The sequence below is a fragment of the Cydia pomonella genome, unplaced genomic scaffold (assembly GCF_033807575.1).
Source record: "Cydia pomonella isolate Wapato2018A unplaced genomic scaffold, ilCydPomo1 PGA_scaffold_102, whole genome shotgun sequence".
Classification (NCBI taxonomy): domain Eukaryota; kingdom Metazoa; phylum Arthropoda; class Insecta; order Lepidoptera; family Tortricidae; genus Cydia; species Cydia pomonella.
Genome location: NW_026907747.1, coordinates 1 through 58,452, shown reverse-complemented (window position 1 = coordinate 58,452; position 58,452 = coordinate 1). Strand labels below are relative to the sequence as shown.

The 58,452-nt window shown below is 40.6% G+C and overlaps 2 protein-coding genes across 3 annotated transcripts; one reads left to right on the top strand and one right to left on the bottom strand.

Moving 5' to 3' along the window:
- The first annotated feature begins 34,251 nt into the window (after nucleotides 1-34,251).
- LOC133533167 (mitochondrial intermembrane space import and assembly protein 40) lies at nucleotides 34,252-40,377 on the top strand. The gene is made up of 5 exons (XM_061872129.1): nucleotides 34,252-34,448; nucleotides 35,040-35,164; nucleotides 36,161-36,306; nucleotides 37,072-37,308; nucleotides 38,763-40,377. Exons 4-5 carry the CDS (start codon nucleotides 37,079-37,081, stop codon nucleotides 38,971-38,973), a joined length of 441 nt encoding a protein of 146 aa, XP_061728113.1. The 5' UTR covers nucleotides 34,252-34,448; nucleotides 35,040-35,164; nucleotides 36,161-36,306; nucleotides 37,072-37,078; the 3' UTR covers nucleotides 38,974-40,377.
- A 797-nt stretch (nucleotides 40,378-41,174) lies between these two features.
- On the bottom strand, nucleotides 41,175-57,923 carry LOC133533166 (uncharacterized). 2 transcript variants are annotated; one of them, XM_061872127.1, is made up of 8 exons: nucleotides 57,704-57,921; nucleotides 57,543-57,610; nucleotides 57,193-57,237; nucleotides 56,760-56,844; nucleotides 54,872-55,045; nucleotides 46,660-46,865; nucleotides 44,814-44,945; nucleotides 41,175-42,914 (listed from the first exon to the last, which is right to left on the bottom strand). In XM_061872127.1, the coding sequence occupies exons 3-8, from the start codon at nucleotides 57,233-57,235 to the stop codon at nucleotides 42,871-42,873; spliced, it is 684 nt and encodes a 227-aa protein (XP_061728111.1). In that variant the 5' UTR covers nucleotides 57,236-57,237; nucleotides 57,543-57,610; nucleotides 57,704-57,921; the 3' UTR covers nucleotides 41,175-42,870. The 2 variants fall into 2 exon arrangements, with proteins under 2 accessions (XP_061728111.1, XP_061728112.1); XM_061872128.1 differs by lacking the exon at nucleotides 57,543-57,610 and having other exon boundaries at nucleotides 57,704-57,923.
- Nucleotides 57,924-58,452: the final 529 nt, after the last annotated feature.

Below are 58,452 nucleotides of genomic sequence, written 5' to 3'. Positions count from 1 at the left end.
TGTGGTTTAACACAATACATGCTAAAAGCACTTTTAACAATTGAAAATAGCAGAATATTTTAGCACCCTGCGCTGCAGTGCAGTCGATTAATGAGACCGGGCACCATATCTGGTGATAATATATGGTACCAAATAAACGAGTCATGCAATATAACATTTAACGCTTTCGCGATTTTCTCTGGTTTTCAATGTTTTAATAAACGAGTGAATGTTTTTTAACCATTCAGAATATCGGTGTATTTATCACTCAAAATTGTACACACACAGCTCCGAGCCGGCGTCAAACATGTCCAATTATCCATTGCACTGGGCATCCCCGAGCAAATTTGACTCAAAGGATATGATGCTCAATAGCCCAAAAATCCCAAAATATAGTAAAGTTGTAGGAATATATTTCCTTCGATGCCTCCCTGCTAATGCTTAATATTAACGAAAATTATTTTTTTATCTAAACAAACTCAGCCGATTTACTGGTTACAAAAAACCGCCTGTAACGTAAATACATCCGCTGAAATTTTATTCTATGAGAAGCTTCATATTGCTCTGTTAAGTTACTTAATTCCTTCGGATCTTCGATTGGGGTTGGTGCACGCCAGACGTTAATCTTCGCATTATTCTTCTTTATTTAGAAGTTTCAGAAAAAGCGATAGGCGCATAACTGGCGCCGACTCCGACGGCGCCTCGGCGTGATCTCCGATAGCGGCTCACGGAGAGATGTCGCACGATACCATAAAGTGATTAATGTGCATCTCACACACACACATGTTTAGGTTAGGTTAACCCTTATCAAGGCAGAGGCGATTTCGCGACCTCATGCGCTTGAACATGTGTTCTATATTCAATGAATAAGACCGACATTCGATTGTAATTTTCGAACCGTCCTTCGGATTGAGCTGTTATATGAGCTCTGCCTCGGGCATCAATCTACAGTGGGCTGAGCGCAGCTATCGTATAATCCCTCGGGAGTCGTCAAGGAGCCGTCAGCGCGATTTGGTCACGGTTGTTGAAGGGAGCCGTACCCGGTCCCACGATGAGAGTAATTGAGAGTTTGAGTTATATCTTCCGCATCAGTTGGTCGCACGGTTATGAGTGGGTAGGGTATACCTAAGTACGTATATTTTATCTGCCATAAGTAATTACCTATCTAACTACCTACATTACAAAAGACTTCACTCTGTAGGATACAGTCAGTATCAAAAGAATTGTATCAGACTATGAGACTACGCGTCAAAAGTGTTATCTTATTTTTTTTCTTTTTATTGGAGAAACAACAGAAGTATGCGACAGGATAAATAGGTTACATTGTTAGGTACAAACAATATAGAAATGAACACTTACTTCCTTAAACGCTCTCTAAAACATACTTACATAAAATAAACGGACTTAATTAAAAGGTATGTTTACATACAAGTTTACCAATAAGTGTTGTAGACTATGCTTATGTATATTATAATTTAGGTACTAGAATTTAAATGGAGAAGAAAATAAAACTAGCAAAAAGTCGAAATTAGGTACTGACAACCAATTTGCGCAATATATTATTGAGTACACTGACAGTACCGATACTAGCAATGATGACGACACACTACTGATGAACATTATGTTGGCCGTTGAGAATATTGAGTATTTGATAACGAAATTTGGGCCTAGTGACATTGAATATATCGATGGAAGTAAATTCTTTATTGTAAGTGTTACAAATACGACGTAAGGGGGCTCGCAAACCGGCGTTACTAGAGGTGGTGGGAACCGAGAACAAAGCATTAGAGCGCGAGCTGAATCGAGCTGGGACTCTGAACCGTATCCGCTCCAGCAGTTCCATACTGTTAAAATGCCCATTGCATATTTTATAGAGAGTAATTGCGTCACAGCAATTGCGTCTGGTCTCTAATGAATGCAAGTTATAATTACTACAACAGATCAACGTATGGTAGTCGTTTCCCTGTCAATCGTCTGTGTAATGCCCGCAAGAACTTTTTTTCAACCATTTCTATCTAATAACCTAACAAAAATAAATATGACTGTTACAAATACTTTTGAACAGGAACTCTTGAGACATATCTCTATTCGGAAAAGTATTACGTTAAGTAGAGGTTGGTAGACACTGAGCGCGTTGTTTGATCCACTGTTATTGATGCTTGACTGTAAGTACATAAAAGTGATAGGTACTTACAAAAACTTGAAAGCTGTTCTTAAATCTTTGTTAAAATCGAACACCAATCGACTAAAATAGGTGTACGCGACTGACAAAAAAGGAGACACCTATTTCGAGTTTACGTCTGTTCTCGCTATTCGTAATGCATTCAGAAAACTAAACATACAGTACATATGCATACCTAGAGAGATGCAGATTGCAGACACGCACAGAGCGCTGCTAATGTCCATGCGCGGTGCCTACATTGTTAGAGCTGCCTTGACCTATGTAAGTCTGTGACCCGCGCGTATATAATGGTGTCCAAGGCTCCGCTCGGAATGACAGCCTTAGAACCCGTAGCCACTGCACCGCTCGTGTACTTCCTTTATTAAGAAATCGTAGAATAAAGCTACTTGCGATTTGTGATATTAACATTAAAGGCTCCAAGGGACGCAATCATAGCGCGAACTTATTTTTATCTTTAATCTTCTTTATTTTGCAAATGATTGAACACGTTGTCAATTTTCTCACGTCAAATAGGATAAAAGAAATATAATAAGTAATAGTATACGTTCGCTAAAAAAACGGTCGGTCGATCATGTTTCCGTCGAGAGATTACATCTGGTGCCGCTCCATCACACAATATTTTAACGACTCCATTTCAACATTTTCAACCGGCGGTGTAGTGAGAATTTCGAGTAATAAATTTAGGCACTGTAAACAGTGTTTTTTGTGAAGTGCGGGGTGGTGTGTGTGGTGTGAAGGTGGAACCTTGCAGACGCCGTTGGCTCCTGAGTAAACATGCAGGATAGGACCACCCGTGTTGTGCCGTCTACCGTACACTACCATATACCCGCACAGCATAACATTATAGGACTTCCATAATACAGGATGTAACAAAAATAGTGGGGATCCGTTTAAAGGCATATTCGGTATCGTATTGTGATAAGGAAAGACAAAAAACTATAGAGCTAGTCGTCCAAGTCGGCCAACTCTATACAAATGCCAAAAAAAATCCCGTCAAAAAAAATGTTTCTTCTACCTACTTTTTACTAATCAGAACACGATAATGAATATGCCCTTAAAAGGATCCCCAATAATTTTGTTACATCTTGTATAGTTGGGATTTCAAACATGATCATTAAATTTTTTGCCGTGATTCGTGAGATTCGTAACATGTAAGTTCAAGAAGGCTTGTGTTGCGGGTACTTCAGACCACGATATATATAATAAATACCTTAATACATAGAAAATATCCATGACCCCGTGCTCATCGCACAAATAAACCGATATATATAATAAATACCTTAATACATAGAAAACACCCATGACCCCGTGCTCATCACACAAATAATCCCTTACCGGGATTTGAACCCAGAACCATCGGCTTCATAGACAGGGTCAGGGTCACTACCCACTAGACCAGACCGGTCGCCCAAAGTTATACCCATATTCTTATATTCCTAATTCTAGCATAGAGATATCCATATCCAATTATCCACCAACTACTTTACTACATATAGACGTGTGTGGCTAGCTTTGATTGATTGATGAGTTCACAATAGCTGTCGTAGCTGTTGTTTACTGGTTACTGACGTTGTCATGATACATTATTACGTATCTCCTTAATATTATTTTTATTATGAACGTCGGCAAGAGCTTTTGCCAATTAGGGGTCCGCTTGGCAAACTAATCCTAAGAATTGACACAGGCACTTGTTTTTACAAAAGACCGCCATCTGACATTCCAACCCAACTAAACTAGGTCTACCCAAGAAAACTAGGCCTTATTGGAATTAGTCCGGTTTCTCACGAAAAGGGCGTTAAAAACAGAAGATATTTCGTTCATAACATCTCGGTGTTGGGTCGCGCCGCGTGTAATCGTGTGAGACGTGGCAGCCTGCAGCCGCGACAGCGACGCGACAGCGACGCGACGCGACGCGACGCGACGCGACGCGACGCGACGACGCGGCTACAATCCGATTCTCAATGCTCGTGATTTTGTATTTGAGCGTGCAGTGGCGTGCACTAATAGTTTCCTGCGCCCTTTCATTCGGCATTCCCGACGCGCCCGCCATTGTACCCGCGTCGAATGAAGAACCACGATGAATTATGTAATGGACGATATTTTACTAAAGTGCAATACTTGCACGTGGACTATACTGATTATACACACTGATGCGTCACGCTCTTCTAATGTTGGCTAAAATTGACAACCTGGAATTCAATTCAAGAGTAGGTATATATATACGTGTATTCACTGTTGGTAGCTGTACCATTATTATAAATAAATGAATTACTGGTCGTCTATGTCTAAACTTTTCTGTTGAATAATAGCATCAGATTACCATTTCAATCTGAAATAGTAATTCTTCAGTTTAATTTTAAAGTGTTTTAGCATTTACGGCGATGTTACAACGAATACAAAGGTAAGCCAGGTTCCACCCCTTAGTTGTCCCTATCAGAAAGCCTATTTAATGCTAACTTCCTCCCTGTCATGAACAGAGAAGATTTAGCCTAAATGTGTGTCCCGGCTAAAGTGCTAGCGTAGCCGCCCCGCCCAGGCCGTGTCCCGTGTCCCGGACATTGTCCCGGACACACGGTGCGACGCTCCGCCCCGCCCCCTCCGGGCATGACAGCATAATCTCACGAGTAATCGTTGCGTTGCCGGCTGTTTGCGTTTATCTAACTCACAATTACCTACACAAAACATATTTTTGGAAAATCTGATATAAAAATGAAATAAATCGAACCTTTATCGAATGTTGACACAAATAAAGGTGAGGTCTTGTAACATTCGGGTCGCTGTTTTCGATAACGCTACTTACGAGTACGTAATGGCAACGGGGAGCCGAGTGAAAATTTGTGATTCATTCATATAATATAACCTAGGTACTGAACTCGGGAGTTGACTTCGGGAAGTTTGCCACCAGAGGCCGAAAGGCCTCGCATCTTATAAACCATAGCATAGTTTATCATAGATACAAGGTGTACCAAAAATAGTGGGGATCTATACTTTTTAGGGTTCCGTACCCAAAGGGTCAAACGGGACCCTATTACTGGAATTCGCTGTCCGTCCGTCCGTCTGTCACCAGGCTGTATCTCATGATATATAGAAATAGAAATAGAATTTGTTTTATTCATAAACACACAAACAGTAATACCGTGATAGCTAGACAGTTGAAATTTTCACAGATGATGTATTTCTGTTGCCGCTATAACAACAAATACTAAAAACAGAATAAAATAAATATTTAAGAGGGGATCCCATACAACAAATATATTTGTTTTTGCCGTTTTTATAAATAATGGTATGGAACCCTACGTGCGCGAGCCCGACTCGCACTTGCCCCGTTTTTTCTAATCGGAACATGATACCTACCGAACGGAATTCCACTTCCACTATTTTTGTTACATCCTGTATAACGATGCCTAAGTATTCTAGGGCACCTATTAAATGTAGCTAGACTGGAGATTAAGTTATTGTTCAATATGCATGCTCTCGATGCCTTATTGGTCCTCGCTCGCTACTTGCTAAGTCGCGAACATCGAAAATTAAATTTTCGTTATCGGCCTCTATCGCTCTTACATATTCGGGCGATAGAGATGCAAACAGATGAACGTACGACTGAAATGGTTCTTGGTAGGTTCTCTGAAGCCCGTAGAAAGCAGAAGGCTTGTCTAATTGGTCGTGACCGGCGCACGTCTCGCCGTAAGTGCTAATTCCATTTGCCGAGGGCTCACAGTCACGCTCCGGGACATTCACAACACGTCCCGCCTCGCTTGTCCTCGCAGGCTCGCCAGTATCACTTAAGATATATTTCATAGTATGTAGCACACAGTTTCAAGGTATTTATCTATGGGCAAATAGTTGCCTGAAAATAAAAATAAAAATATTTCATTTAAAAACTGCATAGGTTTATTTTGACAATCAAGTGACCGCATAACTTATGGCGCCAGTACTATCAACTTCAACTGGCTTTAAAACTTTTAAAAGAAAAACAAAATAACTTAATTTCATATAAAACCAACCCACTGAAAAAAAATTGTAAGTAATTGAATTGTAATAATAAGAAAATTAATAACCATCCTGGTAATTACTTAGTTTTTGAGGTTATGCTCAGAAATAAATTTCACAAGAATCGATCGAAAACTGCGATCTGCGGAGGAAAACAAGACAGATATACCAAGTAATTTTTGCCCAAGCTGAAACGGAGACACCTTGCTCACGCTCCCCGCTCGCTCGGTCAACTTTTACAAGGGTCTGGTTGGCCCTCTGCTGGCGGCAGAATGTCGTTTCCTAACGCCCGCACCCACACGTGCACTTATAAAGACAGTGCTGCTGCGACGGTTATGGTTATAGCGACCCTGTGTACATGCACGTTACAGTAAGCCGGGATATCGCTACGGTAGGGTGTTCGTGGGGGCTTTGTCAGCTTACGTGGCAAATGAGAGCACTGCTCGCGACACTGATAAATGACAGTGACACGATACTTGTGCTGAGTGCTCAGTGACATCTCGGCTATCATTGTTTCTGCTAATGCATCCATCATCTAATGCCGACAATTAAACCGGCTGAATAAGAAAAGTTTATATTACATTCTATACGTTTATCAAGACTACATAATTTTTATGCTCGATTTTATTAGATTATGTTATAGGCTACTCTGTACTTAACAGCAACTCTCTTAAGTGGCCATCAGTTTACGAATTGTCAGTTAACATTGTAGACTATTGTACTACATCAGACACTTATCTCGTAGTCTATTGTGTTGTGTCTGATCTAGTCTATTGTCATCGCGCGCTGGCACGCTCTCCTTATCCCTGCCGACTCAGCGATAGTTATCGCAAGCCCCTCAATCGAACGATACCCCAAGGCGGTCTTCACATTGGATGCGGACCCGCACACCGCTCCGATGTGCGAGCGGGACATCGCTATATATAGTAAACACCCCTATAATGGAACAGGCACCAGTAATGGTATGCTATAGACAAATCTTGTTAAACAAGTATTTACCATCAGTTTTTAAACGCTGACAACATTTGACCATAAACAAGAGCTGCTTAAATTTAATTTTTCATTGATATTCGTTATTTTGAAAATTAATCACGCCATGCATCCCTGGATAACGGGAGCAAAAAACCATAGTTTTAATTGCTTAATAATATTGAAACATAATCTAATTTAATATAATTTAGTATAAAATTTATTTTGATCCTTGGAGAGACTTTACAGTTTACACCTCCAAATTTTATTAGTATTAGAACTCTGAAATTGGGGACCTTTTACATCTCCAGATTTAATGTATTTTTAACCATAGAGACTATACATAATATAAATAATTATTACAATACTACATCTCTTTTGTATTGTAGTAATTATTTATTTGAAGATTATTATAATGTAATGTTTACCCAGGTATTGGCTGTTGTATTTATAAATGTTGTTATGTATTTTTCATGTCACTATATGATATTACTATAAATGTTGTATTGACTTGTAAAAGAGCCCTTGAGGCCTACTTACAGAATAAATTTTTGAATTTTGAATTTGAACCAATTGCAGTGGCTTTCAATAAATACATGGAAAACATAGAGGACGAATTGGACATTCAACTTTTAAGGCATAAAGCGGTAGGAATTTTACTGATGTCGGGGAAATATCAAAATATTAATTTTGCTCTTAAATGTTCCATGATTGGTGCCGTTAACATACGTTCATATAATAAATTTAGCTAACTTTACATCGACTTGAACAAAACAAAGTAAAGAGGTGTCATTATAAATGTCATATTTTAAATTTAGAGGAGAGAGAAAAGACACTTTGTCATTGGTAATGCAATGCACAGTTAGCTTGGTTCCATTCCACTCTAGCGCTGTTTCACTGATAAGTGTTGACGGCGGAGGACCGGCCCAGTGCCCACATCCCACACGGCGAGTGGGCCGGGACAAGATGGAAAGTGGGCGATGGAGATACCACTGCGCCTAGTGTAGGACTCATTCCTTAGGACTCGTGTTCCTTTTTAAACGCATAAGCTGACTAGTGCAATCTTAATTCATAACAGAGTAATGCGTAATCGTTGGTTTCACCCGTGTTTATAGTTAAGAGGCCAAATAATCGACAGTCGATGAGTCGACACTGCCTATCCTCTAAGCCGATCCAAAATCTGCATCGTCTAAATAAAGCTATACATAGCGCCAGTCCATTTAATTTAAATTTTAATGGCTTAGTGGATTGTCTTGATTATTCACGTAGTCTAAAATGGCCAATTCATCCATATACAATGTGTACGATGCACTCATAGTGATAAATCAGGCGTGTGTTGTCGCCTGTCGGCCGTGGGCAGTGGGCAGTGGGCAGCGGACAGACTCCACCGGAAGTGTCATTAGTTGTAACATAGTAGCGCGCCAATGCGGCATGCATACAATCCGATTCAACATCAAGCCTGTAAAGGATAGTCCAGCCCGTCCAGTAGCATTTAGAGACCATGGTGGCGCTCTCACTCCGGGGTCACCCATTAGATTCCTTCGACTCCAGGAGCCTAGTCCACATGAAAATCGTACATCTACGAACGCCGAACGACGAGAAAATGTACGGGATGACACTTATCCTACGAAAAGTCACATGACTATTTCCATACATCACTACATACATTATTTTAGTTTTGATTGGCATTTTCTATCAATAACGTTTGTCTTCTTAGCTGGGCCCCAAATCTTGGCTTCGACTAGACTTTAACACCACGGAAATCTTCTTTGTATGAAACATTTGGCGTTTGTAGAGTTTTATACGTAGAAGCAAAAACAAGGCTTCGCTATCAAAGAGTGTTTCGATCTGATTACGAGCACAAAGGTGCCGTGCCGGTGTACCGCCGTCGACACCGCTAACTAACCATTCGTAACCCTTAATACAACGACATAAGGTCTACCAGAGGTAGTTGAGGGTGCTGCTGTTAGTGCTAGTCTGCTCTGTAGTCGTGAGCCGCCGTAAGTTCGCTGCTTTATGCACCGCGGCGTGGGCTTGCTCGCTGGAGGTGTAGATTGTATTTATGATACAGAAACACCATATATGGGACAAAATATTGCTCCCCAAGACTAGCAAATGTATGTTTTACGAAGAAAGTGATATAAATAGTGCTTTTTAAACTAAATCTGTTGTTGTCCTAGATACCAACATATACCGGTAGTGGTTACTTATTGTGTTGCGGCCCGATTCGAATACGTCAAATATTAGGTCTAGATACGATATGTCAGTGTCAAAAGTGCCATTACTTCAAACAAATACGTCACTGAAATGACGTATCTTAAAGTTCGACTCGGGCCCTTGGTCTCATTTCTTGTCTCGGCAAATACGAAATAAATTTTGATACCTACCAGTATTTAGTTAGAACTTTAAAGGCTAAAATACTGTATTGATTTATTTAATCGATTATCTAAAATACTTTCTGCATATGCTATAAAATGTAGTGATATTAAATGTGGTGTGGATTGACCTTTGAGCAATCTGACATTTAATCGAGTCGTGTGCCGGCGGAATGGAAGTCCCGCTCGATACCATCGGTATTTAATGCGAATCTTTCCAATATCTGTGCGCAATAAGCTCATAGATAATTCATAACTGCTCGTCCAAGTCCGCCGGGACACAGACAGACGGACTACGCTATTTACATTCACAAATACATCCGCCAGGCCAGCCGACCAGAGTAACCTCATCCTGAATCAACTAAAAATTGCTTAGAACCAAGAGGTCTAATCTGATTTGGAATGCATCTCATTCAAGCTATATGAAAATATAGAAGGACTATGTCTATACAATATGTAACTTTATTGAAAGACGAATTTGTAGGTGCCGAGAAAGAATGGGTCGCTTGTGAAGCGAGTCCCCGCGGCGCCCGCGGGCTGGACATTATTGCCCGACTTTAATGGAAAGTCGTCGGTGGGTTATTGGTCCCTCAGGTCCATCTACTCTGTCAACTACAGTACAAGAAAATAGTCGCAAAGATACCGTATTTTATACGCAGTAAATACAAAATAAAATTTGTAGTCAAAAAAGCCACTGAGTACCTACTCTGTCGAACGGGATGGTCGACGGTCCGATGCTGTCAATCTAACCGAAACAGTAACAATATTAGGTATGTTATGTGCTTGTAAACGTGATCAAATAAGTTAGGAAGTGTTTTCATTTGAACTTGTATTTTGCCATTGAATTCTGTCATAATATATCGATCACACAAATTTTGCAGCAAACTCTCAAACTCTGTTCAATCAAAGCTCGCCAAAATAAATGGCAGTCTCGTTTGGTCGTAGAATGGGATCCGCGGGGCGTCCGCCCGTCTGCGGGATCGTGCGCTCGTGACGTCGGCGCGCCGCCGGCTGACGTGCGCCGTTGCGAGGGTGTCTGCCATTCCCATCGTTTATAGGGAACCAGTGTAAAGAGCCCCTTTCTATACTTAATAAATAATGCGGTCTTCGCGGTACTAATTTCTTGGTATTTCTTGCCGGATCCTAACTGGAAACCGTGGCTTTCAATGTCGACTTAGTAAAGCAATCAATACTTAATTATTTCTTCTCTGTGATAGTTACTTTTGAAAAAACCAGTGCCTTCGCCACTGTTTTGAGTACGCGGTTATCACACTGATGCGAATTTGCAGTATTGGCACGTCGCTCCGGAGTATGATCGTGACAGCGCTATGCATGTATAATATACCCACCCTCAAGAGCGACGCACGAATTCGGATTCAATGTGAAAACCGCCTTAAGGGTCCCAAAAGCGGAACCTATAGGTTCCTTTAAGAAACAACCGTAAAAATGCTCAGCCTAGATACTATACATATATACCTGGAGACTCGGTGTAACAAGAAGTATGTTACACCGGGATTATATGGAGGACCCTCCATATTAATCCCTGTGTATGTTATGTAACATGTGTTGTTACACCGAGTCTTCAGGTAACCTGGAAAACCAGATATCTCGCCTCGCCCGCGCTATCGCAATCATAGCGATCCGCGGCCAAAGAGCTTGTGTTTTGTCCGCACTTGGCAGATAAAAATATGGAAATGCGGGTGCTTGATGCGCACAAAGGGTTCGGCTCCGGGATCGCCGGAGCACGCACAAATGGCATAATAAAACCGGCGCGCTTATCTTGCGCTCTCGATTGATTATTCTTTTGTGCAATGGACGGGGAACTCTTTTGTCTAAGTATACTCTTTTTTGCCTGTTATTATCGAAGCGACCCTGGGGCCCCTGGGGGGTACTGTGACATTTGGGATTCGAATTTTCTGTCTGTGCCCATGTCGCTCGATTAGTACATTTGTATTAAATATGGAAGTGTACTTTTAGCGAATTTCGATTTCCAAGGCAGCCGGAGAGAGAAGTCCAATCTTGGAGCTCAAAATATTCGTCGACTTGCAAATGATCTGTAGCTTTCATTGCTGCATGTGGCATGTGCCGTGTTGTGGCGAGAGGACCGATTCAGGCTCGTCGGACCTTTATGGGTACAGTTTGATTGGACTGTACGAAATAATAATTATATCATCTGCATGTTAAGTTAAGAAACGGCCTCAGCCTAACAGCGCTAAATAGTTATCAGAGTCACTTTCGTTAAAACTACTTACGGCCCGATTCGAAGAATGATTAGACGCGTTTAAGATCTTGGAAAGATCTTTAACAGATCGATAACTAAACGACATGTCAAAATTGACGTTTATTTCGATTCCGCTGTGATCCCAATAAGATCTATCCTCGATATTTCTAACGTCAAAGTGACAATCAATCGTCACTTTGACGTGTGGTCAATTATACGACATATAAACGATATCTAAATGAGAACTTATCTAAACCAGAACTTACCGTTATCGTTACTCATTCTTCGAATCGGGCCGTTAATGCATGCGCCACAGTCTTGGCATTAGGTAGGTGAGTGAGCTTTTTATGGTTGCAATCAGATACCCGCTACGGGATGAATTGCAAAAAAAATTTACATAATAAAACTGTGATAAATCTCATTGGTCCGCGCCAGGATTTGAACCCGCGACCTCCGAATTGAAAGATGGACGTCAGATCCACCCGGCCGCCACCGCTCTTGCGTAATGTAAATAAATTGTAGTGTATTTGTACTCAATTCATACGCATATACACACGCATACGCTTACCTACACACTTTCATGCATATAACTGAAATATATTCTATTACGACTCGTAAAACAATGGCATTACATAACTTTTGACTAATTACAGGTCATTAACTAGTTATGTAAATTTTTTTTGCAACTTACTCAAAATATGAAAAGCTCATTTCAAGATATCGATATTTGCTTTTAGAAATCTTTTATCAGAATAGGACTTTCGCTTGTTTACAAGCTTTCGTGGAACGCGCCCCAGGACACATAATTTTCACTAGCTGTACAGTGCGTGTTTGTGTTTATGTATATTGCCTATACAAAGGGCCGCGCTGACTCGAAGGTGGTCACGCGCAGCGCAGGCGTTGCCAATGAGCCCGCACGAGTATCATTATGCGTCATAATAAAACTCATAAATATGCATAATCTTTTTATCTGGCCGTAGCTTTTGATGGCGCCGGGTGCGCCGCCGGCTGAGCGAGCTATTCTAATAACCGCAGTCTTCTAGAACAGCTTTTATAATGGACACTCGCTCGATCTTCATAGAACCATATACGGCAACTCATAGTGTCCGTTGGTGCACTGTATTATCCTGTAAACAGTTTCAATATTGATTAAAAATTGACCAGCGCAGCTATTGACTTTATCCTTGATAAGAAGAGGCGATATGGCCAAAGATCGAGCTCAGTTGGTATATTTAACCAGCCTAATATTTCATGTTTATTCATATTAAATATACTATATCGCGGAGGAAATACAGACTTAGGGAGGCCGTCTCAGATTTATTAATAATTAGAAGTAAGCATCAAAATTAAGAAGTTAACAAGATCATATATTAGAGTTAAGATTCTTGACTAGAGACTATTAGCTGCTCCGTGAGCTGCAGAGTGCAGACCTCGCCTTGCGTCTCAGAACAAATAATTGTACTTACTACTCGCGTTAAGCTTAGAAAATGTGAATGTGAACAATACTAAGTTCGTTGAGACGTTATCATTATTACAGTGAACTCACAATGATCTTAAGTGCCATAAACGCTATTGGCGCTTAAGTCCTTTATGCCAACTTCCTCATTTTGAAAAATTTACAAAAACTAAACGAAAAAAAAATGTACTTTATCATAGATTTTGGTCGACGAGAACATTCGGAAATACGAACGTAAAATGCCCGAGTGTTTAGGCAACGAAACTTGTTAAGTTGCCTAAGTAAGGTACGAGATTGAAAAGCTTGATTTGATTATATCACTTGTGGTGAACCTCTTTACTCACAGCATTTATTATTTTTCTATCTTACATGCCGAATTCATATTGTCATTCACATACGTCATGTTTTGCTAATTAGAAACCTACAGATAAGGTTTTGTCTATTATTTCAATTTAATTAGCAAAAGAAACGACTAATTACGAATGGAAAAATATCTACGCCCTGAGCGGTTTGAAGGAGACCCATCGCATAGCACCGCGGCTGCAGAATGGGAACATTGGAAGAAGACTTTCAACAACTTCCTTGCAGTGCAAATTCTCTCTTCCGATCAGGTCAAGCTAAATATATTAATCAATCACCTATCTCCAAATGTCTACAACTACATAAGCGAGTGTCAAACTTACGAACTAGCTATACACGTACTAGACGGGATTTACGTAAAACCAAAGAACATTCTCTACGCGCGACATGCTCTCGCTACACGAAAGCAAAACAGTGGAGAGACAATAGACACTTATATTCAATCCCTGAAACAATTATCTAAAGACTGTGACTTCACTGCCGTCGATAGCAATACAAACCGGGACGACAATATCCGTGATGCCTTCATAGCAGGAATCTCTTCAACTAAAATAAGAGAAAGGCTTCTTGAGAACCTGAGCCTAACATTGGATGAAGCGCACAACCAAGCTCGCTCCCTAGAGATGGCAGAAGTCAACACATTACATTACAACAACACCCCTGTGAATGCGACTATTGAAAACATACGGAATACTGCTGGCCCAAGCGAAAACTCTTCCGCTGCCACGCCAGCCTTGTCGTATCGCTCGAATAGAAAATGTTTCTTCTGCGGAGGACGTGTACATCTACGCAAGACCTGCCCCGCATTCGATGCTTCTTGTCAGCTTTGCAATAAGAAAGGACATTTCGCTAACGTTTGTCGTAGCAAGAATCAAACCAGCGCTGCAATACCTGATACGAATAACGTCAGTGCCAGTATCGTCGCTGCATCGCCATCGTCGTTACGCAGAACGACGGTACCTACGTACATCAACGGTATCAAAGCTGAAGTATTGCTAGATACTGGCAGTGCCAAGAGCTTTATGGATTCTAAATTTGCCAAGTTATGTTCCTTGACAAGTAAGCCCAGCCAGCAGACAATATCCATGGCCTCTTTAACTCATAGTTCGCCAGTTGCAGGAGAAATAAGTATCGATCTTACATTGGGCAAGCATTCATATGAGGACGTACGGCTACTGCTAGTAGAATATCTGTGTTCAGACGTCATTATAGGCCTCGACGTATTGGCTCAACATTCTTCTATCGAGTTCGAGTTTGGCGGCCCGAGAGAACCCTTAGTTGTCTGCAATGTGGCTGTAGCGTCCGTGCCTGCAGTACCTTTATTTGCAAACCTAACTCCTGGATACAAACCGATTGCCATCAAGTCACGACGGTACAGTGATGACGATCGACGCTTTATTGAGGAGGAGATAAATAATCTTTTAAAGGAAGGTATTATTGAAGAAAGCAGGTCACCGTGGCGAGCGCAGGTACTAATTACGAAGTCTACAACCCATAAGAAACGTCTTGTAGTCGACTACTCAAGAACTATTAATCAATATACTGAACTAGATGCTTACCCGCTTCCCTCCATTGAAGAATTAATTTCAAAAGTAGCCAAATACTCCGTCTTCAGCGCTATAGATTTGAAGAGTGCCTACCACCAGGTGCCAATTTTGCCAGAGGAGAGACATTTTACTGCGTTCGAAGCTGCCGGAAATCTTTACCAATTCCGACGTATCCCTTTTGGTGTTACCAATGGTGTTTCTAGCTTCCTGAGAACCATAGATTGGCTTATTCGGACAGAAAATCTAGCAGGCACATTTGCCTATCTCGACGATATAACAATATGTGGCAAGTCACCTGAAGAGCATGATACAAATTTGCAAAACTTTCTAACAGCTGCTAAAAAGTACGGTCTGACACTCAATGAAACCAAATCTACTTTTAAACAATCTGCCATTAATATACTTGGCTATACGATTGCTAATAATGTTATCAAACCGGACAACGCCAGATTAGAGCCTCTTTTAAAGCTACCTCCTCCGCATGACTTGCCCAGTATGCGCAGAGCCCTGGGCATGTTCGCTCACTACTCTAAGTGGATACCAAACTTCTCCGAAAAAGTACACGAGCTAGCAAAAACGAAGACATTTCCACTAACCAACACTATGATCAAAGATTTCGAAGATCTCAAGAAGTATATAGTAAAGTCCTGTGTTCATGCCATTGACGACAACGTTCCATTTACGGTTGAGACGGATGCATCGGAGCACTCAATTGCAGCGACGCTTTCACAGGCTGGCAGGCCTGTAGCATTCTATTCGAGAACGCTCAATCAAAGTGAACAGAACCATTCGGCGATCGAGAAAGAAGCTTACGCAATCGTTGAATCCTTGAAGAAATGGCGGCATTTTCTCATCGGGAAGCTATTTCTGCTAATTACTGATCAGCGTTCTGTTTCCTTTATGTTTGACAAGAAACACACCAGTAAAATCAAAAATGAGAAAATCCAGCGCTGGCGCCTGGAGCTGTCTCCATACAAATATGACATTGTGTACAGACCCGGCACGCAGAACCATGTAGCGGATGCTCTCTCCCGTGTCTGCGCCATCGTCAATACACCTGCGAAGCTGCAATCTCTCCATGAAGCTCTCTGTCACCCCGGAGTGACAAGAATGGCACATTGGGTTCGTTCCAAAAACTTGGCATATTCCACTGAAGAAATAAGGAACATGACGAACCAATGTCGCATCTGCTCAGAAGTTAAGCCTAGATTCTCTAAACCAGATCCATAAAATAGACTCATAAAAGCTGTAGCGCCATTTGAAAGACTGAGCATGGATTTTAAAGGACCCGTACCATCCAGATCAAGCAACAAATACATTTTAACAGTGATCGATGAGTATTCCCGATTTCCGTTTGCTTTTCCATGCTCTGACATAAGCGCCAAAACTGTTATTAAACATTTAGACAGCATTTTTAGTATGTTTGGCATGCCAGCCTACATACACTCCGATCGAGGGACATCTTTCTTGTCGGCAGAGGTGAAGGACTTTTTCAACTCCAGAGGAGTAGCAACAAGTCGTACAACGCCATACAATCCGCAAGGAAATGGTCAAGTTGAGAAACTGAATTCTACCCTGTGGAAATCTATTCAGCTAGCGCTGAAGTCTCGAAACCTACCAATAGAATGTTGGGAGGATGTTCTTCCACAAGCGTTGCATTCGATACGTTCGCTGCTATGCACAACTACGAACTGCACGCCACACGAGAGGATGTTCCGCCATCCGCGAAAATCAGCAAACGGAGAATCAATTCCGACATGGCTAACTAGCTCGAACAAGGTTCTTATGCGACGATTTGATCGAAAATCGAAGTACCAACCGTTAGTAGAAGAAGTGGAGGTATTAGAAACCAACCCCACTTATTCATACGTACGGACTGAAGATGGACGAGAGACGACTGTGTCCAATCGTCACCTAGCTCCTCTCGGGTGCTGTGATAACGGTGACAACGAGTATGTAGCTGATGACCCTGAAAGAGCACCGTCACCGCCACCGTCATGTTCGCCACCTAATACGCCGATTTCATCACCGACACACTCATGCCACGATTCGCCGTTCGCTACTCCGTCGTCGCAGTCGCCATCCGAAACTCTGCAAGAAATGCCAGAGCCACCGAGCCCTGATAGAAATGAACCCACAGGTGCGGAACAACCCCGAAGGTCCGGCAGAATCCGGAATTCGCCTAAGTATTTATCCGATTATATCTGGCCCGGGTGAATGTGGTGAACCTCTTTACTCACAGCATTTATTATTTTTCTATCTTACATGCCGAATTCATATTGTCATTCACATACGTCATGTTTTGCTAATTAGAAACCTACAGATAAGGTTTTGTCTATTATTTCAATCACTATTGTATACAATACTTTTTCTACCAGTTATCAAAAATAATATATTTTTTAATATAAGTAATGAAAATTGGGAAATATCTAAGTAGAAAAAAATAGTACAAAAGACATAAACGCGCGAGCCCCTCCTGCCCGTCCCCCGTTCTATAGGAGCGCGGCGGCATGTCAATTGGTCAATTTTTTTTATAGTTGACTAGAGCGTGTCGAAAGAAATTTTATGGCTGAGTTGGGACCCTTACACGAAAAGTACGCAATTATAGTTTGGTATACGAAATAGTAGACAGTAGAAAAATCATTTTTTTCTACTCGTCGTCTGTAATGGTTGAATTGAGATTTCAGGCAACCTATTTACTTGACTGAAAAGCTCTCTATTATATTACGATTGTATAAAATACTATAAGAGCCAAATAGATCCATTTTTCAATTAGATATGTGAACACCCTGCATGTTATTGCAGCAAATATTGAGAAGCGTGTACGTTGGTCGCATATGTGATAAGTCGGTGGGCTGGGCGGTGCTTACTGTGCAAGTATGCAGGCAGGGGCGGATGGAGGGCCGAGGGAGCCCCGGGGCCCACGGCCGCGGCGGGACTCACGCGTGACCGGCTTGCTGACGGGCTCGGCTGCATCGTGTGCTTGCTTTGCTCAGGCTCAGTGTGCACTTCTAATCCGTGCTTTATAACCATACTCGTATTACTTACTCACGTATCTTCCCACAACGCGCTGGTGGCCTAGCGGTAAGAGCGTGCGACTTGCAATCCGGACTATCCGGAGGTCGCGGGTTCAAACCCCGGCTCGTACCAATGAGTTTTTCGGAACTAAATATCATTTGATATTTACCAGTCGCTTTCCGGTGAAGGAAAACATCGTGAGGAAACCGGACTGATCCCAACAAGGCCTAGTTTACCCTCTGGGTTAGAAGGTCAGATGGCAGTCGCTTTCGTAAAAACTAATGTCTACGCCAAATCTTGGGATTAGTGGCCAAGCGGACCCCAGGCTCCCATGAGCCGTGGCAAAATGCCGGGAAAACGCGAGGAAGAAGACTTATCTTCCACAAAGTTGTCAGATGAATATTCCCACATTGCATCACCTACCTTGCGGCCTTGTGCCGTTATCTTAGATATTAGTAGTTTATAGGCTGAATTGTTGTCAACGCAAACTAACAAGATAATATTCTCGGTAGGTCCAATGTCAGAGGGATATGTTACAAATTACAAATTCACATTGTAACGTATGCGAGTTCGCAAACCACTCCTTCATTTGAAAAATATACTGCCAGCTCAAGCAGTCATTTGGTTACTTATTTGTAGCCCCGCTATAAACTGGCATAACAACAGGTAATAAAAGCGAGCGGCGCTCAAACCGCACTCATTTACGGCATGTCTAGATTCGCCGCGGACGACGGCGGTTATTTATGCTGGCTGCAGTTATGTGATGTGCGTGTTGCGAGCGCGGCGGTGAAGCCTGCGAGCGCGGCGGTGAAGCCTGCGACCGCAGAGGTATTCACAACGTTATATTGTGGACTGTGTACGATGTGCTGTGCTGGCGGTGCTATAGCTGGCTGGTGAAACTCATACAAACTCCACCTCTGAGTTCCAGAATTCAGACAATCCAAGTTCGATTTAAAAAGCAGCGCGGACTAATAAAATACCATGTTGCCCGTTAGGCTGAGCGGACGGCCACGCTTTTACCTTTTATTTTCCTGTGGTATAAGATATTTCCATAACATAACTATATATGCCTTATTTAGAACAGTGTATAGGCATTTTGTAGGTAGCGATATCACAGGCGGAATATTAAAGCGCGCCGCGACCGGCGTGCCTCCGCCGCCGACCATTCCTCGCGAGCCGCATACTTTGCGCCGCAAGCCATCGACGACCTTCTTCCCTTCACATTTGATTGGTTTTTCCACTGTTACTTCAGTCAAAGGAAGCCTAGGGATAAAAATAAAAGTAGACTTAGCTAAAGCCGATTAAGGTTCAGTTTAGTTTGGGTGAGCAAGTAATTACTATGGTCCCCCGGGCGTAGATTTCCGGAGCCTGGCATGACTGGCGCGCTGTGGTGGGTTTGCTGGTGTCTACCTGCACACTGCCGATGTCCTATAGCAAATCATTTCAAATATTGATAGAATAAATAATATGCGCCTTGTATGAGCACAAAATCAGCGGTGTGTATTGCAGGAATTAAGGCACTGGCGTCAATTTTCCAGTTCAACACCTCATGTCGTGAAGAGGCGAGCCGGGTAATATCTGCGTGAGATGACTTCACGATACAATGTACGAAGCTACGAACAAATGTCCTGTTTTACCATTACGTACTGTGGTATTAGTTGTGGCTTGAAGGCGAGCGTGCGTGATCTCGCTTCGTGCGGGTAATGCCGCGCCATTTTAGAAACATGTTCAGATTGTATCCCCGACGCCCACCGGGAATTATGTCGGGTTTGGATAAAAACTTTTTAGAGCTATATCGTCGGAAGCTGACTGCCATTCTTACAACAAAGCTGAAATAATTTCTCCCAAACCCAATTTTGCTCAGATGATCATGTGTTCCTAAAAAGGAAAGACTAAAAAAGGATTCATTATTAGCTTTAGTCGAAAACTCTATCCGTTAACTACTACACTTTTTCTGGTAATATCATATAGAACGGGTAAACGGGTATCGTCCATTAGGGACTTGCCTGTTACCATCATGGACTCACAATTGAACTATAACTTGCATATTGATAATTTATATAAACGTGCTTTTAAAAAGCTAGGGATGATCCTTCGTATTGGGCAGCCGTTCAAACAGCCCAATACCAATAAATTATTATTTTATTCCCTAGTGTGTATTTTATTCCCCTTCCCGAGAGTGTCCTTGAATTTGGCAGTATAGTTTAGTTTGGTTCAACATCAGTCCGCCAGAATGTATGGGACGGTCGGTTTTTTTTTTCGCAATTTCGGGGTTTATTTTATTATTTTTAGGGATAACAAACAATTATACAATATAATGTTACTTTTAGTAGTGCAATTAAAATTACTATAATGCATAACCAAGGACATTATTCACAAATAACAACAAAAAAGTTGCTCACTATGACCCATGCAACCGTACCCTCCCCACAATTTCAGTTGCTGGTGTACTCGTAACAGGTTATATAGCTTTTATGCGAATCTTTTGATAGAGTTAATTAGATTTGTATATTAGAGAGCAGAACCAAATTAATTGAGAATAATTGGCTAATTTACGCTAGGGAAAGACACACTCACGCTCCGTGCGCACACACTAATTAAAATGTAGATTACCTACCTAATTACTACGAAACAGCTTGGCATACATTTAGTAAGATCATCATCATCTTCCTCGCGTTGTCCCGGCATTTCGCCACGGCTCATGGCAGCCTGGACCTCATGGCAATGACCGAAAAACTCATTGGTACGAGCCGGGGTTTGGACCGGCGACCTCCGGATTGCAAGTCGCACGCTCTTAGCGCTAGGCCACCAGCGCTCTTACAGATACCAAGATCATATTATAAATAAATATAAATATAAGGGGAAAATCTTACAAAAATCGACCTAGTCTCAAACTAAGCAAAACTTGTACTATGATGGGCACTAGGTGGCGATATACATACGTATACCGGGTGTTTCCTGTAACACGAGCAAATAATTAAACCATATATTGTACTCAAACGATATAACTTTTGATTAACAACTTTTAAAAAATATGAAATCTTGAGAGTTTATCTTTTTCATACAAATTTAATATTATTTAAAATGTACGCTGACATCAGTGTGTTTGACGTTGCTTGTCTCGCTTTAAACGTAACAAAATTCGCAATACATTGCGTCTTAGAATTAACTTCAATGTGTTATAAAAATTAAAACATAAATTATTTTTAAAAGTGGCTGAACTAATGTTGGCGAGTTTGAGGAGTACAGCCTACAGTTTACTTTATTGCTCCTGTTACAGGAAACACCCGGTATAGATAAATCTTATACCTTTAAACGAGCAATTCTTGTATATATATATATATATATTTCTGTGATCTCGGAAACGGCTCTAACGATTTCGCTGAAATTTGGTATTTGGGGGTTTTTGGGGGTATACAATCTATCTAGATTAGTCTTATGTTTGGGAAAACGCGTGTTTTCATGCGTTTTTCTTACGACGCAGAATATGGTCGCTAATTTCGTGTTGCCGGCCACTGTCCGTCTGGTCCAGCGGGTTAAGACGCGGACTGCTAAACGAGTGTTACGGGTTCGAATCTCGCCCGATGATTAACTTTTGTTTTTTTTTTATATGTTCAAGATTATCACCTATACACCACCATATTACAATAAATAGTTATAACCGAGCAAAGCTCGGTCGCCCAGGTACTACATACTTATACAAGGTGCCCGTGAGCATTGCGAGAGATTTTAACGGTGCATTCCTGGTAATATTTAGAAACTAAAATGTCATCTAAAATTTTCTGGATTAGGCCTAGTTTCAGAGATAATTAAATGTTTTTCGAAATCATTATTTCGCTATAAGTCGGTACAAAACACATTTTTGACTGCGGTATTGCCACTTTGAGGTCTAGTCTGGACATACCTATTGATTGACATCGAAAACTCAAAAAAATGTATTCGAGAGGCTACCCCCATATAAAAAAAAAAACTTTTTAGCTAATTTAAGGTTATGTTTTTATCAATAAAAATTACGTTTTATGTACAGGAGTGTTCAAAAAAAGGGACAAAAAAAAACAAAATAAATTTTTTTTTGTCGAATTTCACAAAAAGTCATATAACATTTTTTGCTTCTGTTGCCATCAGGAATGCACCGTTAGAATCTCTCGCAATGCTCAAGGGCACCTTGTATACATAGAAAATACCCATGACTCTGTAAAAAATATCTGTGTTTATCGCACAAATAAATGCCCTTACCGGAATTCAAACCCGGGACCATCGGCTTCATAGGTGACTACCCATACCCGACTAGGCCAGACCGGTGATCGGTCGTTTATAATAATATGATGTCTAGCTTGGTTGCAGCCTATCGTAATATTTCGCGATGCAGATGTTGCGAGTTGCAACAGCGTGCATAAATACTAGTGCAGGCATTTATCAAGCCGATACCATCGCACGGTGTCATGGAACCTAATGATAATGTCCTCATTTCCATCATCGTTTAGATAAACCGCATAAGTAAATGGCGTTTCACGTGTAAGGACGAATATAATAAAATAGTCCTAATTGCGCACAAAGTTTATGACATAGGAACAGCGAACGAACCTTATCTGATTCGGGGCCGACCTCCCACGCAAGCCGATATCTGGAAGCTACCTAATTCATGATATTAATTCGACCCCTACCTTTGTGACAATTATGCCTAATTGAAGATTGGAGCGCAGTCAGTACAGTGGCAAATAATTTTGTAAATTTCCTAATGCTTGCTTGTTTTACATTGTATCTGGGACTCGTGGTCGCATAACAACTTATGTCATATTTTTAATTGTCATAACACTTTATGCATAAAATTGGAAGTCATAAAAATCATAAAAATGAGTTGTGTCATAATTTTTATAGTCATAAATTTAATTCGCATTCGTTAGGTATGCTCAAAAAATATAATAATATGACAACTGCTATGTATGTCATCAAATATTATGGCTAAAACTGTATGACACAATATAATATGACTTTTCATTTGTATGCGTAATAATGATTATGACACAAGTTGTTATGCGTATCAAAGGTATGACTTAAACTTTTATGCAACCCAATATGGACCCATTGTATCGTTATCATCTACCATTTTACCGCATTGTATGCTAGATGCTTACCTATGTGTGTGCAGTTTGTGTAATTAGTGAACCGCGTAAATGCGAGTGACGGCTGTAACCGCGGCCGTTATTGCTATTAGGAAACCAACCGTTTGCGTCAACAAACGTCAAGCGCATGAGACTGCGGCTAAATTTATACACAATGAGTAGTCGTAGGAGTGTACTATTAGCGTAGCCACAAAATAAATAACTACAAATTCTATGCGCGGTCGCGGTGAAGAATCGCGTCGCTCCCACGCGACATCCGATACCGGCACGGGACCGGACGCAAGTATCGATAAGTCGATGTCATCGGATCGGACGACGATCAACACTCGAGATGTTCAATTGTGTCCGAGGTTTAGCTCGAGTGACTAACCGCGGGATACTGATTCAGCTGTCATATTTACATTTAAGACATGAACCCACAGAAATACGGCGGCTCCCGCTTGCAGGATTTCAAACAAACGGGGTAGGAATAGGAAGGCTGAGTAAGTATTTAATGGTAAACATCGACCTGGCTACGAGCCGTGCCTTCAAAAGCCTTCGTCACTCTTGGACAGCTGCACATACCCCGGCTTGACACATACATTATTACCGGTCACTATCACAAAATTCATTATAGTTGACCCATCACATCACAACAACTGACACCATGCTCAGTGGCATGGCTAGGCGTGGGCGAAGTGGGCCCTCGCCCACGGCCTCTTAAGGAGGCCTCGCGGAAGCCATTTTTTTTACCTTGGGAAAACACGTTGACGGAAAAGGGTCTCGCAGGATGCGAATTCGCCCACAGCTAGTTAGTTCACGCTACGCCACTGACCACGCTCACACCACCATAGCTGACCATAACACTTTCTATTATCCGATATGACGCACTACTACCAAAGTCCCTAACCTTTGTAGTTAGTGAAATAGCTTACCTGCCTGTTAAGTTAACGCAACACAATTAATTCAAACTTCAAATAGGTGAACGCCGCCCGTCAGAAGAAGGAATATTCTTGACTGGCGTTATAAAAAATGTAAAAAATAGACGTAGTTTGCAACGTCAAATTTTGTATTACTTATCCTCGTAGTTTTATATTACAAATGTGAATTAAAGCAAATTAAATTAAATATTATCTGAAACCAATAGGAAAGCGCATATTGACAGAGGGTCTGTTGCACAGAATGAATAAAATCCTGCGCTTCTATATTCTGTAAAGGCAGATTTTCCTCCCGTGCATAAACTATTTCCTCTGCAGACTGATTAAATTTTGAGCATCAATAAGCACCCCTCGCCGGCGGCGCTTTTGCCTTAATTAAAACGCGATGAAGAATCGTTCCACTCATAGTTGCGAATAGTCTGCCTGCGGTAGACTGCTGGCTGTGACCGTATCGCTACGGCAGCATACATTGCGAGATGATTAGGCGGGGTAACTGGACGCAAGGCTCACTGACAGGTGGTGGACAGCGTGCCTGAAATACGACCGCCGCCGCCGTAAGTGCTCGGCTCGAGGGTCGCAAACTGCAAATAAACGACTTGCGACTCGCGCTTATATTCGAGTTGCCGCTACAACTGCAAAGTCTACAAACTACACACAAGTGCCATTGGCATCGCTCGACGCTATAAAACAATAAAATTGTGCTCCTATTTTGGACCTATGCAATCAAAACATTGTATAGGTAGCGGGATGTAGTTTTTTTTTTGTAAGTACGAGTAGGTAACATTTTCTACTTCAAATGGGTCAATGTGTGTATTATATATGTACTAGCTTTTGCCCACGGCTCCGCCCGCGTACTAAGCCAAATAAAAGGTTCTCAGTTTGACCCGCATCTTTGTATGAACGCATGTAGGTATGTATGTTTGTCCGCGATTATTAGATTTAGAATCATGTTCTGAAAAACATTTTTTGCCATGTTTGAAGGTGGTAGCAAAAGAACCAAACTTTGAGGTGAACTTACACGGGAGCTCGCCACATATAACTGACCGTGGGAGAAACAGTCCTGTCGTAAGTCTACTCCGGCGAATTTGAGATTTTGCCCCTGCGACTTATTTATGGACATGGCGAAACAGACCTTCAGGGGAAACTGGAGCATTTTGAAATCAAAGGGAAGATAAGTAAAAAAGAGAATAAGTAAAAATAATGCATGAAAAAGCCTCTACACAAACTTACCTACTATAGGTATACGTACTAAGGAAATGTGAACCTACTAAAAAAAAAGAAAGAATACGCCACGCGCAAGGGCGCCACTACCACAATCCATCAAAATCTAGGGGTCTACCGCGAAACAATAAGACTATTCCCTCCTCTCGTCCCGCCGCGCCGCCCGCACTCGCCTTAACTAAATTAAATTAAATATAATTTATTTTCAGGCAACTATGGCCCATATATATATACCTTACAGACTAACATACATACAATAATAAAAATCTTAAAATATAAATATAAATATAAGGTAGAGTTTGGTGAGACTACTAGAGTAGCAATTTTAGCTAATATTTGTAACCCATTCTCCACATGCATTAATAAATTATTTCATTTTATTTTATCATTTTGACGACGCAGTTTTCGGTTGCGCCACCTGTTCTGGTGCGGGATTCGGCAGATTCCCACGAAACCGCCGAAATATCACACGTTTCGGCCAGAAATCCGCGCTCGCGATGGTTTCCAGCAGCGGCCGCGGGACGCGCACCACAAACGAGCTGAAGTGCACGTAATGCCGCGATCGCAGCTGGAATACTTTCAGCTCGTAACGAATCTTCTTGCGGATATATTCCACCACATCTTCTGCCGTGGCGGAAACATGCAGGCGCGATACATATAGCGGCGTGTTCGGTGTGGCAACCCTCAGGCCAGAAACAATATCCGGCTCTGCAGTGCCACACTGGCTCTTGCGAGGCGCCTTGCGCGGCCTCCTCTCCATCGACGCCTGTGGTAATCCTTTCTCGGCGCGGGGTGGCTTCTCATCACGAGAAACATGTTCAGGCACCCTTGAAGGTGCTTTTCTCAGTTTTGCAGCAGCAGCGTAATAGCGATGAGGAGTCGCTGATACACCAACTGGAGCAGTTGACGGCACGACACGACGCGGCGTGCGGCGTGCGGGGTGCGGGGGGCGGGCCGGCGGGGACAGGCGTCATATCGCTCGTTGCTGACCCAGCATTGCACATAATTGCTCGCGCATCACTACCCGTGCCCAAGTCCTTTCCGAAACAGTGTCACGAAGCGTCGCCACCTCGAGACGAAGTTCACAAAGTGGTACGAACACTTGTATTATTACAAACTTGTAACTTACCACTTGTAAAATTGTAATTGTAAGTTTTGTGGGATAGGCCACTGTCATACCAGACGTATATTTATTGGGAACATGGACCAAGAACTCGACGAGTTCGACGACTCGTATGGTTTTCTCTCGGAGTCTCTGACTTCACACAGTCACATCATGTGACTTATTTGAAATACTTGTATTTAAAAATTTAAAAAACCGTTGCAGTGGCAATAGCCTCCTCAGGACATTGTCGGAAAGCCTAGACTGCCCTACAACAAAATACTGGGTCGAAGTCGCCATTGGAAGGGCCAAATAGGAAGTTTTTTTGTTTTTAATTGGTTTTTGTTTTTATTTTATGTGTTTTCTCAAACTAACATAGTTATTAAGTCTAGAGTATAAGTACTAACATAATATGGATCTTTGATCTGAAATAAATAATTTTTATTTTTTATTTATTTTTTAAAAAACGATTTATTTATTTTTAAATTTACCTCCGACGTTTCGAGGACGGCTTTGTCCCCGTTTGTGTTAGTTAATAATGTGCAAATATCGTGAAAGTTTAAATCAGTATTTATTTAGGTCAGGACAAAAAAAACAACCCTTAAGACTAACTTAAGCCTACACGTATTTTATTTTAAGTATTTTAAATGAAAATACAAAATGCAAAATACCTATTTTGTATTTAAATAGGTACCTTTTGAAGAAAACTATTTTGTATTTTATTTAAAATAGTTTATGGGACCTGTTTTATATTTTCAAAATACACAAAATATGTACTTTATTTTATTAGGCAAAGTAGGTAGGAGTTACAATCTCTTCTAACGTTACAATCTTTTAACATGGATGTGGTGAATCTGTTTAGTAACGCCGCACATGACCACAAGCGAGTATTTAAAATTGTGGAATCTTGAGCGTTGCGAGGGTTTCAAGGCACGAAACTTTTCTGCCCTGGTGAAACACAAGCGAGACGTTTTCACCAACCAACGAGAGGTATATACTAGCTGTAAAACATTACAAATCGAAATTAATGTTTTTTTTTTTTTTATTGACCGTTAAAAACCATCACTTAAAAGTCCATTCAATCGGTTAATATGAGCTAAACAACACGATATTTAGACTCTAGAGAACTGAGTCTTTCCAACATGTAAATTCCGAGTAATACTTTTCAATTCAGACTGGGTATTCACTATTCAAGAGTACCTTTTATCGCAAAGTATCTGTTTGAAAAAAATATTTTGAAAGTACCTTTTTCGTTGAAATAGTTCAAGTAACTATTTTTATTTTGTATTTAAATGCTTTTTATAAACTATTTTTCACATCTTTGGGTTTTTTCTGTCAAAATGACTTCTACAACCCTTACCGACCTATTATGCCTGCAGGAAATTTCGCGGCAATCTATATCAACAACGAAATTTTTAAACATTAAGTTACTAGGAGAATCTATAGTTATCCGACGCCGGCAGAAACGGCCGAGCCACATGTTTTGATTTAACTAAAGTAGAGGTTGTGAAGTTAGGACGGTAGAGTTAGATGCTTGACTCTACATGAGATCTGATATTTTTTTACAGTGCGAACCACATAGTCCGCCTCGGCAACATTTTACATAAAAATGTTTTTTGTTGCGATAATTATTCGCTACGTGCACGACTGTGCATCCTAGCACGCCACCTAGCATCCGCAAATCTAGTGGAAAACGTCTAATCACTATATCTTATATATCGTCAACCCAAACTCAAAAACTACTGAACAGATTTTCATACAGTTTTCACCTATAGAACGATTCTTGAGGAAGTTTTAATGGTTTAAATATAACGATGTTTGCTAACGATGTCGGAAAAAATCGCGCTATTAATCGAAAACGCTGCCTAATCCGTTTGAGCTACAACAACACAACGTATGGTAGGGTTGCCACCTCTTGAGCAACTTCTTTGCGGTCTTTTAAAGTAAAACTAAAAAGTTATTTTCTCTCTAAGAAAAAAGTAATGTCAGAGTGATTGGACTTTCATTTCGAATTCTAGGTATTGTATATATGTATATTATTAACATTTTATAGACCATGCTAGTCGTATTATAATTCTAGGTATTGTATATATGAATATTATTAACATTTTATAGACCATGCTAGTCGTATTATAATTCTAGGTATTGTATATATGTATATTATTAACATTTTATAGACCATGCTAGTCGTATTATAATTCTAGGTATTGTATATATGTATATTATTAACATTTTATAGACCATGCTAGTCGTATTATAATTTGATGTCAACTGCTTCATTCCCGCTTCGTTATTTATTGTCGTAATTATTATAGTTCTCTCAGAACAGGGCTATAACTGCGAAAATCGAAATTCGTCAATTGCGGGCATTTTTCTCTGTCACTCTAATTACGTCTTAGTGAGAGTAAAAGAGAAAGATCCCAATTTGCGAATTTCGGTTTTCCCGGTAGGCCCCTTGAATTCTAGGTACTGTAGCTGCGCGCAACTTCGCTCCCTCCCTACAAGTGTTCACGGAAGACCAGCGTCAAGTACCTACTACTCCAGCAGGACCTGGCATTATGCTGAGTCCTCACCTTTTTCAGTATAGTTACAGTGTACAAGTTTGTTTTTTTTCTTTCTCTGCGTGTATTGTATAGGTAACTGTGTACTGTGTAGGTACAAGTACTTATGCTGAAATAAATGATTTCTATTCTAATGCTTCCGCCGCACTGTGGGCTGAAATTCGGTTCTAATTGACATAGAAACCAAAGTTGTTATTTTTATGTTTTTTTTATTGAAATAGGTTTTGCCCAGCATTGTTATGGCAACCTATGAACTTTAGACGATTTGGAATAAAAAATGTTGAGTTACGAATTTTTTCAAAAAAATGTATGGAGCAGGATCAAGAAATCATTATTTACTTACTCAAGAACCGCAAAACAAACCGTAATATCGTCGCAGGTGGTTATACTACGAATTATTTGTGATGTTTAGGCATACTACATATTATATCCGTCACGGGTGCGGTTTTTTTTTTTTTAATCATTAATTGTTTCTATGAAAAGAGCACACAACTAAAGTCAACATTTTAAGATTTTTTTGATTGTAATGGGTTTTGCTCAGTGTGTTTATGCTAAGTTATAAGTTGATGATTTGAGTTGAAAATGAAAATAGTAGAGTTATGATTTTTTTTCAAAAAAAATGTATGTAGCCGGAACAAAATATCTCAAGAACCGCAACAAATACGGTAATATCCTCGCAGATGGTTATAATACGAATTATTTGCGTTTTTTTCATTCCAAATCGTCTAAAACTCGTAGGTTACCATGCTGGGCAAAACCTATTTCGATCAAAATAAAAACCGGCCAAGAGCATGTCGGGCCACGCTCAGTGTAGGGTTCCGTAGTTACTCTTCCGTCACAATAAGCTAAACTGGAGCTTAAAAAGTATAGTAAATTGTTAACCAAGGGATGAAACGGTACCTTTCACCCGAGTTAAACAAATAGGAAAATTTGCATAATCAGTACCTAATTAAAGTAAGTCTTTTTACTATGAAGGGGAAACTTTTTGCGATAACTCAAAAACAGCTAAACTGATAATGTCCACTATAGTTTTCTTAAGCTCTACTTCCACGATTTTTTTCATATTTTTTGGACCTATGGTTCAAAAGTTAGAGGGGGGGGGACACATTTTTTTTTTCTTTCGGAGCGATTATCTCCGAATATATTCAGTTTATCAAAAAAAATTGTTAAAGACCCCTATTCGTTTTGAAAGACCTTTCCAACGATACCCCCACACTGTAGGGTTGAGGAAAAAAAATCACCCCCAATTTACGTGTTATTGTACGACTTTGTCGGCTTTATTGATTTATATATCTATGCCAAATTTCAGCTTTCTAGCACTAACGACCACGGAGCAAAGCCTCGAACAGACAGACAGACAGACACACAGACAGACGGACATGGCGAAACTATAAGGGTTCCTAGTTGACTACGGAACCGTAAAAACATAAAAATAACAACTTCGGTTTCTATGTCAATGAGAGCCGAATTTCAGCCCACAGTGCGGCGGCGCGGCGGCGGCGCGGCGGCGGCGCGGCGGCGGCGCGGCGGCGGCGCGGCGGCGGCCGGCTTGCGAGCGACGTTTCGTCATGTCGTGTCGCAGCCGTCACAGGGAAAGGCCCACATCAACACGCAGCTTGAAGGCGAACACGGCGCAGTGATCCTGCGTGATGGATGTACCCGTGTCGGCCGTGTACCGTGTACCGTGTACGTGTACCACTTCGGGGGCGGCTTGTCGCTTATACTACTCTACCCCGACGCTATACTCTTCGCCGACGCTATAGCCTACAGTCCAGCCGCACCGAGAAAGCCTATTACATATTTTACTTTGAAGAGGTAGATTTGATTGTGCTGATGTGCAATTTCGCTCTACTGGCAATCTCTCTCTTTCTATCCCCACTCATAGAACAAGCTTCATGTCTAACTCTTACGCCATTCACGCAGCACGTCTCTGGAACGGTCTTCCCCCTAACAATAGAAAAGCTCCCAACAAGTTTTCTTTCAAGAAATCTGTGCGTGATTTATTTAAGTAGTTTATAATTAATTTATGTGTATTAGGACTCTAATTTTTTTTTATACTACGTTCGGTAGCAAACAAGCATACGGCCCGCCTGATGGTAAGCAGTCTCCGTAGCCTATGTACGCCTGCAACTCCAGAGGAGTTACATGCGCGTTGCCGACCCTAAACCCGCCCCCCCTCGTTGAGCTCTGGCAACCTTACTCACCGGCAGGAACACAACACTATGAGTAGGGTCTAATTCTTTCAATAACAATTTCTTTTAGTTTTAAACGCACCGCCTACAATCTTTTCTGCTTTGCCCTAAGGTTGACTGGTAGAGAATGCCTCATGGCATTAAGTTCGCCTTTTGTACATTAAGTTTTTCTTTTGTGCAATAAAGTTTTAAATAATAAATGTGTGGTGCTTTTATTGTAGTTGTGTGTCTGCGATACTCCAGACCTAAAATCTATCAATACCTAACAGGAAGATGTTATGTTGTACATTTTATATGGGTATTTTATATTTATTTATACATCGTACAAAGAACGCCAGGTATTGTCTGGCAAGTCAACTTTGTCAGTAGAAAAATGCACGAGATTCAAATTTGTAGGGAAGGTCTATCCTTCAAGCCTACATTTTTCACAGCTGCCTTTTTCATCTGACTGAAGCTGTACTGGTTTACCAGAGTATAGTTATTCTAAACTGATTCTAAAACAGCTCGCGACGTTATATATTATGGAGGTTAAAACACGTTATTAATGTACTCTCTCTGTTAAACATAATTTATAGTACATTTCGATGCTAGTGCGGAAAGTTTGTCATTACTTCACGAGTAAAGTCTTGGCAAGACTCGGGACCAGTGAAGAATGACATTTCCTCACGTGTATTGAACGACGTTTTTTAATGCAGTTGCGAAAAAATAAGAAAAACAACAAGTATTTTTGTATGCATGTGCTATAAGACGGAAACAATGGTAAGTAAATATAAAACATTGTAGTTACTATTATTACCTAAGTATCGTTATTTACGATTATTTGTGTACTTACATTGAAATCATTTGTGTAAGTATTTAAGTTGTATAAAAACAATGTCGAATGTTGCCCTAAGAATTGGCCATAATTGTAAAAAAAAAGTTGCCTTACTAAACTTAAAACATGCTTGCAGTAAGAACGGTTTTTCAATATTAAACAAAACGTGTTATAATGATGAAGAGGTAAGTAATAAAATATGAAATATGTAAGTATATACAATACAATACAATACAAATATACTTTATTGCACACCTCAATACAGAAACAGTACAAATAATACAACACATAAAGAAGAGGTAAACAACAGGCGGTCTTATCGCTAAAAAGCGATCTCTTCCAGACAACCTTTAGGTAGCGGAATTTAAAAAAAATAAAAATGTTATATATTTATTATGTTTACATTAACAGTAGGTTTTTATGTTCATTACGAATATTGTTTATAATAAACCTTGTATCCAAATGCACCTGTTACATGCAGAACCAAAACGCAGCCGTCAGATTATGTCACGTTAGTGCAGTGTTACCAGGTGTACTATAATTTTCGTACATGTACGATAATTTGGGCTCCGCTACGATGTACGTTCCAAAGAGCACTATCGTACGATAATTTCAGCCTTTGGACGATGCCACCCAAAAAGTCTAGTATTTGAAGCAAAATATGACACTTTCCCTCTCAAAAAAGGCAAAATTGACGATATTTTCTGTAAACCGTCCGGATCTGTCACAAAAATACACTCATAACTCATAAAATATTTATTGCTCATATATTACAATAAATACGGACCCTGTAAGGGCGCAGCAATTTATTCTTATACAATAAGTACTTATACTTAAAACTAATCTTATAAGCCATATACATTGCACAGCTATGTTGGTAAAAATAATTCTTTAAAAAAATTTAGCATTCAATTTTTTCGGAAAGGTATCATCAAAAAACTCCTACAAATAATATTTAATAACTTTTATCTAATAAATAATTATTTAAGGCGGTTTCAAATGATTTAGGTTTTTCTATTTTATTGCTTGTGTAATTTTGTTGTATATGCATTAAAAGCACATCATGGAATGATATAATGTTAGGTTGGATATGGGCAACATGAGGTTGTTATTCCGTCGGAGGTTTAGCGGTTTTGCACATTTACATATTTCAAATATATATAAGCACATAACGTAAGTGTTAAGATGCCTAGCTCCTTGAAATAGGTTCGACAGCTATGCATTTGTTTTATATTTACTATTATTCTGATACACTGTTTTTATACAATAAACAAACAATGTTTACTATAGTCCTACTTCCCCAAAGCAATATGCCGTAGCGGAACAAGGAATGGGCATAAGCATGGTAGGCTGTTAAAGCAGTTGTTGTATAGGTAGTCTTTTTTAATTCATACAGTACATACGTAAATCGGGATAATCCACTAATTAATTGTTGTGTGGTCTATGCGAATCTATATTTAACCCTAGCAATGAAAAGTATTTACAGATTCTAACTTACTATTTTTAAATGAAATATCTATTTTTAAGGATTGTTTTTGATAAGGCCTGAACTGGATTAGTTTGGTTTTGTTATAGTTTATTTGGAGATTATGGTCAGTTCGCCAAGATTCTAATCTAGAAAGGGCACTATCAAGGTAAAATTTACAGTTACTAACGCTTGAGCACGGAAACACAACGGATATATCATCAGCAAACAAAACGCTTGGTGAATCTATAATATTTGATAGATCGTTTATATAAATTGAAAAGAATAAGCACCCTAACATACTGCCTTGAGGTATGGACCTTTGAACGTTGATTATACTTGATCTGACCTTATTTAATTTATGTTTTCAGTTCTATTATTATAGTACTCGACTTCTACACATTTTACTCTGTTTTTTGAGGTATGACACAACATAACCCACTTATGCACTATTCCTCGGTATCCAGACACCTTGTAACTTATTTAATAGGATATTATGAGAAACCCTATCATACGCCTTACTTATGTCTAATAAGATTCCTACAGAATATTGTTTATTATTAATTGCGAGAAAATATAATAATACACATTTTTGCGCAATTTTTTTTGAAATATTGTGTTTTGTTTGATTATGCATAGGAAATTTAAGCTTATTTTTTTAGCAAGTTTTGGGGTACTGTCTTTTTGATAGACGTACGATCATTTTGTCAACGGTACGATAATTTGGACACTCAAATACGATAATTCCCTTCCCCACACCTGGCAACACTGCGTTAGTGTCAGTCACTGTGACCTGTGACAATTGCGTATTCGTAACCTCAAAACGTGCAGTGCGAATATTTAATAATTTATTTTGAAGTGAATATTTAACAGTTTTCTATCGAAATATCATACTGCGAGTGCAGTGCCTTCGAATTTCGAATGAGTGGGCGCTACTTCTATCTGCTGGTTGACGTGTGAGTACACCGGCAAGCGGCCCGATTTTATTGCAATTGCTTCTCGACGTTCTCAGCTATTCGTGGGGGATTTGTAGATTGCAGAGCCGGCAGTGATTCTTTCATGCAAACATGATGCTGTTACAACCCGTGTTTACTCAAGTTGACTTTCTATATTTCTGTCAAAATGTTGTTCCGAGTTTATCTGATATTCACTGATAGTGTAAGTATTGTGCAATAGGATTAAGATTTCCAGTGTTACATACCGACGACGAATTGAAAAGCGAACTTAATACAAGGTTTTATCCAATGTACATTGTTAAGGTCATTCACCCATGGGGCCATTGTAATTTATTTAATGTTATTTAATCTCTGGGTAAGATATAAATGTTTTAGTTGTCCTACAAAATAAATGAGTCCAGTGCTTATGTATGTGATGTTCATTCAGTTGTTTACATACTTGAACAGTGCACACAGTGCAGTTTATGTTAGTAATTATTTATTATTAATAACATTTTTTAGGTCTTGATCCTAGATCAGTAGATAGTGCTGGACCAAGTGACATGGTATGGTATGTAACAGTGTAACTAATGAAATACTGTATTCATTCAGGATTGGAGATAAAGTTGAGCCCCTTGAGGTGCGGCAGACTATACAGGCAGCCTGTGGGGAGGTGTTTGGAGAGTGCGGTTCTGTGCTGCCTTTGGACGTGCTCACTGTGCAGCACTCACCAACAGGTAACGTCTCTGTGTTTGTGTAATCATTGCCTAAAAATTTCCAGTCTCTCCTACCATCCTGACTGCAATCCTTACAGTCCTATCTCCAGTGGTCTCTAGTGTCGTTAGCAGGCTGCGTGGGCAGGTTGCTGCTTAAATGACAGTTGTTTGATTCTGAGACTTAGTCAGTGTGCTGTGATGCTGACATGCTCCACCGACTTGCTGCTGGTTAGGCTAAATCAGCAGAGTTATGCGAGCTTGCAGTGCTATTTTCAACATCACCTCCCCCTCGTAGTCTCTTCTACCTAGTCCTCGCTGCAAGAAATTCAGGCTTAAGCTACCCCAAGAATCAGAATCATTACCTTTCTCTCTATAATCTTTAAAGTCCAACATAAATGTTGGTTATATAATTATATAGGTGACTGTAAGATCTGACTTAGCAAAGATAATTCTTTGTTATGTTATTAGTTTTTGCAAATATTTATAACTTGTGGCAGTAAGATGAGTTGCTTCTAAACAAGAGGTTTTCAGTTGGACTACAAACTAATATCAATAGTTAATATCGCGCCGCCTCAGCCGAGGCACGTCTACACTGGCCGTATTGTGCGTGAGGAAATTTCCTCGTGCATATGCTCGCTCTGTGTGGACTCGGCTAATGAGATTTTATAGGCCTTGTGTAAATATTAATATTTACTAATTGTTCTTTGGAGAAGGAAAACATTGCAATTAAACCAGAGTAAAGCCATGTGCTGTAGTAATAACGGTGAATATACCAAGTTCTTAAGGATGCAAGTCATGTAATTATGAAAGTGGAGAAGAGAAAACAATTAATGTGTTGAACCTAGTTTTTGAATGCCAGATAAAATGACAAAGTGACTGCCCTGATTGCTCTATTTGATCATTTTGGTACTAAAGTTGAACAACAGCAGGTTGTTTGGGTAGCATACTGGTCTGTGAAACTATCAAGGTAAATGTCTGGAAGACAAGTACAGAGGCAGTGATCTCGTTGTTGGGCAGGCGGGCGAGCGTTAGTGCGCGTGGCGGGCGGCCAGCTGGTGCGCGCGCGCGCCGCGCTGCTGCTCGCGGCGCCCGCGCTCCGCGTCGCCCGCCAGGCCGCCTCGCTGCAGGCCTTCATATAACACACATCACACACAGCAACACAGGTATACTTGGCTGTTTTGTTGTTCTATGGCTTATAGATCGAGCGGGGATAACCGTAACGTAAAATGGGGATAGACGTGCCTCGGCCGATAAAAACGCGCGTGCCGCCCCGGCCGAGGCACGTCTACACTGCCAAAATTTCCTCGCGCGTATGCTCGCTTTGTGTGGATTCGAATAATTACTGCTGAGTAATTTGTAAGAGAGGGTAAACTATTTAACACATGTGTTCTTCCCGTCCTAATGTATGGTAGCCAGACCTGGGCGCTGACAAAAGCTACTACATCCCATCTAGCATGCTGCCAGCGTGCCATGGAAAGGAGCATGATAGGTGTACGGAAGACTGACCGGCTACGAAACACCCTAATTAGGAATAGGACGAAAGTCCAAGACATTGCCATAAAAATTAGAAGACATAAATGGAAATGGGCTGGCCATATCATCCGAGGCACAGATAAATGGAGCAAGCGAGTCACCCAATGGTACCCAAGAGAGGGAGAGAGAGGAGCAAAGAGACCTCTAATGAGATGGGATGATGACATTGCGCAGGTAGCTGGCAGTACCTGGAGCAGAGTGGCAATAGATCGGAGAGAGTGGAGAAGGTTGGAGGAGGCCTTTGCCGAAGGGCAAGCAGGCAAAGAATACAAAAGATGGGAGATAATAGAGAGATAGTAGTACTGTTCTTTGTCCTGTAAATAAAGGCTATTTTTTTTTTTTTTTTTTAATTTGTAAGAGTACCCGGTAATAAGTAAGGCCTATTTGTGTTGTAGGTCCACCATGTCGGTATCCCGCATCGAGAGCGGGCCGGGCGGCAAGGACGTGCTGCTGATCGCGTCCCCGGCGGCGCTGGCCGAGCCGTCGCGAGTCACGCTGCCCGAGCCCGCGCCGGCCGCCGGGCTCATCCTGCCCGACGGCTCCATCAACTGGGGCTGCCCGTGCCTCGGCGGCATGGCCACCGGGCCCTGCGCGCAGCCCTTCAGGGACGCCTTCTCCTGCTTCCACTACAGGTGAGTGCCTCCTCTCCCGACGCTCCATCAACTGGGGCTGCCCGTGCCTCGGCGGCATGGCCACCGGGCCCTGCGCGCAGCCCTTCAGGGACGCCTTCTCCTGCTTCCACTACAGGTGAGTGCCTCCTCTCCCGACGCTCCATCAACTGGGGCTGCCCGTGCCTCGGCGGCATGGCCACCGGGCCCTGCGCGCAGCCCTTCAGGGACGCCTTCTCCTGCTTCCACTACAGGTGAGTGCCTCCTCTCCCGACGCTCCATCAACTGGGGCTGCCCGTGCCTCGGCGGCATGGCCACCGGGCCCTGCGCGCAGCCCTTCAGGGACGCCTTCTCCTGCTTCCACTACAGGTGAGTGCCTCCTCTCCCGACGCTCCATCAACTGGGGCTGCCCGTGCCTCAGTACTATATACAGTAAATTTGTAACTGCTGCCATAACTATTATTCCCGTATATATATGTAACATGCATAAGTATATATTTAAACATATAGAAATTCTTATATTTTTGACATCAATGCAAATTTATTATGTAATTGTCTTTCATGAAATAAATCATCTAATCTAATCTAATCTAATCTATAAGTACATTGACTAGTGCTGCACTGGTCGTTTATTAGTGTAGGTTTTAAGGTTCTGACGGAAGATCAGCGCTGTGGTCTCCGCAGCATTTATTCTTTACCACAACACATGACCCTCTACTAATATCTCTATTAATCTAAAAATAAGACACGTAATACATTTGATTGTTGACGTAATTATTGATATTAGTGTCAAACTGTATGTTACTTTTTCTTTGTCTCTTGTCAATTTTCTTTCTCTCTTGTTATTTGTTTGTGTCACAAAGCATGTAAGTTGTGGTTGAATAAAGATTTTATCTATCTATCTATCAGATGGGTCATCAGCCTCCCCTTTTTCGCACCGGAAGTGACCTTCTATTTTGTACTTTCGGCAAGTTCCGGTGTGATAGACTATCAAATTCGGACTTAGCATCACTTTTATGGGTTATTAATGTATACATTAGCGTTTGTCAAATCCGGTAGTTCTGGTTTTTTGCAGACTTGTTTATGATGTTGGCCCAAACTTTTAATGAGAATATCTCGACAACTATTCACGATATCGAGAAACTTGACTAATTAAACTTGTAGCAAATTTAATCAGCTTTCGTTTTGTGTAAGTAGTCGTAAGTTTCGCTCAGACGCAGTTTTCAATATACGAGTATAAGTGAAAAACCGAAAACTGAGATCTTTAAGCTAAAGTTTTAAAGGGTCATGTAGATACATTAATTCAATTTTAAACGATATAGCGCCATCTAAGATGCAAGCGGAGACATCTATCGGTGAGCGGTGTCACTATCGCCGAGGCCGGAGCGTCGCTCCGCAGGACAGTAACTACTGGCGCCATCTGGTTGCGAGTAATGGCGTCACAGGATTTATTTTAGTTTTGCACGTTTATGTCACAGCGAGGCGGAGCCGAAGGGCAGCGACTGCTACGAGAAGTTCAGCGAGATGCAGGCGTGCATGGCCGGCTACCCCGAGCTGTACGGGCGCGACGACGAGGAGGAGGAGTCGGGCGCCGGCCCGCCGGGCGCCGACCCCGGCGCCAGCCCGCCGGCCGCCAGCCCGCCCGGCGCCGCCCCGCCCGGCGACCACAAGGAGCTCGCCGAGCCCTAGCGAGCGCCCCTACCCTCCTGTGCCATAAACACGTCATATTTTCATACGACCTTGACGTTGAATATTGGCCCGTTTTTGATTTTTCGCTTGTCAAGTCGTCGCAGACTCGGCCCGGTCGGACATGTTCTAGATATTGGTTTTAGTACTTCCTTTATGTTCAATATTCGTTATTTTAACGAAACGCCCCCGCAAAGATTTTGCTCTTTAATGATTACATAATTTTAGCTAACTTCGACTTAATTGTAGTTTTAGTAATCATTATTTGCTCCGTTTTGACGTGCGGTCGAGACGGTTCTAAATATTAGAATGAAACATAATCCTTGACAGAAAAGTTAGCAAATGTTTAGTTATAATCGGACATAGGAATCCGCGGGGCAAAATTGTTTGACAAGTAGGGAGTTCCCGTATCGATAAACTCGACTATCGATGCTAGTTCTATATACTAGTGATCACTCAAGGGTTTGCTTGTAAAAACAGGCGCGGATACAAGGGGGGGGCCATAGGGGCAATGCCCCCCCCCCCCTAAAACCCTGGCTCTCACATTACTAAATTGAGAAAATTTTTTTTTACCTTATTTTCTGTGCAAAAATATATGATTTTCTCAAAATGGCCCCCCCCTAAGCCAAATCTTGTATCCGCGCCTGTGTAAAAATACGTTTTTATTAAGAGTAAAAATAATACTTAAATAATAACTCAATGTACTCTTCTTCGTTTTTAAGACGGGCGAGACAATGTTGTAATTTTACTCATCCCAATTTTTTTCTTCGTGAATGTCCTATTTACTATTGTTAAAGTAAACGACCAGAATTTGTTCCATATTTCTGGGTATTAAGCGTCTAAAATCAAGGGAGTAAAATTATAAAATTGTCTTGTCTTGTCTTAAAAACGAAGAAGAGTACATTGAGTTATTATTACATTATTTTTTTTACTCTTAATAAAAACATATTTTTACAAGCAAACCCTTGAGTGATCACTAGTATATAGAACTAGCATCGATAGTCGAGTTTATCGATACGGGAACTCCCTACTTGTTAAACAATTTTACCCCACGGATTCCTACGTCTGGTTATAATTTAAGAAATTTCTATACCTACGATGATATAAATTTTCGCAAAGAACGGACACCGCCAGTTCCATATTATACAGTCGTACGCGGTTGTAGCGGCGTCGCCACTCGCCGCCACTCGTCGCCACTCGTCGCCACTCGTCGCCACTCACCGCCACTCACCGCCCTGGCGCGTGCTGCGGCGGTCGCGTGGCCGCATTTCTATCGCCTGTCGTGTCATGCATCACTTTCGCACGTGTTAGACAGGCGATACAAAAGCGACCACGCTGTCACGGGTTCGGTAAGGTTAGTTTAGTTCGTTCACTCGAGAGGAGTGACCAATATATTGTTTTGAAATACACTCTGTTTTCCTTCGCCCGAGCGAGCTCCCCCCGCGCCATCCCTGTTTCTAATTCATTTATTAATAATGTAAACAACATTGTCAGTGCGTATTGAATAGGTGAACACCTATTTATATGTTAAATAAATACATCGTCATTAAAATTTAATTAAAATAAAACAACCTCTTTTAAAACAATACATTTAATTACATCTATTAACGACTGACAGTCTAATGTAACTAAAACATTTTACTCAGTGACTAGGAATCTACGACTAGAACTATCATAGAATCTACTTCAAATATTACTAAGTATAGGACGTATTATTGATAAGATGCTAACAGATTAGTTACCAATATTTTTACAGCTGACAGTACTCGGCTCTGGGAGTATATTAAAATATGAAATATTATAGGTTTTATGATGTTTTTTCGAAAAAATTGTAAAACAAATTTGCTACGTAAAAACAACCTGTTAATGAGATAATTAAATGAGACCTCATTAAACAGATTCTAAAACCTCTTTTACCTTTTACCTAACACTTGACTGGCCACTTCACGTGCCGCCGAACCATAATGTTATGGAGTGTGGAATAAAAGGAGGAAAATCTCTATGTATGAAAAGAGTCCATAAAAAAACATTAAATAGGCAGCGCCACAATACACCGAAACAAAATGTCATAGACCTAGTGTTTATATAGATGTGCTATACGCGTGCCCGTGAGGGAAAGAAGATACGCAATGTGACAAAATTAAAAACACGTTTTAACATTCCTGACAACCTACGTAATTGGATCGGGTTATTTGTTGCCCCATTTCATCTATATATTATAAGGTCCCTGCAACCTGACCAATTTAAAATACAACAAAATTAATACTTAATAAACAAATGCTATTACTCAGTAAGTGATTTTTCTGAAGATACCTGAAAAAATTATAACTTGTCCATTTTATATAAAGCCCAACCAGAAATATATGATCATTGTCAAGAGCTGCTATTCTCATGTATAGGTTGACAGTTCAGTTTAGTATGAAAAATTTAGTTCCAATGAAATTCCGCAATATGGCGCATGATCATATATTACTGGTCAAGCTTTAGATACTAGTTTAACATGTAAGTAACTAAGTACTTCATCATTATATTTTAGATTTGTGAAATGTTGCTATTCTATTATATTCTAAATGTTTTAATTGTTACCTTTGTTAAGGTATTTGATGTGTAACATTTTAATTTTAACATATGTGACTATTTAAATATTTGTACACCAATAGGCAAAACACAGAGTTCTATTTATTACTTTATATATAGAGCTTAATTGTAACACCTGTGTTCCACAAATAAAATTTACTTTACCTCTATGATTCATGTAATCCATGAGCCTACCTAGCGCCACCGGAGAGATTAGGAACTATTAAGCTTTTTACAGCTGAAAGCTGGTCACTTTTGCAATAGTTCTGCCATAAGAGATTTTCCTCCCTTTAATTCCACACTCCATACATGATGTGATGACCTATGTCGGAAGCCGGTGTTGCTCGAAGATAATGACATTAAGAGAAACAATTTATGGCACAAAATGTTCAACATCGTGTCAGGTAAATGCACATGATGATTAGTCTTAGGTAGAATTATATTTCTTTGTTTGGTGAATGAAAAGACAAAAAATAATTGACAAGTTTTCTTAATTTATAATTAAAATTATTTATTTTAATGTAAAGTAAAATATCGGTAACTAATATATTACCACCTTACCTTATATCGGTATCTTAATTTTTGTAATTGGTGACTACATATTATCGTATAAGTACTAAATGAAAGCTTTCCTCTCACCGTAGGTACTTGCCTGCCGTACATACATTAACAATTTGGTTGACTGTAGCCAAGTAAGTACCTACTGTATGCGGGAACCAGAATGGTTACCAAAGAGAATATGGAATACCTAGAGGTGTGGATTGTCAAAGAAAACTGTAACCAGGTAAATTTACGGCCATCTTTCGACACATGATTAAAACATTTAGAACGTCATTTGACTTTAATCCTTAATCTTTCAGTGATATGTGTTAAATTTGTTAAATATCAAAAAGTGGTGCCATCTTATCGGCCATAACCATCGCTCGAAAGATGCCGCCATACCTCTGGCCTTTAATCTATTAGATGGCTCCACTTTTTGATATTTAACAAATTGAACACATATCAGTGAAAGAATAAGGACTAAAGTCAAATGACGTTCTAAAAGTTTTAATCATGCGTCGAAAGATGGCAGTAAATTTACTGTGGCTTCAAAGTTTTCTTTGACAATCCACCTCTATTTAAAAATTATCTTTGATGGTTACAATAACATGAACCAGCACATGTGATCACGAGTCTAAAATCGACCGCTGTTTTGGCCATCTGAGGGCTAAGGGCCTATCGCGAAAAACGAAATTTCGTTATATGCCTCTCTATTGCTCTTCTGTATTCGTGCGATAGAGAGACAAATAACAATGTTTCGTTTTTCACGTAGGCTCTCTGAGCTCACGTGGTGACTAACAATAATACAAACCAATAACGTAGTTTACCTGAAACACAAAATACGTCCGTTATTCACTTCCATATAGTTCAAAAAGTGAAACCCGACGACGGGAGCGAGCGCCCGCCATTATTGCTATTAGTTGTACAGTCAGCAGAGCAGCGGAGATAAAGCGACAAAGCACCACACTGCATAGAAAGTTGTATGCAGGTGGGCAGGGTGGGCCACTACCAGTACCATTCCACTGCAGCTGACCGTACGCGCGCGCATGACCATACCATACCCCGAGGTTACATGTTAGGGCTCATCTACACGATGGCCCAGCGTAGGCCAGTCTAAGGGACGCAGCTATGCGGTGAAAAGAGATAGCAATATCACTTTCTCCCTCTAACGCATAAATGCGTCCCTGGGATTGGCCTACGCTGGGCCATCGTGTAGAGAAGCCATTATACCGGTCTATACAAGCCCAAATACGGGAATGTTTAGAAATTGTTGAAAAATATTAGAAACTATTTTAACATTTCTAAGCAATTAAGCACATTTGGAGCTTAGGTACTACCGATTGAAACGAAGTTACTTATAAGACGGTTAGCGGATGGGGGCTAGGCGAAAATAACGGCCAAGTGCGAGTCGGACTCGCCCATGAAGGGTTCCGTACCGTTTATGACGTATTCAAAAAAAACTACATACTAGATCTCGTTCAAACCAATTTTCGGTGGAAGTTTGCATGGTAATGTATGTACATCATATATTTTTTTTAGTTTTATCATTCTCTTATTTTAGAAGTTACAGGGGAGGGAACACACATTTTATCACTTTGGAAGTGTCTCTCGCGCAAACTATTCAGTTTAGAAAAAAAAGATATTAGAAACCTCAATATCATTTTTGAAGATCTATCCATAGATACCCCACACGTATGGGTTGATGAAAAAAAATTTGAGTTTCAGTTCTAAGTATGGGGAACCCCCAAAATTTATTGTTTTTTTTTTCTATTTTTGTGTGATAATCTTAATGCGGTTCACAAAATACATCTACTTACCAAGTTTCAACAGTTCTTATAGTTTCGGAAAAAAGTGGCTGTGACATACGGACGGACGGACGGACAGACAGAGACATAACGAATCCATAAGGGTTCCGTTTTTTGCCATTTGGCTACGGAAACCTAAAAATAGTCACGACCCTTTGCTTATTTTAATTATATCTCGAGAACGAACAAGTACTAGTTTAGCCTAATTTCACTGACTTACAATGGCGCAGTTGGCAAACAGCCGCTTTGTAACAGCGACGATCCGGGTTCAAAGTTTCAAACCGCAGTCGTGTATGCAAATATGATTACTTTTTGTATTTTTTAGGGTTCCGTACAAACGGAACCTTAACGGGACCCTATTACTAAGAATGCGCTGTCCGTCTGTCACCAGGCTGTATCTCATGAACCGTGATAGTTAGGTAGTTGAAATTTTCCCAGATGATGTAGGTATTTCTGTTGCCGCTTTAACATCAAAAATACCAAAAAGTAGAATAAAATAAATATTTAAGGGGGAATAGACGAACATAGAACAAACTTGATTTTTTTGCCGTTTTTATAGATAGGTACGGAACCCTTCGTGCGCGTGTCCGACTCGCACATGGCCGGTTTTATAATTCATGCCAAGTTTGATAACGATTACACGAAGTCATTCCCGCACATTATTGACATATATCTAAGGACGGGCCTTACAGGCAATAAGAATGGGGCCAGTACAGCGGTGTCACGCACACGAATTCGAGCCAATCGTGCAGTCTAACGCCACAACGCGATTGGTCGCAACTAGTTGCGTTGGACTGCACTATTGGCTCGAATTCGTGAGTGACACCACTGAACTAGCACGATTCTTAGTGCCTGTAAGGCCCGTCCTTAGATATATGTCAATGTTCCCGCACCAAAAACGCATAACCCACTTGGACCGACCTTCGTAGTTTAACATTTTGTAGTATTTGTGGATGAACTGGCGCTTGCGGTTCTTGATGTCGTTGGCCCACATGAGGTTGGGGAAGGCGTCCTCGTCGCGCAGGCACGGGCCCATGTGCAGGAACGCGAAGCCTGGAACATGAGATATAAACACACATGTTGCTGGGCAAGGCCTCCCCTCGTTTCCTGCACTCGGCCGGATCACTGCTATATTATGTTCGGACTCATTGGCCCACCTTTGGCGGTACTCCCATACAAGCCTAAAAGCCGGGCTTCCCTTAGTTGTCTTACCAAAATTACGTATTGATAAGATCAATGTACTGATGAACATGATAAAACAATGGATTAAATGAAATGAAATGAAATGAAATGTTTATTTTTAAACCGCGCTAAAAGAACTCGTATTATTGAATCCCATCAAAAACATTTTCATGTAAAATGTTGCCAAGACGAGACCGCTTGGCTGCTGTCACATGGGCGTAAGGTGAAAAATGTATTCACTATCCATTATTGTTTATTATAAGTACAATACTTCTTATACGAAACGAAACGGCCAAGCCACATATTTTAACTAAGGTGTAGAGTTTGTGAAGCTAGCGCTTACAGAGTTAGAAGCTTGCATGGGCACCGCCAGGATTACTTTCAGGGAGGTGCATAATGAATGGAATCTTATGCACCTCCCTGGTGGTCTCGTCTTGGCAACATTTTACATGAAAATGTTTTTGATGGGATTTCACTTCTTTTTCTATGTTGCTTATGACAATCTTTCATTTCCTAAAAAGGGTTGGGGTTGATTTACTATAAAATATTCTGAAATTCGTATCTGGTCATGGTATTCGTATCATGTTTTATACAATCTGCTTTTTTACTGGTTCCCCATAATCCCCATACAAACTTCAACCCCTTTTTCCTCCCCCTTTTCACCCTGACGGGGTGATTTTGGGGTTAAAAACTATCTACATACCAATTTTTTACTAAATCGCTTCAGCGATTATTGATTCCTTTTCACGTCCTTAGAGGCGGAAAATATCAAGTTTTTGAATATTTTTGTTGTGAGTGTACTAATACTATCCTGCATATTTATGGTTTTGATGATCATCAGTGAGTGAGTCAGTGACGAAATCGGGGTTTTTTAGATATGAATAAAATCTAAAGTATGAGAGCTATGCAATTGAAATTTTTTATGCGTAATAAGTCCGCTATCGACATTATATCCAGATAATGCTGTTTATTGGTATAATCCAAAACACACGTAATGAGGGTTCGAAAAACCGACGAACCGTTTAACCCTTTTCCAGGCATGATACGATTTATCGACCACATACGCGCCAATAGAATTTCAACCTTACCCATCCGATTTAAAGTTCAAATTAGATTGCACATTCGGAAAATGTGACTTGTCTTCAAATGAATCAAAAAACCGGGTTTTATTTGAATATATTTGATTCTTTTAGGAAAACCTTGTAGATTGGTGCGGCCTGGAAAAGGGTTAAAGGTAGGTGCCCTTGCGCTTCGCTATGCTCGTCTTGGCAGGGGAACTACCGTGCCCCCAAATTAGATTCTTGGTACTGGAACGGATACTGCATACCCAAACCCACACCTACAACTCCGTAGTTCCGTGTCTTTAACTCGTAAGGTCTGCGAACACCTAGCTAGTAAACCTATACTACGCTCCATCACTCACACAAACACCTAGCTAGTAAACCTATACTACGCTCCATCACTCACACAAACACCTAGCTAGTAAACCTATACTACGCTCCATCACTCACACAAACACATATTTAATTTAAAAGCAAAAGTAGTCTGTGGTGGAGGCAGCGGAGGTGTGGCATGTGGCACGCACCGGAGCCGTGCGCGAGCTTGGAGCGACACTGGGCGTCGAGGAAGTGGCAGTAGGAGTCGAAGGTGCGCAGGTAGTCGTAGTTGCGGTCCATCACGCCGCCGAGCCGCCAGTCGATGAGCCCCAGGGTCTTGGACTGTTGCCATTCGCCGGTGTACTTCGGGTCGTACACGTTGTCCAGCTTGTGCACGCACACGTTGCCCGTTAGTCTGCAAACAGTGCCGGATTAACCATTAAGCAAAATAAGCACTTGCTTAGGGCACCACATCTAGGGGGGCACCAAAATCGTAGGAAAAAAAAACGCACAGGCTGCATCAGCATCGCAGTCGTAGTGTAGTACTTATGTACACGAAACTTTTTGGTATGTGTCTACCCATCTAATAACGAAGGTTCGTAAGAGAGTGAGGACACGTAAGCACATCTCCAAACTTACGCGGAGGCCCTCAAAGCTCATGGTCAAAAATTCTTACCGTCGGGCTTGTGGCCAACTGATTTTCTCGACGTAGATTACCGATTTTGTAGCGAATTTTGCTCTCTTGCACACCAGATGTGTCGGCCAGGCCGAGTTTCTGCAGAGCCGTGATCCTGCGACCTAATTGTCAAAGTGTTATAAAGGGCCCCGCGAAGGCCGAAAACTAAAAGTATCTTATCAAGTTGCGCTTTCGAGGTAAGCCAAAGGTTGAGCAGTAGGAGAACCGTGATTACATAGGTTCGATTTCAAGGCACTCTTTTGCAGTTCGCCGTTAAGTCTTATGCGACGCTAGGCCTTCTACTTTATGCAAACTGCCTCACTTTCACTTGGCTATGGATCCAAATCCAAGTCCTCTCTCGCAGCTGGGCCTTCTGCTTTGCTCACACCTTGCCGTTGGTTGTACTGTATGATAACGCGCCGCGATCGGACGCTCCGGACGTCCAGCCATTCTTACCTCATCATTGGTCAAATTCAAGCCTGGCCAGCTCGACCTTTGGCCTATCCGTCAGCGCCGATCGAACGCTCCGCGCGTTTAGCCTTATGGAAAACTCAGCCTTTGCTTTTAAAAACACTGATTTAAAGTTTCATGATTTAGGCCAATCAAATTAGATCGAAAAATTATAATAAATAATAATTAATTCCCAGCAAGCTGGAAATTGTTTTAATACTTTCATTTGGTCTTAAATGCGTATAATCCGAGTTTGCTCCATCCCAAGAGGTGTGCATACCTTTTGGGATCCTTAGAAGATATTTTTTTCCTTTGGATTGCGAAACCATAGCACTTGGAGGATCAGACACTGGTAAGGCGTTTTCGGATCTTTTTTTTACAATTTACTACGAATACATATTAAGGTATCTTCAATCAATCAATAAATTTTATTGCAAGAACATAGTTAAATTACATTTCGAATCCTCAGATATCAATTTTAGTCATAATTAGAACAATTTTTCCAACGGACGTATCGTTTTCGATTTACAAGAAAAAAAACTGAAAAAGAGGAAACATTTACCAGCACACCTCCTGGGATGGAGCAAACTCGGATTATACGCATTTTTAGGACCAAATTCGAAAAAAATCTAATTTTATTGGCCTAGGTAATTGTGACACATTATTATTTAAGAAAACGGGACTTAATCGCGTTTGATTAAGTTCCAAAATTACCTCCAACGTCAAGATAATGATGTCGACTTTACCCAGTCTTCTCCGAGACCATGGGGACAACGCCGTCCTTGAAACGTCAGGTCAGGTCAATAATTTGCTATTTAAGACATGGCTAAGCCCGTACTGAAGGCCTTTGCCCTCACATGAATGAGCTTCGCAGGAAAGCTCTAGCTATAGAGGTTGCAAAACCCTGTACGGAGTACGGCCTGTCTTACGTCTTCGCTTACATTTCGATATTGGTTGGCTTGGCTTCCGGCCTTATGAGTCCTTATTCCTACAGACGAGCGTATTTTGTAAAATGCTTCCTTTTTCATTCAAGATTACGACGTAACTATTAGTATTTATTCAAAAACTGGTAACGTACTTAAATAATCGTTTCCTAAACTAGCGGCTCCAATAGTTCAAATTTTCATTTTCTCTTTTAAACCTCTTTTTTAATGAGTTTTTTGGGAGTCTTTTCCAAATTTTGCAGTGAGATGTGGCGTTTCGGTTCTCAATTTTGCTGTAAACAAGAATCATTTGGTACATGAATGACTACAATTTGATTCAACATATCTCGTACGAGGGGCTGGAATGATTAACAATCGAAGATTCATTTGAAAAAACTGATAAAATACCTTCCGAGTTTTCTTCATTTTTTTGGCGAAAACAGGGTTTTATTATATTTTTTTTCCGCAAATTGTACGCATATGTTGCTTTAAAAATAATATTATAGCAAACTGTAACTTTATGTTAACCTATAAAAAAAAAAAAACATAACTATGGGACCTACATTGCCGTAAATTATATTTTATTTTTTAAATTTATATTTTTTTTAAACACGTATAAATCACGCAGCATCGACGCCACGCTCTCATTCTGCGCGGAGCGCGCTTAGAGGACGGACCTGTGCTCGATTGTAAGGCATTCGTTGCGTTCGTAATCAGCTACAGAGTTCCGAGAAGTGCTATATACTGCGATTAGAAAATCTTAATAAAAGTTCATTTTTTACACTATGCTTAACAACAGACTCGCTTAGGCACTGGTCCCACCGCGAGCGAGTAAGCTATGAACTATCGGCTATTTTCTAGCTCAAGAAACGAACAAAAGATAATCGCTTTCGTGTAAATAAAAGAGAGAGATATATATTTATAGTTCATAGCTGGCTTGTTCACACCGCCGGCGAAGACACTCTCCCACCGCCCGGCGAGTAAGCGATAATTCCATACAATGTTTACTAGCCGCCCGCTGATTGTCAACTGTTTCTAGTACATAATTTTACTAGTTGATAGCCGAGCTCGCTGATAGTTGGCGGTGGGACCACTGTTTTCTAGTTGACCGCCGCGATAAAAGCTATCGACTATAAAACTAGCTCAGCGGTACTCGCCGGTGCCTGCTTGGCGATCAGACCGATCATTTTACCTTATGAGGTGGATGCGAGTGCACGTATTTACAATTAATTTAAAACAATCATATGAACTATCTTTGTTGTCCAGTTCGGATGACGATGATGATGTATTTTATAAAAGCGTGTGTGTAGTGGCAGTGGCAATTTTGAAGAGACGGAAGAAAAAAAAAGATATTTTAAAAAGAATGACAAGAAAATGTTGGATGCAAGAAATTGAAAGAGATCGATTTATTTAACAAACATTTTGATTAGGATTTTCTTTTTTTTAACACCTTGGCTGCGGCAATTAAATATACCTTGTACATAGTTAACCATACTTTGCAAGTGGTCGATCGAACTTATTATATAGAGGAAAAAATTGCGGGTTAATCGCATCTACCTGTCTCTACCGCACTAATAAGGTACCTATTTTTGTAACACTCAATTGTAAATTTTTCTTCATAGTAAATGTACGAAAACATTTTTTTTTATTTCTGACTTTTTTGTACATTACCGAAAGCTGACCCACGGAAACTATTGATACTGGATAGGAATAGAATCGATAGACATAATAAAAAAGTTTGTCAAAAATTTTCTCGCACCCCGTATGTTTTTTCAAAAATCTTTAAACGCCAATCTTTATTAATTTGAAATAGAAGGAAGGTCTTCTAAGACCATTTTCGCTTAGCAGTACGGAATCTGGTGGCTGCACTCACTGACCCAAAATCTATTTCCACCCTGTATAGGTCATTGGCGAATAGGGCCCTCTTAAGTTTTACCTTTATGCTGGGCCACCCGGCTGAGCTAGTGGAGCGAGTAATCGCCCGTCGCACGCAAACACTCGCTTATAGCTCAGCGTCTAAACTAGTAAAACTATACTCGCTTCTCGCCGCTCGCCCACTAGTTTGTAGTTTATAGTTTCACTCGCTTATAGTTTGTAGCCGGCGGTGGGACCAGTGCCTTATTGATGGATTTTCAGTGGTCCTTTTTTTTAATACTACGTCGGTGGCAAACAAGCTTACGGCCCGCCTGATGGTAAGCAGTATCCGTAGCCTATGTACGCCTGCAACTCCAGAGGAGTTACATGCGCGTTGCCGACCCTAACCCCCTCCCATCCCTCGTTGAGCTCTGGCAACCTTACTCACCAGCAGGAACACAACACTATGAGTAGGGTCTAGTGTTATTTGGCGGCGATTTTCTGAAAAACGCATTTTTACTTGAAATTACGTTAGGGTTTGCATTATTATTTTTGACCCGGATGAAGTCCAAGTTCTCATGATGGAGTCAGGAGTTGGTCATTAGAACTCCTAATCTACTCATCATAACTCCATCCTGTTTGGGCTCAATAGATTTGCCCTGACGAACACCATCGATCTAGATGAGGTCCAGGGTCTCATGATGGAGTCAGGAGTTGGTCACCAGAACTCCTAATCCACTCATCATAACTCCATCGTGTTTGGGCTCAATAGATTTGCCCTGACGATCACCATCAATCTAGATAAAGTCCAGGGTCTCATGATTGAGTCAGGAGTTGGTCACCAGAACTCCTAATCTACTCATTATAATTACATCGTGTTTGGACTCAAAAGATTTCGATAGATCGAAGATAGGTCGATGGTGCTCGTCAGGGCAAATCTATGGAGCCCAAACACGATGGAATTATAATGAGTAGATTAGGAGTTCTAGTGACCGACTCCTGACTCCATCATGAGACCGCGGACTTCAACTAGATTGATGGTGCTTGTCGGGGCAAATCTTTTGAGCCCAAACACGATGGAGTTATGATGAGTAGATTAGGAGTTCAGAGGGCCTACCGCGAACCACGTTCGACGAGTTACCTCCCTATCAAACTGACGTACGAATTTACAAGTGCGACAGAGAGGCAACACGTCGAACGTGGTTCGCGGTAGGCCTCCTGGTGACCAACTCCTGACTCCATCATGAGAACCTGGATGGAGTTCATTCGGGTCATAAATAATAATACAAACCCTAACGTGACTTCAAATAAAACTGAAACTCTATAGCACTAATGTGCGCAAACGATTGGCATCTTGACTAGGCAGCATGGGTGCGTAGCCACCATGCCAAACGTTTACGATACGACAAGGAAACACTATCTGTCTCTCTATCGCACTAATATGTGCAATCGATTGGCTTCTTGGCTAGGTATCATGGGTGCGTAGCCAACATGCCAATCGTTTACGATACGACAACGAAACACTACTGTCTCTCTACTCTCTATCGCACTAATATACGCAAAAGATTGGTATTTTGGCTAGGCACCAAGCAAGTGTGTGGCCAACATGCCAATCGTTTACGATACGACAACGAAACACTATCTGTCTTTCTATCGCACTAACATGCGCAAACGATCTTTTACGTCACAACAGCGAAACACTATCCGTCTCTCTATCGCACTAATATACTTTATTTGGGAGAATCAACTTTTTAGCGTCACTCGTTGCCATGGTTACGATTAGTTGTCCAGGGGACAAAAGTTCATTGAAATACTGATTTTATGGTACTTAAATGTATCAAACTTGCGTTTTTGTGGTCGTTATAACCAATGTCCATAATGGGCCCCCTACTAAGCATGTTAATAGAACGGCATACAAAGTCTCTTCAAACAAACTGTGCCACTGTTGTCCCTTGGACAACGGGACAGGATAACAAAACATAAAAAGTTGATTCACCCATTTATACCTGCAGTCATTTACTAACTTTTTCATTTTCCATTGGTGTGAAAGAGACAGAATAAAGAGCAAGGGTTATAGTACACTCTGTAGTCTGTACACTTAGTAGTAGTGTACATAAAAAAAAAACTACTGTGCATATAAAATAAAATAAAGAGTGCCCATATGATATCATATAACACTAAAATTAATGTTGCTTGAAATTATATTGAAAACTATCAAGATTATTCTAGTCTGCATTGAAACGCGCGTCGCGTTGCCGGCGCTCGCGCACCGAGCGCCAACGCCATCTATCGAGCGTTATTTCGTGAAATCGGAGAACGCTCCAAGGAATAAGGGCTCTTATGCGAAACACGGTCTTCGAATTTGCTTACACTTGACCTTAGCTACTGTTACATTACTGCTGCAGTACCTACTGTCAATTTCCGTGATAAAATGATGTGACGGATTGAAAGTCTATTCTCAGCAGTAATGCGGCAATAAACGTCACTCAATTTACTAAGAAAATTCAATGTAATCTTGATGAGGGGGCACCATGGTTTAGAAATGCTTAGGGCATCAAAATATCTTAATCCGGCACTGTCTGCAAACCACTCAATCAAGTACCCACTTCATCATCCACCAATTTCCTAGTGATTACGCGTGACACACATTGACAGTTATCTCTATGGCCTCTTCCACCAATCTGCCGTCCGTCAGTCGAATTGAGACGTCAGTGTATTAATTGTCCGAAGAAAAAAGTTAAATACGCATGCGTGGTCAAATGTTGCAAAAAATATACCGATTGAAAGATAAAAAGCGGCCAAGTGCGAGTCGGACTCGCCCATGAAGGGTTCCGTACCATTTATTACGTATTAAAAAAACTACTTACTAGATCTCGTTCAAACCAATTTTCGGTGGAAGTTTGCATGGTAATGTATATCATATATGTATTTTTTTTTAGATTTTTCATTCTGTTATTTTAGAAGTTACAGGGAGGGGGGACACATTTTTTCACTTTGGAAGTGTCTATCGCGCAAACTATTCAGTTTAGAAAAAAATGATATTGGGAACCTAAATATCATTTTTGAAGACCTATCCATAGATACCACAAACGTATAGCTTTGATGAAAAAAATAATAATTTTATGACATATTACAAAAAAAACAACTTACTAGATCTCGTTCAAACCAATTTTCGGTGGAAGTTTGCATGGCAATGTATATTATATATTTTTTTTTGATTTTTCATTCTGTTATTTTAGAAGATACAGGGGGGGGGGACACATTTTTTCACTTTGGAAGTGTCTCTCGCGCAAACTATTCAGAAAAAAATTATATTAGAAACCTAAATATCATTTTTGAAGACCTATAGATACCCCACATGTATGGGTTTAATGAAAAATATTATATATATATATTATATATTTTTTTAGATTTTTCATTCTGTTATTTTAGAAGTTACGGGGGGAGGGACACACATTTTACCACTTTGGAAGTGTCTCTCGCGCAAACTATTCAGTTTAGAAAAAAAATGATATTAGAAACCTCAATATCATTTTTAAAGACCTATCCATAGATATCCCACACATATGGGTTTGATGAAAAAGTTTTTTTGAGTTTCAGTTCTAAGTATGGGGAACCCCCATTTATTGCCTTTTTTCTATTTTTCTGTAAAAATCTTAATGCGGTTCATAGAATACATCTACTTACCAAGTTTGAACAGTATAGCTCTTATAGTTTCGGAAAAAAGTGGCTGTGACAGAATCGGACAGACAGACGGACATGACTCACATGACGAATCTATAAGGGTTCCGTTTTTTGCCATTTGGCTACGGAACCCTAAAAAGAGACCGGATGAATTTTCATTAATAAGTTAATCAATTATCACGTTGTCTTTCGTAAAATACGATATTAATCCATGAAGTTGTACCTAAAGTGGAGGGTGCTCCAGGAAGGCGACACTTAAAAATCTAGTTAACATTAGTAAAGATGGCGGCAATTTCTATTAATGGGATCCGATAATTATAGATTGCTCGTGATACCGACATCTCCAATTATATGAACATGGCTGACAGCAATGTACCTACGTTTTACAATCTTTGAATCAGGATTTACCAGTTTTAGTGTACATTTTTCGACTAGCTGGATTAATTCCTAGTAAAACAAAATTAAGTTACCCCTCTGTACATGTAGTTTGGATGGTAGAGTACTTCCTGAATCGCGCGCACACGAGGTTGCGGTGGGCGTGGATAACGCGCAAGCGCGACTTGGAGTGCATGGAGCCCGTGGTGTACTGCCGAACATGTACTTACGTACTTCCTATAGATGCGCGCACAGGGCCGGCCGCTCATGAGCTTGCGGTCAGCGTTGATGACGCGTTGGCGCGACGCGTGGTGCCCGTGCTGCCGAACATGTACGTAATACCTATAGAGGCGCGCGCAGGGCGGCCGCACACGTGCATGCGGTCGGCGTTAATGACGTTTAGGCGCGGCTTGGAGCGCGTGGTGGCCGTATTGCGCATGCTGTTGAACATATACGTACTTCCTATAGACGCGCGCACAGGGCCGGCCGCACACGAGCATGCGGTCGGCGTTGATGATGCGTTGGCGCGACGTCTCGAGCGTGGTGGCCGTGGTGCGCGTGCTGCCAAACACCCACTCGCCGCCCACCCAGTACGCGTCCAGCCCCGGGTTCGGCGCGTAGTACACTTTCGTCCTACATAATCAAAATCAAATATCTATCACTTATTAACAGGCAACTGAGGCCCACAGATACATACCCACATATACAGACTAACATATTCAATTCAATTCATTTTTTTTATTTCAAACATTACAATCCATATCAAAACTTATAAATCTATGTTAGTGATACCTAACAACAAACAAAAATAAACATAAAAGCGGCGAGCGGCGGCGCGTGCAGCCGTACACAGCGCGCGAACAACGGCGAGTCCCAGCGCCAGCGCTGCGTCAGCACGTTTACAATATTGGGCTATGGCGAAGACGGTTTAGTAATGACGCACACCGCTTTCTAAGTATTGCGTTCGACAAACATAGACAAACAAACATACCTTGTGATCCTCTTTTAGGGAATACGTATGATATTTTCAAATATAAAAAGCGGCAAAGTGCGAGTCGGACTCGCCCATGAAGGGTTCCGTACCATTTATGATGTATTTAAAAAAAAACTACTTACTAGATCTCGTTAAAACTAATTTTCGGTGGAAGTTTGCATGGTAATGTATATCATATATTTTTTTTTTATTTTTCATTGTTATTTTAGAAGTTACAGGGGCCGGGGGGGGACACATTTTTCCACTTTGGAAGTGTCTCTCGCGCAAACTATTCAGTTTAGGAAAAAATGATATTAGAAGCCTAAATATCATTTTTGAAGACCTATCCATAGATACCCCACACGTATGGGTTTGATGAAAAAAGATTTTTTGAGTTTCAGTTCTAAGTATGGGGAACCCCCAAAATTTATTGTTTTAAATTGGTTTGAACGAGATCTAGTTAGTAGTTTTTTTTTAATACGTCATAAATGGTACGGAACCCTTCATGAGCGAGTCCGACTCGCACTTGGCCGCTTTTTTTAGAAGTTAAGAATGGATATATACTTATGTAGTAAGTTAAGTTATCCTTAAAAGATAGATATACAGAATGATTCATGTCTCATAAATCATGCGACGTGACCAGGACTCCAGCCTACACAATAAGTAAATGTTAATGAATCGTTCACCATCATGTTTAAAACAGTCACACTGTTTTTCTGTTATTCAACTTTTTACTAAGGACAAATTTGATTATCTACAATCATGGACACCCTACAACGCTTAATTAACAAAGATAAAACCTCTTTAACCGTTACGAGAGCACTTTGATTATGAAGAATACAAAATGTCACACTTGAGTGAGATAACTGAGATACGATTTTTCAAAAGTAATCTGACTTCGATGACATTAAATTTGTCACTTGTTAAGATAAAACAAAGACGGTGACCATAAATGTTTTAAATAAATTTAAACTTTTTTTTTAAACTATAAAAATTTAATCAACTTCAATCGCACTAGTACGAAACAGTTGCTTATAACTTACTGAATAGACAGGCTTGATCCTGCTCACGTCTCCTGAATCATCCTGTATACCATCGCGGACATTTTTGTAGACCAATCAACGAGAGGCAATCCCACCATACATTGCGTTGTTATATCTTAAACGGATTAGGCAGCGTTTTCGAATAAAGCTCCTAGACAGCGTGATTTTTTCCGACATCTGTAGCAAACATCGTCTCATAAACCTTAACAAATTATACACCTAAACCTTCCTCGAGAATCACTCTATTGATAGGTGAAAAATGCTGTTTGCTGAATAATGTTTAGATGGCTGAATGCTTATGTATATGTAGTTAAGTTCTCGTATAACTCACGTGGTAAGCACTGTAGTTATCCGGCCAAAATCAAATTTCTCAGCTTCATGACCATGAGGATGTATTTCTTGTGTGATTGTGTACGCTGAAAGCATCACAATTATATGAAGAAATGTACAGTTATATTTCCTTTCGTTAAAGTCAGCATTTATAACCGATTTCAATAGAGATCACAGTTTAAAATTAAGTACTTACCATGAACATGAAACTCTTGAAAATGGGTTGTGAAGAGTTTATGATTTGTATATAGATATAGGGATGCTGTACGTGCCACATAAGTAATAGCAATAGTTTGAGGGCTACTTTAGTTGGCCCTTGCGGCTCGTCCTTAGCGCAATCATCACACCCGCTCGGCGCTCCTGCACAGGAGCGTCGCGCGTGCAGCGCGGGATGTCCGAGACTGTGACTAACTGTAACTTACACTACCACTTACGCAATCCACAAACTGCAAGTGCTAGAAGGCACGAAGCATGCATTTCTGCAAAAAAAAGAACATGAGTACCTATTAACTTTGTAAGCAGGAATGAGTACGAAATTGTAAAACGATAATACTGGGAAAACGATGTGAAATTATTTTACATACAACGTACGTGTATATTTAGCATAAATAAAATATATTTTTATCCTTTTTTTCAGAATCTGAAGAATTTCCTTGCCTGCCAGAAAATAACACCAACATCATGTAATTAAAATTAAAAATACTAAACTCTTACATGGAAATTCTTTACGTTCTGACAAACAGGAAATATATATATATATTAAGTATGCAAAATATTTATATACAAAATTAAAAAGCGATCTTCTGATAGTTATGTCCTCAAAACAGTCCCCATTGTATCCACTGACGATAACTACCGAAACTCGACTTGAAACGTCTCCGACTGCGACAGAGAGGACCTCAGAATATTAGGGACAAGAATAGTACGTTATTAAAGATGTAGTACCTAATATTTTGAGGTCCCTCGTGTCGCAGTCGGAGACGGTTCGAGTCTAGTTTCGGCAGGTACTACCTAGTCATCGCCAGTGGATAACATAATATCAATTCAAGCTTCATCGACTTCATAGTTAATTGCTTTTATATTTCAATTTACATTTGGAAATTGGTTTTTGCGTCATGCTTTGTTCGTTTCGCTGATGAAGACTGCATCGTCCGTCTAGTGGCGCCCTCATCAGTGGAATTGTGGTTTCTAATAAACCAATCAGTTTCTGTAGATTCCAGAGTTCCGAACACCGAAGTTCCCAAATGGCGGGCATCTTTCTCGTTTACTCCAATTAAGGCGTAATTAGAGTGACACAGAGAGATTCCCGCAGGAGTATGTGTCTGCGCCCATATCGTTATCTGTCTGCGGCGATAGGTCTTGCTGTCCACTGCAGTTATTTTAGTTAAGAACGAAAAAACAAATGCAATGCATGAAGCGCGTTGTTTGCTCGACTGTGGTGCTCAATCTAATTTTACAGTACATATGGTGCTACTTTACCGCACTAGTGCGCAAATTAGCATATTACGTTACTCTGTCAAACATTTAAAGGGCCATATGTACTGTAAAACGTTGTACGATACATGTGCGAATAGATAATTCGCAACTCGTGTCGATTTAAAACACTCCCTTCGGTCGTGTTTTAATTTATCGCCACTCGTTTCGAATTTCCCTATTTTTCGCACTTGTATCGTAATGTACTATTATGTGACTGT

What these genes read in the sequence shown, in the direction of transcription:
- LOC133533166 (XM_061872128.1), bottom strand. Translation starts at nt 57,235, where the DNA reads ATGCATGCTTCGTGCCTTCTAGCACTTGCAGTTTGTGGATTGC. An exon ending in ACTTGCAGTTTGTGGATTGC is followed by an intron (nt 56,845 to 57,192) that starts GTAAGTGGTAGT and finishes TGATGCTTTCAG; the next exon opens with CGTACACAATCACACAAGAA. An exon ending in ATAACTACAGTGCTTACCAC is followed by an intron (nt 55,046 to 56,759) that starts GTGAGTTATACG and finishes TTGATTATGTAG; the next exon opens with GACGAAAGTGTACTACGCGC.
- LOC133533167 (XM_061872129.1), top strand. Translation starts at nt 37,079, where the DNA reads ATGTCGGTATCCCGCATCGAGAGCGGGCCGGGCGGCAAGGACGTGCTG. An exon ending in TTCTCCTGCTTCCACTACAG is followed by an intron (nt 37,309 to 38,762) that starts GTGAGTGCCTCC and finishes TTTATGTCACAG; the next exon opens with CGAGGCGGAGCCGAAGGGCA.